The following is a 72,089-nucleotide window of genomic DNA, read 5'->3' on the forward strand; positions in this document are numbered from 1 at the left end:
ACGATGACTTCAGCGAGGTTTCATCATTGGGTCTGTGCTGCTGATGCTGGTTCCTGCTCATGCCGTGGCCTTGATTCTGCGCCTGCTCCGCCGCCCTCTCCAAAGACGTGATGCGGCGGATTTGTGTCTGAGCAATCCTGTAGATCCGGGTGTAGGTGGCGATCATGATCACCACTGGGATGTAGAAGCTGATGAAGGAGGAGGAGATGGCGTAGGTTTTGTTCAAGTTGGCGACGCAGCTCTTGGTAACAACACTGACGTTAATGTTGCTGCTGTTTGTGAAGTTCCTGCTGCTGGTGGCCATCATCTCCGCCATATCCTCTGTCACCTCGCCATCCTCCTCCTCCCCGGCCTGGTGCCAGTTGAGCTGCACGGGGATGAAGGAGATGAGGATGGACAGCGTCCATGCCACCCCGATCATGACAAACGCCACCCGGTGAGTCATCTTACGTTCATACTTGAACGGGCTGGCGATGGCCCAGTAGCGGTCCACACTGATTATGCAGAGGTTCAAGATGGACGCTGTGGAGCACATGATGTCAAAGGCGATCCAGACCTCGCAGAACCGTCCGAACAACCACGTGCCCGTCACCTCGGTGATGGCCTCCCAGGGCATCACCAGCACGGCCACGAACAGGTCGGACACAGCCAGAGAGATGACGAAGAAGTTGGTGACTTTAGAGCGCAGGTGGCGGAACCGGACCACAGCGGCGCAAACCAGTGTGTTCCCGAGCAGCGTGGACACAATGAGCAGGAAGAGGATGCAGCCAACAAGGACTCGCAGTCCACCGCTCCCTCCACCGCTCCCGGCATCTTCGTCCTCCTCATCTGCCTCTTCTTCACCATCCATGCCATCCAACTCTGACAGAACTTGTGTGAAATTACTCCATGCCGTGTAGTTTTCCATTTTTCTTTCAACAGAAAGATTCGAACAGGCGATTAAAGGTCCAGTGTGTCAGATTAAGGCCTATATTTACAAATTAAGTTACGCAAGCTCCCTCTAGTGGTACACTGAGGAATCTCCTAAAATAAAAAGAAAATCAATTTATAACAGGTAATTAAAATATTCAATGTTTTTTTTTACAAAAATCATGTGATTGCAAAAATGTAATTAAAAACAAGTCTTTAATTATGTTTTTTTTTTTTTTTATTGACCTGCTACAATGACTTTAATGCATAAAGCTCATGCATGCATTGTCCATGATTAGTTATGAATTTAACTGTTAAGGCAGTGTGGCTGACAACAGTAAGCAGTAAATATAGCTACAGATGTTGCAGACCACCATGTTGTATTGCCATGTTTCTACAGTAGCCCAGAATGGTCAAACCAACAGTGGCTCTAAATAGTCTTTTGATTTTTGCGTGAGTTTTGCTGCAACTGTAGTTTCTCCTACACACTATAGAGTAGAGAGTAGAAACAAGGTGTTTGCAGTCTGCAAGCTCACCGCTAGAGAGGAATGGGCAAGTTACTGAAATTTAGTAATCAGTTAGTTACTTTTCTGAATTACTGTACTGTTACTAGAGGACTAGAGGACTTTTGTGTTACTTATTACTGCACACAAAGCTTTGTTATACTAGTAACAACTGTCAAATTTTTATTTATCATTGTATCCATAATCACTGACAGGAGTTATAAATACCCCCAACCACCAGAGGGCAGCAACAACTTGAATGTAAAGTATTCTTTTATTGCCTATGGTTTAGACAGTAGGACTTGGTAGAAGAAGGCTCACAGGAAGATGGATATACATGGTGCTGATACAGTCATAAATAAAAATGTATATGATAAACGGTTTATATCACACTATGATGAAAAGCAGCTCACACTGCCTGAACTGTGTCACTACGCCATAAGGTCAGGTGATGCCAGGGCTGTTACAGTATTCTGGCACTGATAACCATAATGTTTTAAAAATGAAATATTGATATTGTGTTAAAAACGCATATGATAGTATCAATTAAATAATCCAGTGCCTCAGAAACAAACAAACAATCTTTATGCTCTTAAATCAGTTGCACTGATGTTTAAAGAATCTCTCTTATTTTTGGCATAATTCATTTGCCAAAAAACAGACAAAATGCACAATAAAAAAAAAAGTTAAAGATGAATTTGATTGATAGTTTTCATGACTTCTTTTGGCCACAAATTTGCAGAGTGAAAATCTGGTATCATGACAGCTGCTGTTGCTGTGCTGCTGTCTACAACTGTCCACTTTTTGCCGGTAAATCAAAAGCATTTAAATTTCAGCTATTGTAACTGTGTTATTAATTTGAGAAAAGTAATTAGTTACATGTCTCATTACACAAACAGTAGTGGAATTACAGTAATGGGTCTCCACACCGCCACCAAATCCTACAGACTGGACCTTTAATCCTACACACTGGTCCTTTACTGGTCTTTTAATCCCACACACTGGTTCTTTAATTCAACACACTTGTATTTAAATCCTGCACACTGGTCCTTTAATCGTAAACACTGAGTCTTTAATGTCCACGCGTAAATCTGCTGCTCTTCTCTCTTCTTTCAGCTCCTGACTCACCAACCATCCTTTGATGTCTCAGAGAAGAACAGAGACATGAAGGAGGCTGACTGTCCCTCCAGTTTGTCTTTTTGAAAAGAGATCCTCACTCCGGACAGCCGAGGCTCAGATTAATACCCAGAAGAAAAAAACAAAGGCGCTGCGCGAGTGTTTCTCCTCAGAAATTAAAGATTAAAAAACAAAACTGCGATCATAAATGAACAGCGGTGATTGTATTAAATCCTGTCCAAGTTCAGAGTGTCCACAGGAGATGGACACAAAGGTCTCTGTCCAGGTATTTTGTCCCAGTGTGACTCATCGTGGACTCGCCTCTGTCAGTGTGACGCGCTCAGCCTCAGTCAGCTGGAAGCCACTGCAGGGCTCGTTACCTCCTCAGCACAGGTAATAGATTACTGTCATCTGACTAACTCAGTGCAAAGCAGTTCAGTTTTGTTTTTTTAAGGAGCGCAAATTAAAAGTTGTTGTCTGAATGATCAGGCTGAGTTCATGTTGAGAGGAGAAAAGGGTTGTATATATTTCCCTTACACAGACTTTATGTACTTCTGTTGTTCATTTGTTCATTTTCTATTATATGTTTCTTATGTTGAATGTCTTTGGTTGTTATCTCATGCTGAAAACCCAAATAAAATAAAATAATACAATCATAAAAAAGAGACATGCGAGTCTACTTCAAACCTTCTTCTGTTTCCATAAATCATGAGTTTTGGTCTTCTTGCGGAGATTAATGATGATTAAATGAATGAAACCCAATAAGAACTGGTGGATTTCATTTTTGAGTGCAGATTGAGCAGTCAGTAACTATGAGTGATGTTTCGTCAAATTTCGTCAGCCTGTTTAACCTCAAAAAATGACTGTTATTAAAAACTGAGATGATGGAGGTGGATTTGGACATTATTGCAATTTATTCTCACAGCAGTCAGTTGGAGTTGTTATAGTATGCAAAGCACAGATGTTTCCACCAGATGGCGCCATCTGTCTGCTATTGTGTCGTGATACTTCAATAAAAAGAGTAAACTGAGTTATTCAGTCATGAATTCATATTTGGGTCTTTCTACGGAAAAGGTGGAATCTGAGTGACACAAATCTGCTGAAATTATATTTTTCTAACATACCTAAAACTTATTTGATAGCAATAACTAATTTTTAAACTTGATGAATCCACAACAAATAGAACTGCATTTTTTGAAACTTATTTTTATACATATAATTAAATAATTCATGTTCTGTTTATTTTGCATTACCTATGATGTGAACAACATTAAATGTTTATAAAAAAAAATATTGTTTTCTTATTACAGCCTGAATATTTAGTTAAAGGCAGAGTCGTGGAATGATAAATCCAAGAAATATATTTGATTTACATTGTTTTATAAAATTGTTCATTTTATCAACATTGTATGAATTTTTGTGATTCACACTCTTGATTTTGTCTGTAACGAAATATTGAAAGAAAGTTTTTAAAAGTTACATTTATAATATCACATGACTGAAAAAAACTTGTAGTAACAGCAGTGAACAAGACTGGTGTGAACATCAAGAGGAGCTTTTTAACCTGTTTGGTTTTGTGCCACATTCGTACTGGAATCTATAGCTGAATTATAAACAGATTTTTTCCTTTGTGCACCTCATATTGTTAATGTTTTTCTCATTATCCTCACTGAGATCACATCTCTGTCCCTCAGGGTAATTTGAGGAAGCAGCAAATCAGCCCCAGATCAATAGTTGTGAAACAGACAGTCTGTGGTCTGTACAGATCAGGCCCCTCGGTTTGGCCTGCATGTGATCCACAGACCAGATGTAACCAACACAGTTTCATCACCGCTGTTTCTTTTAAAGTAATAAAATCTCAATGCAGATTTGTAGTGAAAAGACCAGACAGATGCATTTTTAAACTAACCCTAACTCCATACTGACCCTAACATCAACAGATCCATCACTCAAAAACTCAGTGATAATGGGAATGATAAAAAAAAAATTACAGTTGTCTCTAAAATAATATAACTGTGTGTGTATTAATAAAAGAATTAAAGCAGATATTCGAAAATAAAGCCAAAGTAATGTTCACCCGTAACTAAATACTTGTATATGCAGTAATTTGTATTGTAATTTGTTACTTTTGAGTGAAGAAATTAGTCATAAATAACAATAAGTTACAGAAGACTGACAGCAATCTCAATAAAGGCCTATTTATTTTGAATCTTAAATATGCATAAGGAATACAGATGGAGCCTTTGTTCATACTCTGCATCAGTATTTGTGCATGTTTTCTGAAAGCTTATGGATATGGATGAAACGGAGCAGTACCACTGGTAGTCATGGGGGGGCAGTGTGGCAGTGTAGCCAAAGGTTCAAGTGAGACTTGACCGCAGGACACGACAAAGATGTTTTAAAAATCTTTTAAAAATAAAAGTACTGGACAGTGGTCGTCAATTAGATAGTGAAAAGAATTTTCCGTCCACATGTCGCGCATGCAGAAAGGAGTACAGGAGCGCAAATAGTAGTTGGGGCCATAAACTATATATTAAACAGGTTGAAATCCTGTTTAATACACGATCCATGGGTGTTTTTCCATGCCCTCTCCACCCCAGACTCAGGGAAGCTTTGGCAGGACAAGCAACTCCCAGCTGTGTCCCTTTGCTGTGTGTCATCTCCCCCTTTCCTTGTCTTCACTTCAGCTGTCCTGTCTATTAAAGGTATAAAAACCCCCCCCAGAACTAATAATAATAATAATTTACATGAAATGGGCAAAAATGGACACAAGTAATTCACCTTAACATGTTTCCTTCTCCGGTGGCATTTAGTGGTCATTTTAAGAGTTATTTCAGTAAATATTTCACATATTTCTCCTTTCAGTGTCTGCACAGATCTTCCTCTCTCTTCCTCTTCTTCTTTGAGGTAACTTTTGACCCTGAGAGACGCCCTCTGGTGGATTTTTTGCTCAGCATTCATGCCAACATAAAGGGCACATAGAAGTATGTGGGCAGTGACAGTTACATTGTTTAAAACATAACGTATCAGTTTTTGTAGAGGCATAAACGTGTCTGAATAGTTTGTTTGCATTTTTCAGTGTGTTCAGTGGGTGTGTTTTTGTGGTTCTGTGTGCGTCTGGAAAGTGTGTGTGTGAGACTGCATACCTGCAGGTACCTGACCTTTCTGCTTCTCTTTTTTTAATCATCATTTCTTTGCGGTTGCTACTGTACACTTTGTTTTTACATGTGTTAATTTAATGTGTATCTACATGTGTCTGCGTGTGTGTGTGTTGCCGTGTACTTTGTGGAGAGGTGAAAGCAGAGTCATCTGTGACGCAGACGGCCTGATGACGCTGGAGCGCAGCCCGCCTCCTTCTCACCCGTAGCTACACCCGCTGGCAGGTCTGGTGGCGGCTGATGGTTCGACACCGAGGTGAAGAGTTGAAACTCTAATCACTGTTTTGGTTTGACTGTTGAGGGGCGGCAACGGCCACTTAGTGTACGTGTGGGATGTTTGTGTAAGTGTGTGTGTATACACTTGTCTTTGTGTATATTATTTTGAGTTTGTCTTTGGATAAGTGTAGTTTTTGTCTTTGCATCTTTGCATGTCTTTGTGTGTGTGTATACATTCACTTGTGTGTGTGTTTCTGAGTGTGTGCATACATGCATGTGCAGAGCTATATGACTAAGCAACTAAATAAAGTCTATAGAAACGTTTAAATGCTGCTAAATCCAACACCTGCATGTGTGTTTGTGTGCATGCCTGTGTTATGTGTGTGTTTATGTGGTGAAGTTGAACTTGCATGAACCCGGCAGCAGTGAACTCGACGGTGCGGCTTCATCTGAAGGCGAGCTTCTCTGCCTGTCGGAGGAGTCTCACTAACATAAACAGCATTGCGGCTGGCAGGGCGCGGCTCACCTGTGAGCTCGTCTGGACAATTAAAAAGAAGCAAAAGAGGAACTGGATTAAAAGTGTAATACCTTTAATTTGAAGGCTCACCAGCTACACCAGCACTTTAAATCACTGCTGAATTTCCTTTGAGATTCACTTTCTTCCTTCTAGGCTGCAACTTTTCAGTTCATTTCAGTTCACCGTGAAAAACAACTTGTAGAGACATGAAATGTGTTTGACATTAGGAGGCTAATCCATCACACTGAGGAATTTGTCCCATCTTTGTAAGTTAGATTAAATGTAACTCAGTTTTATTACTAACTTGGGCCTTAGGCTGCATTCATTAATCTCAGATGTCGGAAGTCGGCGCTAGGAATGACATCACACCCGAGTAGACCGCGCTCCAGTGCAACAAGTCGGAAAACTGCCTCTTTTTTATTCATAAGCAGACAATGGCAGACTCAGGCTGTCTGAGGGGCAGGGGCAATAAAAAGGGCAACACCAGTGCGAGGTGGGCCACCAGCATTGTAAAAATCTTAATAAAAAACATCATGTGAACATTAAGGCATCATCTCCATATCTGTTATCCATCCTCAAATGGTTCATCCATTAATAAACCTCCAAATTATTTGTGATGCACAGAATCCTGAACAACCAGGCTGCACCTGCCGCATCCCGGCAGCAAAAACTCGTTTTTTCTTTTGTCCTCCTGTGATGTTATTTCCTTTTTCTTCTTTTCAGAAGTTAAACATCACCTGTCAAATGTCAGTGGCTTGTGCCTTTGTGGTTTGCACACAGCTCTTCAGTCTGCTGCCCTTTACATGGATCTATTGGGGCGTCTCTACATGCTAATTGCAAATTTCCTGGCACAAGCTTCTAATTTAAGATCAAACAGGACTTATCAACATACTCCTTTGGGTAAGATTTGGCTTTGCAGGATTCATGAAACTCTTGCTAAAAGCCAAATCCAACCGAAAGGAGTATGTTGATAAGTCCTGTTTGATCTTAAATTAGAAGCTTGTGCCAGGAAATGAGTTTCATGAATCCTGCATAGGATTTTCATATTTTCCTCCTACTGCTTTGTTTAAGAACAAATATAAGAGAGAAATCAAGGAAAACATTCATGCATGAGCCCCAGTGTGTCTGGAAAACATCAAAGTCAACAAGTTTAATCGTCATGATTGTACTCAGAAACAAATTGAAATGCATGTTTGGTTTTTTATCTCCAGTATAAGTGTGAAAGTTTAGATGATGGAGTGGTTTAAGGGTTTAATGAAGCATCATCACTGAAAATGTGTGAAGTAAAGAGAGAGGGAGAGACAAGTGTGTGGCAAGAAAAGAACCCACTGAACCACTGTTGAACTTTTTGGCAGTAATGACTCTGGAGAACAAGTGTGTGTGTGCGTGTGTGTTATCATGGTGGCCATGCTTGTTTTAGATCTTATCCCAGTTTTCATGGTTCATGTGTTTTGGAGTTAATAGTTTTTATCAGCCTTGTTGGCTCTGAGTTAAAAAAAAAAAAAAAAAAACACTCACTGTAAAGGTATTTTTAGGTTTTGGGGGGATTTTGTGTTTCCCTTCTGACATGAAAAATGAAGCCTGTGAGTTGTTCAGCAGACACAAGTTCTTCTAGATGATGGCAATGACTCACCCAGTCAAGCAAAGACAGTAATTTACATCACACAGTTGTCGTATTAATTATGTAGCCTTGGGATCATAATTAGAAGAATTTCTCTGTATTTGTTGGCAGGATTTTTATTTTGCTGATTCAAAGGTTTTAGAGAATTTACTTTGCCTTTAGAGAAGAAAGCATGAAAATCCCTAAATTGAAGATATAGAAGAAGGCTTTGAACCAGCAGAGTCAATAATGCATCAGTAGAGTTTACAGTAATACAAGAGGAACCATTATTTACAGACTTTACCTTTTGTTAAGAAGTTTGACTTTGAACTTGTATTTGTAATCTTTGGTTTGAAAACTTTTTCCCCTCTGATTCCCACAGAGAGAGACAGAGACAGAGGTCCAGTCATAAATCCTGCTGTTTCACAGCAAACACACAGCAGGGTCACTAAGAAACACACACAAACACACACAGAGGTGGTCTGTAGCCTCTGGCTGCTGAGAGAAGAAGAAGTGTGTGTGTGTAGCTGTACTTGCATGGAGACTTTTGTTCTATTAAGTATCTAAGTTTTTTCATTTCTGCATTAAAACGTCAAAAAACGCAAGACACGTTATATATTTTGTTGAATGTGTATTTACATCGTCACCGGTCAAACCCAGAGGAATCTGTAATTTATTCAAGGTAACAGTGTGTTTCCTTGCTAGCTGCTAGTTGCTATAACTCAGAGGGAAACACAGGGAACATCAGAGAAGGAGAAGGAAAGTCATCAAAGGAGGACCCACAGCCTCGGCCCCTTGCTCTTTACTTTAAGATCATGATGTTCTCTCTGGTGTGATACACCACTATCTCAGTTTTTTTGTTGCAAACACCAACAGATCTTTGGTGTCTTACTGTGACCAGTGGGGACTAACTTACATGGATGCTGTCAAAGTTTGGAGACAGATTCTCCAGAGAAAGGACAGAGTGAGACAGACAGCTGAGACGGAGACCAAATGAAGACAGAAAGTGGGCCGTCTGAGTAAAGTGTCTGAACAGTGAGGAGAGCTTTTAGGTCTGACAGTGACGCTGAGCAACAGGAAGATGATGACACCTCAGTCATAAATATTTACAGTGAGAACAGACAGGAGCCATTTTCAATCTGTGATTGTGTTTTCGTCAGATGGATTATAAAAAGAAAGAGTCGAGGGTCAAAGAAAGTGCAGATGTGTCACTTAGAGCGTGTGCGTGTAATTTGCTTAAAATAACAGCCTGTTCTCAGTCAGTGATTTTGCAGTCAAACTGAGAGAAACAGATGAACTGGAGTCAACTCAGTCAGAATTTGTACCTCACTTCATTCGTGCAAATTGCAAAAGGTACAGAAAGTCTTTGTGCAGTGTTTAATTCATGAATGCGGAGAGGAGAATTCATAAAGCCACATTAAAAGCCATTATATACAGTCATGTCACCGTTTTGTTTAGTTTCCTTAGTTAGTTTTCAGCAGACCTGTGTGTTTCTATTTCAAAGAACAGTAAGGAGATCTTTCAAAGAGAGCGAGAATGTCCAGGATGTCCACAGACACTCCTGCTGCAGTGTTAAACCTGTCCAAATGGGGTTAATCACCCTGCTACAGCCATCATTTTGTGCTTTGAAACATGTTTGTGTGTGATAAAATTACAGCAGAGTGAAAAATGTAATTTCCTCTCAGGATTAATAAAGTATACCTTCTTCCTCTGGTCTGACATAGACAGCAAGAGCTTTCTTCAGACTGGAGGCAAATCAGATTTGTTTCTCAAATCAGATCTTTAAGACAGACTCTCTTTAAGACAATTAGACAATCTTATTTGAAAGTGATCAGATTGCATTTGTGCGCCCACATCATTGACTGTATATAGAAATGGGCAACAACATCAAAGGATGTCAACTACAGCATATAGGGTCACATCTTATAAGCTAGCTAATTTTAGCAAAATGCAATTAAACTAGCTAGCTAATGATTGATGTAGATTAGCTATGCACTCTCTGCATTGCTTCTTGCGCTGTCTGTAGACATCTATTTCATATCAGACTAAACCTTTGCTTTATGGCACTTATTCATGTTGTTCTCTCCTAATTAGATCTTTGCTTGTGTTGCATTTGCTCTGAGATGTGTGTTGCTTTGGATAAAAGCATCTGCTAAATGAGACTGTAAATTGTAGATGAAGTTTAAATTAGCAAGATGTGAATATGTCACTTTTACAGCTCTCCCAGCAACATCTTTTAACCATTGTCAAAACATGTTTTTTTTTCAATATAGACGAGCCTAACACAGCATATCCAAGTACAGGGAGCAGCAAAAGAGAAAGTTGACGAGGTACTGGACTTGCTTAACTGTTTTTGTAAAATAGAGCAAAAAGGGGCAATGGCCTCCAATTGGCTTGCAAGTGATGCAAAAGACACTTTGAAATCCAGTTTTAGCATCCAGTGTCCAGACTGAGGTGCATCAGTAGAAATTTGATTGGCAATTGTAAAAGTTAAACCACCTGTGGTTTGGATCTGACTTGCAAAAACTGTGAACAAAGTCAAAGGGTGTGGATGTGGCACATGCATCATCACTTGTGTGTTGCTTTTAAGTGTCTGCAAACTTTAGCTAAGCTCCGTAAAAATGACAACATGATAACCCACAGCAAAAAACAGCTGAAGCTCTAGTTGATGCCTCTGTTTTAAACCAATTTAGATTAGAAAGACAGAAGCGATGGCTGTAAGGGTTAAACAGACTGAGCTGCTCTCTCTCTCTCGCTCTCTCGCTTGCTCTCTCTCTAAAAGCTTCCAGCAGCTCTGAGAGGATCAGAGCTTTCAGACCACTTGTTGCTAATAGAGGGATATTTACCCTAACGGGAACAGAGAGAGTGTAACCTCAGGTCACTGCACTCAGCAACAACACTGACACAAAGACACACAGACAGTCTGCTCTGCTTTTACAGCAGGGACAGACGGATACACTGTAAAGAGGGTCAGTCTGAGGCGGTCATGTAAGCTGTGTTCAGACGGCCAGCAGGTTCAGAACAGGTCACGTCTTTTCTAACCCGTATCAAGATCTAATTCAACTCCTGCCGCTTGGCAAATTCTCAAACATGCAACCAGTCAGTGATGTCACAGCAGGTGTATCCTATCAGCTGTCAAAGCTAAAGCACCTTCACCTGCTATGACATCACTGATTGGGTCGTGGCCAGAGGATTCAATTGATGAGAACCAACAAGTCAACATTGCAGCCTGGAGAGATCAGTGTTTTTTAAGTCACAAGTCTTTGCACTCAAGTCCCAAGTCAAGACTGACGAGTCCAAAGTCCTAAACTTTGAGTTCTGAATAAGTCACATGTAGCTGTGAGTTTCCACCTTCACTGATTTACAAAATTACTCATCATTTAGCTAACATGAGCTAACTATGTTAATATTAGCCTTGGCTTATCGTTCTTTGTGCAGCTTCAAATGTTGAACAAAGTTGGAAGTCATTTCTGCTGAGTCTGAAATCCTCGACTCTCTCATTTTGCAAACTGCAGCTCAGTTTTTTTTTCATGACCACGACAGCGTTTTTGCACGAAATTATCTTTGGTGTCATCTTTTTTCCAACTAAAGCTTATTACCTCGAGAAAGCACCCTTTTGTTTTCTCGAGAGAACGAGATGACTTGAACCATTATGACTTGTGAAAAGAAGCTGTGTTATCTCGAAATTTAAAAAAAATGTACTGTAATTAGCTTGTGATCTTTAGATAACAGTAATAAAAAAAAATAACTGTGGTCATGGCCGTTCTCGGCTTTCATATAAATAAGCACAGTTGAAAACAAATTTAATTTGGTTGCAGTTTTTTTTTAGAGTTAATTAGCTGTCTAATTATGTTATTTGTTATTAAATGGTTGGCCTGTGCTTTTCTGTCCATGGTAAGCGACTCAAGCTTAACGTTGTAATTTGCACACGTTATCAGAAAAGTCTGCAGAAGGTGGTGTGGTGCCTCAGTTGGTGCAGTGTTCACCCCGTGTGCTCTGCAGCAGCTCCTGTCTGCGGCCCTTTACTGCATCTTCTCTCTCACTCTTTCCTGTCATACTGTCCTACATATTAAAGGCATAAACACCCACCAGGAAATATTTTTAAAAAAGAAAAGTCTGCAGAAAACACATGTGACAAAGCTGACACTGAAATAAAATTTCCATTAAAACCAGGTCACTTTGTCGGTTGGGTGGTTGTTAGTTCATGTCCTTTTTTGTTTTCATGTTGGCTCTCTGTTATCTGAAGAGGCTGCTGAAGTATGACGGCCAACCATAACAATTTAAAGCCGATGAAAGGAAGCTATTAAAACAGGACCGGGGCCTGACCGGGCTCGGCCGGACTGGGTTAAGTTCTGGGTTGGAGGGACAGTGAGGGCAACAACAACACGTTATGTGAAAAATAAAACAGATAAAAAACGGAACACTGATCGAGTTAAACGTCCTGTGTTGTCAGCTAAGCTCCGGCTTTGGGAGAACACAAGCAAATTAGCTGGAACAACACTCCGACTGTGTTTGTTGTCATTCCGGAGCCAGTTATGCCTGGCGCTGCTTCGCTGTAACCCCGCCGCGGTGACACCTATCTCGGGATTAAACAAATACGGCGAGGTCCTGACCCCTCCGTGTTTGGATTCGCAGGCTGGGAGCCCAGACAGCCGCACAGCGCTGCGACGCACGTATCAACACAAACCTCCATACAGGAATGCAGCCGCGGCCCGTTTGACTCGGCCGCGGACCCCACCATGACCCGGTGTGTGTGTGTGTGTGTGTGTGTGTATGTGTTCATTTTCACTCATACATCTCTTGTTTCTGTCTCTCAGATCAGACTGCCTCCAAAACACACTGAAGAGGAAACACTCAGTTAAAGCTCAGTTTGTGGTGATGTTCTTTGTTTGAAGAACTTTTATTCAGAGGTGGAAGTAACTAATTACATGTTCTCTAATTACTGCAATTAAGCACTTTTTTGGGGGTACTTATATTTTTCTGTGTACATTTTTAAGTCTCTACCTTTACCCGTACATAAGTATTCATGACACCAGTGGTCCCTGGGGGCCACAAAGCCACGACGGGGGGCCCTGGATGCAATAAACACGAGCTTGATGATGATATCATGTTAACCACTTTTTTTGCATTCTGAAGGAAGGCGTGCAAGAAAAAGCTTCAGCTTTAGTTTCAGTTTTAAAATCAGACTGATTGCTGAGTAAAGTTTGAATCAATGTCCAGTGAACATCCCAAAATACAAAGCACAGCAGCAGGCACAGGTTTAGCAATACGTCCTCACCCCAACTCACCACAGGTCACCCATTTGTCAACGCCACTCTGCATCCGACACTGAAGCACGAGGTGCCCTTTAGAGACTGTATCTGGTGCAGGCAGAAAGCCTTTTTAAACATGATTAATCAAACAGTTTCAGTTTGGTTATGTTTACGTCTAAAACTGGTTTAGGTTAGGTTTAGCATAAGACCATGTTTGGGGTTACAAAAACTACATTATGTTACAAACATCACATGATGTCACTGAAGTGACACAAAACTAAAGTCATTTGACAAACATCATGTGTGACTGAAGGAATTCACAGCAAAAAGTCACATCATGCATGTGTAGTAACTTCCAACACAAAAGTCACATGACACACACAGCGTTATGTACCTTACAACCTGTAATAAAGTTTGGTGTCACATGGGCAGGCTTGGAGAGTAATGGATTACATGTAATGGGATTAAAAAAATTGGATACAGTTACAGATAAAAAGATATAATCAGATTACAGATACATACAATAAAAATGAGGATTATTAGTAGGATTACAGGTGGAGAAACAGACAATCGACTTATTAATCAACTCCTAAATTAATCTATTTTGGTTATTGATTAATTGTTTTGAGTCATTTTTTTAAATTAAAAGAAGTCAAAATTCTCTGATTTCAGCTTCTTAAATGCGAAGTTTTTTCTTTATTCTTCTCTAAAAGGGAACTGCATATCTTTGAATTGTGACTAAATTTTATGGGTCAAACAACTAATTGATTAATTGAGAAAATAATAATTAGTTCCGGTCCTAACAATACTATATTAGGCTGTACAGTTTCACCATATTTTATACTGAGGTAATCTGAAAGTAACAGAAATCCTTAAAGACTACATTCTCATGAAATGATTTGTCCCAGTTCTCAAGAATAGGCCGCCATGGAGCAGGCTAGTTCAGCATTATCAGTTATCATGGTTACTGAGCAGCCATTCCTATAAACCACAATCGTGGCACAGATCTGTGCCGAAATCAGCCAGGTTTAAAATAAAGAAGGATTTTCCTTTTCCACATTGATGGAATACATCTGGGTCCAAATCAAGAAGAAATCATCAATCAATCAGTTCAACTGAACATTATTTAAATCAATGGATTTCAAATATCAGCTGTCTAAACTATTTGCAAAACTATTCAAACTGTCTACAGACTTAAAAAACAAATCACACCAGTAGTCACGGGGTGTTTCTTCTGTTTGCTGATGTCAATATTTCCAGGGGGTCGTGCTTTGTCCTCCAGTCAGCCGCTGGTTTTCTACCTTCAGCCGCTGGTTTTCTGCTGTCAGCCGAAGGTTTTCTGCCTTCACCTGCAGGTTCTCCTCCTTCACCTGCAGATTTTCCTCCTTCACCTGCAGGTTTTTTGCCTTCACCTGCAGATTTTCCTCCTTCACCTGCAGGTTTTCCTCCTTGACCTGCTGGTTTTCTGCTTTCACTTGCTGGTTTTCTCCTCTCAGGTCTGTGATGTTTCTCTCTAGAACAGAATGAGCTTGTGCCATTTTGTCTCTCTGCATTTGAAGATTGTTGAAGTCCTCCCTCAAGTTAGCATTGGTTAAGGAGCATCGATCATATTCCTCTGAACTGATCATCTGATCGCTCAGCTTGGCAGAAAGGACAGAAGTAACTGGAATGTAAAAAAGAGGAAAAAAATATTTCTCTTGCATTGGGACACAGAACCTGTTGGTCCAACCAAATGTGTTAAAACAACAAAGTCACACTAAAGAATATTGTCAAAGAATAACACACACTAACACACAAACACAAACTCCTCCAACTCCTGTGTCCTGCATGGTAAACAGCAAAATGAGCTGTTTTTGAAGCAGTTTTTCTAATAGATATGAAAGTTTATTTTCACTCAGATCTGTTGATGCTTGATCAGACACTAAACTTTGATATTGCATGTGCATTTTTACTATTTGAGTCAAGTTTCCAGATGCTTTAATGGATGTATTCTCCCTCCATGCTCACTGCATCATAAGTGAGCATGCATTTCATTGGATGCAAATTTACTGGTGTTGAGTTCAGGATATGTCATCAACTGTTCTGAGACTCTGAAATACTACTAATGATACCCAAGAATATCTATACAACAAGTTTTGTTGTCACTTTTAGGCCAGATGACTTTATGGGAACTTAAAAAGACCAGCAACTTCTGTGTTCTGCACAGTAAAATGGCTTCAAAGAGAGCATGGATGGATATAATGGTGTCAGTTCAAAACACCCCCGTCCTGTGTGAGTGAAAGAAAATAAATACAATATGTTGAAAAATGTACTTAAAAAGTTTAACCACAGAGATGAGATTGATATCTATGTTTTCATCTCACTCTCAGAAAGCAAACAAATTAACACATTTCCCCAGAATGCTGAAGTTTCCTTTAAAGCTTTCCTGACAGACTGCATGAAGTGACTGTTGGTTGATACTCACAGTGGATACGGAGAGCCATGATGAGCAACAGTATCCCCCAACATACTGCTACTGGTGAAAAAGACTGAACGATGGAGGGAATCTTCTTATCTGAGAAAAAAAAATAAAAAAATAAAATAACAAACAATCTTTTAGGTAAATATTCCAGTTTTAGTTGTTCAAATTAATTAAAATAAACTTTCAATTTATTTTCAGAACTCTTCACAACACAAGTTCTTCTAACTTGAAATCTGTTGAAATGATGAGTTGAATGAGTTCAATTAAATCATGATCATCAATGATCAGCATACTGGCAGATGTCTGCAGTATGCAATTTTTTAAGTTAGAACTGCCCTGAGACTTCTTTATATATATATATATATATATATATATATATATATATATATATATAAAACTCTAAATTAATTAAATTAAATAACTGAAACGAATATATATATATATATATATATATATATATATATATATATATATATATATATATATATATATATATATATATTCGTTTCAGTTATTTAATTTAATTAATTTAGAGTTTTAGTACAATGAAATAATGCAGCCTTCAAATATATATGATAGACTCCAGTACCACATGTTCAGTCACATGATTGATTGATAAATCTGTGATTAATGGATAAATGCAACCCAAATGGTTTATGTGTGTTAAATCAATTTAAATTAGCACGTGTTCCTAATGTACCTGAAGTGGCAGGCGTTTTGTCCACAGTGCGTATTTCTGCGTTGACATAGATATCATCTTCCTCAAGTTCCTCTGCAACAAATTAAAAAAATGTAAATGTAAGTCTCAAAAGTTTCAAAAACATGTAATGACAAACTTGTGGAATATATCTAGAAGCAAAAGGATGACAGACTAAAGAATAAATAACAACAGCAACAACGATAACAAGAAAAATAATAATAATAATAATAATAATAATAATAATTATAACAATAAAATGTATTTGTATTGCACCTTTCATTCAAGAATTGCAGCCCAAAGTGCTTCACAACAAAGAGATTACATGCATAGAATGAACATAAAAACAGGAATATAATGCCATAATTACTGGAAAAATGAGATTTAAGAGTAGAATAGATAGCAAACATAGAATGCATCTTCACATGGATAAAACCCACCAGACAATACATGTCAAAGTAAAATAAAATAAATAGAAATAGAATGCATAAAAAGCATCACATAAGATGGAAAATAAAACCAACTCAGATAATGATAATAAAATTAAAGTTAAAAATAGTGCAGTATAAACAAGTGGAATCAAATCTTACCTCCAAACTCATAAACACTGGGATTATTAAAAGTAACTGTCGGCCCTTGGGATTCGGTCTTCATCTTGAATCAGTCAGACGGTCCAGCAGCAGTCTGAGGGCCGTAACAAGAGGGCCGATGTTTTGTTCCTCAGATGAGGGGACCGTCGGCTGTGTTTGGATATTAAAATGTACTTCTGCTTTTGAAGTTGTGATGGTGGTGTTAGGTTCTATAAGTAATGCTGTGTAAAAGTCAAGTTCACAGCTTCCTCTGTGTCCAACAGTGGCTCTTATTATGAACAGAACGAGATCGAAACCTCATATATGGTTGGACTGTAATCTGAGTGTGTGCATGTATTTGCTGTTATTTTCTTTTTATTAGGTTTTGTTTTAAAGAACACAGATACAGACATTTTGATGAAAATAAAGTAGAAATTAAGGCTCTAAGCAGCAACGATTGGCCCCTTACATGTCCATGCCAGTCACCAGCCTGTCAGCTGCAGGCATGTTGCCAGATGCTGACCACTCAGCAAGGCTCTGATTTTTCACGTATTTGAGCACCACAGGAAGGAGTTCAATGTCACTTCCTGTCCCCACTAGGTCACATGAGAGAACACACAGTAATTATATGTTATGTTCCAGTATATCAAGGGTAGACCACACATGTAAATCAAAATGATGAATGTCATACGAGATCCAAAATAGCTGACTTCCTGTTGGGTTGAGGGTATGGCTCCAAGAGACTTTTTGTACATTTTGGACAAAATGCTACATGTGATTACATACTGATTACATACTGATTTTCATAAATGCAGGCCAAACACACTGCAGGGGCTTCTTTGTTGAAATTTTGTAGGACAAACTATTGAGTCATTTTACCTGATTGTTTCACTGATTGTTTTTTCTCCTGCAGATGTCTCCAGGCCAGGAGTCTCATCAAACATGTGAAGTTTGGGGCAGGTTGGACCATGTAGCATCAAGTTAGAACAACTTCCTCTGTCATGGATGTTCGCCGTGATGCCATGGCAACGCTGTATGACAGCAGCCTTCACAATACATCATTAGGTCTTAAGACATATCTGACCACATCTGAGTTAGATTTGTTCCACCTGCTACATCATTTCTACAATCTCATTCTATATATATTCCACATTATAAAGATCCAAGCATACATTCTAACACTCACTTATGTCTGTTAAGCATAATTTTGGGGTTGGAGCATATCCCAGCATGCACTGGGTACATACACAATTTACCATTGCTCTATTTTAAAATGTATTTAGTTCTCCTTTGAGAATGACACTTTATTTTTACATTTTGTCATACCAGTAAATGCCGTATTGGTGTGACAGGAAGTCTGTTCAAAGATGTTTAAACTATGATGTGTGACTGCTGCATGAGGCCACATGTCTCATGTTTTGTCTGATGTCTCCAGTCTAGACAGACTAATAAAAACATATATAATTTTTTGTCTGGTTTTTCTAGAAAGACCAATAAAGAGTGATGACACACATGGATAAAGATGACTAAGGTTTTAATCAGAAATACTCAGTAAGTTGTACCTCAGTATGTAGCGTTGACTGTCGGGTGCCATATCAATTCATTTTTATGACAACATTCCCTCTTCTGGTTTCAGTCCTTCCGAGAGATGTTGGAATCTGGCTGCAGGAGTTTTTACTCCAATTCAGCCACATGAACATTAGTGATATTCAAAACTAATGTTGTGTGATCAGGTCTGGCTCACAGGAAAGGTGTTGGATGGAGTTGAGTTCAGGGCTCTCTGCAGACCAGTCAGCCTTTTCCAAACCAAACTGTGGAAAACAAAAAAAAAGTCTTAATGACATGCTAGAACTAAAGTCTGACAAATTCCCCACTGTGAGGGTCATCCCTTCCATGTAAGACACAGAGATTAGCCCAAAAGAAAAGAGTAGTCATACAGTTATTAAAAACAGAAGAGGGAGTAAATCACACGTGTGCAACTCACAAGCAGGTCTCAAGTCTTGACCTTCAAGTCTCAAGCAAGTTTTAAGTTACTGTAGAGAGAATCAAGCAATCAAGTCCCTTGTATAAGTCAAGTCAGGTCATTGCTCAGTTCAAGCAGGTCACAAGTCAAGTTATACATACCTGAGGCCACTGAGGAAACTCCATCACTTGGCTTATGAAGCTCCAAACAAAGTTGTTCTTGCAGAATTTAGCCAGTGCATGTCTAATAAAGACAGACTGCCTGCACAAAGACTGAGGCCATACTAAGTTCCTCTGTAAAACACATGACTTGATACTTTCCTAATAACTGTGGCTTCCTGTCCCCCAGTTGGTGCTGCTACACTCCAAGGCAGACAGGCACAAAGATAAAAAGAAAGATGGACAGCCCTAGGAATGAGATTCACAGTGGACGAGTCCATGGTGCATGATTTACATCCAATGAAAATATTCAGTGTCAGTGCAGAACGTAGCCTGCACCCCCATAAAGGGGAAGAGTTTTTTTCTAAATCTTAACTTAGGTGGGTTTGCAATGTCCTTACAGTCTGCTTGTTGCACACAGAGAGATGCACAGCAGCACATATCAGTCCATTTCCCACCAGGCTGTGACAGACATCTATCAACTCCCATCAGATGATTTGGAGACTCATGTGAGCCGTCCCTGTGCACTCACCACTACTGTCAAAGTTACCGCTGCAATGCATTTCTTTACACATGGGTCATTCCAGCATCCCAAGTTCATGAAAAAGCTAATCAGTTTCCTCAGCAGAGAACCGTTCGCTTCTACAACTTTCAGAATGTGCTGCTTAAACAGCATCGTGTCGGGTTGCAGGTGCAGCTGGCTTTTAAGGGGAATGCCAGACGACAAACTGTTTAATTTATGTTACGTCCAAGACAAACCTATGATTGATTGAGACACTAAACATAACTCCTTTGTGTCTTGTGCCTGACGTAACGGCCAGTATATGCACCATGTAGCATAAGTGGAGTAAGCAAAAAATGTGAAAAAAGACAAAATATTTTTTGTTTTTTAAACATCTGAAATATACAGAATGCTTGCACACTGTCTTCTGCACTTGCAATCAAAGATTTAACATTATCATTGTTATTAAATCTTTCATTGCATTTGCAGAAGACAGTGTGCAAAACTCTTTTTACTTTTCATTGTTGACCCATGGTGTCCTCCTTTGCACCTATCGACCTAGAAGTGTGCATGTTCTTGTTTTATGTCCTTTTACATTGATGACAGTTTTTCATACTATTGCTATAATCTGAAGCATTTTTTCTAAAAATGAAGACAAAACATTGAATGAGAGGTGTCTCCAAGTCAAGTGACCAGTTTATCTCAGGTCTGACATATAGAGTCACCAGTTAACTTAATTAAATTAATTTTAAAAACCTATAACATAAATATGCTGTTTTCTTGTGTGGTGAAATATGCAGGATTCCTAATTACTGGCTGGCAGAGTGACACTTTATGCTGGAAGTTTGTCAATTATGAGAACTTGGCATCCTCATACCATTTTGCATCTTAGCAACACAATACAACAGGTGTTTGCTTTTGGCCCGTGACCCGTCATTAACAGTTTTGATCCTCCCGTGCATCATACCATGCACTGCAGATCATTTAAACAGGGCCTTTTCTGTTGTTGCCTCACCCTGACCTGAGGTTGATATCAAATACATCCTCTGATGCAACTCATATGTCTGAATGTGTTCAAACACCTGCAGTCATCAACAACTGATATGGTATTAATATTTAATGATGAATATAATTCATTAGTGACTTTGCCTGTACAGTTTAGTTTGTTTATGACATGCTTTGATGTCTGTGATAGAGAAGGGATGCTACCATTTTCCTCTTGCTAAAATACACCTTAAAATGCAGTCAGATACAATATAGAGATAAAATGAAAAGAAGAGAAACAGACTGCTTGAAGATGCTCCTCTTCTGAACAGAGCTGTGGTACAACCAGAGCGTCACACAGCTGCAGCCTGTGGACAGTGCTGGTGAGACTACTGCAGGTTTAATCTGTTCCACCCTGACACAAGCAACACAAGCAACACAACAGAAGAGTCACTGAGCCGTCAGTCACAGCATGTCCACGCCCACAGAGGTCCAATCAGGCAGAATAAGTGAAAGCACCTGTGTGGGTGGACTGTGCGTGTATAGAAGCTTAAACTCAAACACTTTCATGCATACTGTAGAGTCACTAATGCATGAGGACACAACAGCAAAAAAAACACACACACACACTCCTACAGAGGGCTTTAATGTGCCGTTGGCTGGGTGTGGTGCCCTGACAGAGTTCATGAATTAACTGAACTCTTGAACTGTACTCTGGTATGTGGCAGACAGTCAGTCAGACAACCAGTCAGTCGAACTGCACAGGAAGAATCTCTGTCTTAACAAGTCTGCTACTGACTCCTAAATTCTTAATTTAAAGGATGAAAATAATGTCAGCAGGAGTCAGCCATGTACAGTATGAAAGTTTGATTTTTTCATGTCAATATAACATGTTTTACATACATACATATTTAAAAAATTGCAGAAAGCAATTATTTTAGAGTTGCTGGCAATGAAAAACATTCTTCTAAAACAAAACCAAGTCACTGACATCAGTCCTTCAGTCAGATGGTTTGCTATGTGTTTCAGAGATGGGAAGTAAATAAGTGAAATTACTGTGCTCATACTTTTAACTCGCTGTTTGTGTCACATGTGAATCCAAAAGTCAAGGTCATCATTGGCAGCTCAGTCTCAGGACACAAGCTGCACCTCTGGGCGGCTGTATAAGGGTCTTGGCATCGTCTTGTGTGTTTGCACGGGCCGATACGTGAGCGCAACTGCAACTGTTTCTGCAGCACGCTTCACCGGATTCCTCTTCTCTACTACAAGCTGGCCTCTCTGCATATCTGCACCTGCATTGTCCCAGCAGACAGACTGATACCAGGCGTTCCAATCTTTGGGCAGTGCCTCCCAACTTTGTGGGGAAATGTTACAGGCTTTCAGGTCTCTCTTGCAGACATTCTTGAATCAGAGGTCAGCTGCCCTTATACGATGTCCTTTGGCAGCCTCCCATTCACCCAGCCATCGACAGCAATGTTGACTCAGCAGGGAGTACCTGTTGGGAATTTTGCCCTATTGCAGGATGTCGTTGTGTGCGATACGCTCCTGCCAGCTAATGTTGAGGCATATGGAAAGCACTGAACCAGCACTGTTGCCTTGTGTAGGTGGTCCATTATTCACTTCCATAGAGTAGGGTGCTGAGATCACAGGCCTGACAGACTCAGATCTTAGTGGATTCTGTCAGCACTTTGTTCTCCCACACCCTTTTAGTCAGTCTAGCTATAATGGTGCTTAAATTCCTGAGCCACCTGTCAAGTTCAACATTAAACGAGAGGTTGATTGGATATACTGGTTTGAACCCAAACTATGATCTTTTCCTAAACCTAACCAAGATAAGGTAAGAAAACTGCAACCATTCCACAACATTAACCATGTGATTATTTTTTACCATGATGGTGAAGGTCACCTGACTATGGAGACTTTGTCATGTGCTCTGCACGCTAATCAAAAGTTTAAAGTTGTGTGTCTGTAGGCAGGTTTAAGAGACAGTTATGTGACTACACCTACACATAAACGCACATATGGGGATAACAGCCAGCACTTGTCTTTTGCTGAATGTGTTCCTGATGCATTCAGTTGTACACATGAAAAATGACAGGAGTTGTGTGAAGACTGCAGAGAAAAACAGCTGGACACCTGGCCAGCTGCTGCATTAAGGTGGCATGACTGTCTGATTTTCTGTCGTAAGAAGCAACAAACTGTAGAACAAAGCCCACCACACAGACACAGATTTTAATTTGTTGGTTTGGTGAGTGTCAGTAAAGTCTGAGCAGCTGCAAAGTCCACGTCTACCTCAGGCCGGCTCTGTTATCTGCAGGCTGAATTCTGAGGACTAAATGACAAAGTAAGGATTCTACAGGTGAGAGTCACATTAACTCCTAAAGAGTACATTTAAATGTTTAGCTGTGAAAGAGGAACAGACCAGGGTAGTTTGTGTTAAACCTGTAGGACACTCCTGAAGGTCAGAGGTCATGGTCAGCCTGAGGGCAGCCCGTCTTGGTCAAGGACACCGCAGCGGGGCAGACAGGGATTTGAACTTCTGACCCTCAGGCTGAAGGTTCAGACTCTCCGCTCACATAAACGTGAAGGTGAACTCCAAAGTGTCCAAAGTGAACGCGGGGTTTTGCCTTCCTGTGTCTGGCCTTGTTTCTGTCTGTCTTTGTGTCTGTCTCTGAACTCTGCAGGCGGTTTTTAGCTCGTCCTCCTCCAGGCTGACGGCTGGAATGCTGACATAACAGATGTTGTCTGACAAAGCCAATAATTATCTGCTGTACGGCTGTATGTCCATACCCGCTCTTCCTCCTCCTCTCCCTCCTCCCTCTCCACATCCTCCTCCACCTCCTCCTCCGACTGCTGCACCATCTATGTTTCCTCCAGCTGGTCTGTGACTCCACTACACCTTCAGACATTCACCCCTGCATGTGAAAATAACATTTCTAACATCTTTAACCTTTAGTTCCAGCTAGAGCTTTTAAAAGCTGAAAATCCTCCAGAAGACCTTACTTTGGCTAAGTTTGCATTTTGTTGAAACAAAGAGATATTTATTGGAGGAACTGTGCATTTCCTTGTTTCTCATGTTAGGGGTGGAGACCCTTTCATATCAACTTTCTGTTGATATGCTGCCCCCTATTTGGTTGAAGTTACCTATGAGAAAAGATTCAAGTTTTTATAAAGAATATTTAGCCAAATTTGATGCACACTAGTCAGCACCCTATTTTCTGCATGTCATTTCTCTTTTTTTTAATCTGTATTCACATTATCTTTATTGTCGCTCTGTAAAAAGATTTTCCTCACACTTGTTCCTAAAACGCTTGTTATAAATAAACCTGACCTGACTTTGTTTGTTGAGGTGGGCAAATTGCCGTAACGCACCGTTGGTCCGAGTCAGCTGGTTAATTTTTCTCTAAACACCACTCTTTTACCTCATTATAATAATTAAGCACTCTCCCAATGACCTGAAACAGGCGTTTAGAGAAATCATTACTGATGTGTATCTTTTGTTCTCAACCAGAACACAAGCGACACGAGTCCAGAGAGGTGAGGAGGTCAGGTACAGAGCGACGTGTCAACCGCTCTATGGAAAACTGCAAAACGCTGCCAATTTATTGCTTGTTTTTTCATTTGTTTGTTTGTTTCTTTGTCTTTTGGAATATTTTAGTCTTTTGTAGTTGAGAGTGAATTGAAAAGAAGAAGAATCCTCTTTCATGAACTGACAAGGATTATTAAATTGTCTCATTTTAGTCCAAAGTAGTTCAGGGGACCTGTAATAATCAAATACATGGCTGCAAGATAAAAATTCTAATTCATTTAGATAAACATTTTAAGTAACAAAGTATTTTGATGAATTGTGTTGATCCAATAATGTTCCTAATTACATAAACATTATGTTCTGCATAATTTAAACTAAAATTTCTGCATTAATTGATTTAAGACTAAATCCAAGTTGTAGTAACTTGATAAAATTGGCCCTTCACTTGATTTTTCTCCATCTTGAGTTCAGGTCTCCTCACTAAACATGCTTCAGACAGTAAAGTCTGTGTTAGAGGACCTGCACAAAATCTGTTTGCAGCAACTTAAAGGGATAGTTCACCCAATAATGAAAATTCAGTCATTATCTACTCACCCTCATGCCGACTGAAGATCAGGCATAAGGGTCAGGTGGAGTTTCACAGGAAAACAGTGTTGCATAATCTCCAAAACTATGGAAGTGAATGGTGACCAGTTTTCAAATGTTAAAAACAACATAATAGAAATATAACATAATAAAATATTAAAAATATGAATAATATTTTTAGTTAACTTGACATGTTGGAGCTTTAGGAGACTTGGATTACAGCAGACGAGCAGTATTGAGGTATTTTGTGCAACCAGTTATTAAGAAAGTGGTAATTAGTTACTTGCTTCATATAGTTACCTTTCAGGTAAAAGACCAAATAGCATGAGAGCACAGGAAATACACAGGAAATACACAGTGAATTTTTAATTTTTCTTTCCAGTAAACTGATTGACCCCACTGCTACAACATAAACAAACATTAAAGGAAAATCCATACAGTTCTAGTTGTTTATAGTTGCTCACCATAAAGAATAAAGCACATTTTGCATTTAATTCATGTGGACGTGACTAATGACTTTTCAACAGAGGGTCTCTTTTCCAATAAAGGAATAACTGTAGTCATTATTTCTGTTGTAGAAGCCTGTATTGATGCCTGACACCTGTGAAACTGATTCATTTTAAAGGGTCATGATCCAAAAAGAAAAAAAAGGAGCCAAAAAGTGTAGCTTGTTTATCACTGTTGTTATTGTTATTATCATATGTAAAAAAAAAAACTGTACATATTGTTTTGTTTTAATTTGTTATATTTGATCTTATTCTATTCTGGTTTTAAGAATCTGTGTATGTTATAAATCTGTGTCGCATGAAGGGATGAAAACTTTGTATGATGGTAATAGATTACTTTGATACCTTGGTACTTAAGGTCCAGTGCTGCCTGTCACTGGTAGGCCTTCTCTCTGACAGTTTTTCGTGTCCCTTCGGGATTGACATTTAATCAACCTCTTCTGTCATTTAGGTATGAGAACATATTGATCATAAGGGAGTAATACTCTTTAAGGGATGGTGTGAGCTATAGTGCACGTACGAAATGGAATGTTTGCACACAACTTGAGATTGTGTAACACTCTCTGGGTTTTGCAAATTGTGGGCAAAAAAGAACATGTATCTTTGGACTAAAACAGACCAAAAAACATATTCAAAAGCAGAGTGACCAGCTAAATATTGGTTACTTTGGATGGATCATTCTAATTTTGCAAGACAACAAAGACAGTGGACATATCGGGCAACGTTTCTCTGCTTGCTCAGGATGGATGAACTGCTGGTGGTATTCCACAGCTGCCAGAATTTAACTTCAGTCCATTTTTATTCCTGAAGTCGCACAATGAAGCCCCAAAGGTCGCTGACACTGACTCAGCACTTAAATGGCAATGTAAACTTTCAATTACAAGCATGAAAAAGAAAAACCACCAAGATTGCAGCGTTGTGGTTTTTCCAGTGACAGCAGCAGCGATGGAAATAAACTTAAAGAAAACACAAGCTGGAGGTAAAATATCTGGACTCACACACACCGGCTGGCTGCCTGGCTGAGGAGCTGATGTAGGCGCTTTATCCAAGTCACCATCTGACCCTGTTTTCTCCCTCATTTTGCAAATCGGTGTCCCTTATCGTGCCCAAGTACTGCCTTTGAACCGGAAAACACACAAATACGAGGAGCAGCAGGGTAAGGAGGGAGGGAGGCCGTGCAGTGGAAGGATTTTTATAGCTCAGAGGGAAAGAAAAAATAGATTTTATGGGACGGATAAAGAGATGTAGCAGTTTTACATCATGTATGGTTTCTTTCCTCATGCATCCATCAGTCATTCAAAAACAACCAAATGAAAGTGACAATTCACAATTAACATTCAAAGAAGACTGCATTGAATGTTCATTTTTCTTATATATAATACATACAGCACTGTGCTAATGAATTTTATTTGGAGTTATGTCATGCAGTGCGCTCTAAATTTGTCATGCAAATACAATCTGCTTTCACAAATTCAGAAATACAGAAGGGAAACCTTTTTGAACAGGAAGACAAAGGAGCACCCTCTGTATGTCCTCATCACTGTAACTTCAGGACCCCTCTCTTTATCGGTGACCTCACGTTGACCACAACATGCCCTCTCTGCAGTCTCTCTTTCTCTGGGCAAAATAAAACCCCAATTAGAAGCTAAGTACAAGATTTGTATCCATATATAGTGATGAAACCACAGCAGAATCTCCTTTCTTCACCACTCAGAGGAAACTACTGATCTATGTGTAGAGAAAAGAGACTTCCAGTTTGTTGCTGAACTTGATGGATAACATAATCAATGACCATGTGCATGAAGACAGATAAGATAGACATCAACATGCCATCAAAGGCAGACCTAAGTTCCTGGAAAGGGGATAAACACATAAAACAACTGTGCTTCCTTATATAAGGACGAAAGCATTCAAAAGCAGAACTTTGCATTGCATTGGTGTAAGGGTTGCAAATTTGGTGCATTTTTCTTAATCGATAGATGAAACGCTATAAATCTTTTCTGCTTTTAAGTGTAAAATGAGCATCTGTTGCATGTTCCATCAGTAAATTCTAAGGCTGTTTTACCCTGGCCTGGTTTGGCTAAGAGCGACACCCCTGCACAGCCACCCAGGTGTCACTTCCAGCTCATCAGCCACCACCCCTCAGTAACTCATACAGATACCTGTTCATGGCAGAAACCAACACACTGGGCTTTTCAGATGTAAATCCATCCACAACTGCATGAGATGACCCATGCTGCAGACTTGTTATAAAGAGGGAGAGTGTCCACATGTGGAGGAGGTGAGGTGGATGGATGGCTCAAACAAACTCAGGACATTTAGTCAGCAGAATGCGGTTTGTGTCCATTTGAAACCAAATCCTTATTCAGTCAGTGACACATGACTTTTGTAGTTATGGTAACCTCAAATATCGTCTTATCCTAAACCTAACCATGTAATTTTTGTGCCTAAAACTAACCAAACTGCAGCCCTTTCACAGCATTGACCACGTGTTACAAAGGGCTTGCTGACCGCATCAGATACAGCAGCCAAACTTAGTATCAGATGGTAACATTTCGTCAGGATGTGACGAATTGAGATGAAAACATGTCGGCACAGCAGGGATTTGCACCAGAGCTGAGTGTTGCAAAACAACACAACATATTTTCTATTATTTCTTCACAAAAAAAGTCTCCTGTTGTTTTGTTATCTAAAAATCAGCAGCAGGAACTTAAGACTCCGACACAGCTGAAAGCGAAGATGAACCAGTGAAATAAAGCAGATGCCTGAAAGTACAAACAGCGTCACTGGAGAGAAACTAAACTTCAAATCACAGAGATTCAGTTAGAAACTACAAAAGTACTGACAGCTAAACACACAGACACTTTTAAATTCTTTTTCTCTCTTGGACAGACATGAACTGAGTCTCGGCTTCCAAGCACACATCACAAAAAAGGAAAACTTGTTTACAAGCAATAGCAAAGGATTAAAATGCCTATTTTTAGTAGATTTACCCACATTATAAAACCTGCATATATGTGATAATTTTTGGGTAGAAACAGTACAAGACAGTATTCTATTTTATTTTCTTTATTGAAGCTTCCCCTTGGGCACATTGTTCACAGACATGGTGTCTCTTTGGATTTATATGGTGATGATATGCAGATGTACCTGCCAGTTAAATCCACAGACCTTGGAAAGCTGAGTTCACTTAATGACTGCCTTTGTGACATCCAAAAATGTGATCCAGCTGAACTCAAATAAAACAGAAATTCTTGTCTTGGTTCCAGCACATGGCAATACAAACTCTCCCTGTCATATCTATGACCTCTATCGTGGGCGCCGGCACGTACTTTGACATCCTTGGGCAGAGGTCTTTTGTTGTTCCAGAGGCCCGGCTGAAAACTAAATGGGACAGAGCGTTTGCAGTCAGGGCCCCTAGACTCTGGAACAATCTGCCTGAGGAAATCAGGTCAGCAGAGTCAGTGATCTCCTTCAAGTTCCTTCTTAAAACATACTTTTATTGGACAGGCTTTCCTGATTTTACTTTCCTTTGAAATGACTTTCCTTAAAATTATTTTTCTTGTTTTTTTTATCTGTTTTCTTAAAACCTGATGCTTTTATTAGTTGGCTGTTTTATTTTGCTGCCTTTGTTAAGCACTTTATAATGTGGATTTAAGTGCTCTATAAAGAAGAAGACAGTTAGAAGATTACTATAATATAGATTAGATTACTATTATATTTCATGACCATCTTCTCACCAGCACTAGAATGCATCAAGTTTTCTGATTTCCACAATTGTATAAATGTACCAGCTGACGTCCATCAAACTGACTCAAGATAATATTTCTGTTTTTTTCTCTGTTGAAGAAGAATGAGGCCATTAATTTAGCAAAAGCTGTCACCTTTGCCTGAGATACAGAAGTGAACCCCAAAGATGGTGATGTGTGGGGTGGGCAACATTGTTTTCCTGCACAAAACCTGTTTCCAGGTGGTCTGCACTGAGGCTGTGAGTTCTCTGTGGTGGCTGTGGGTTCGACTCACACTTGTGGCCCTCTTGCTGCATGTCATCTCCTCACTCTCTCTCCCTGTTTCCTGTCCTCACTTCATCTGTCCTGTCCATTAAAGGTATAAAAGTCCATGTATAAATATAAGCATATTAAAAACATGTGGCCTACAGTAGCTGCGCTATGGTGGCGTCACTGATAGAAAAATTGGTCTCAGTTCAGGTCTGTGCTCAGCTTCCGTCTGTATGTTGAAGCACTTTGGTGTCTTCAGCCAATAGTCAGAGCTGGTGAGTCCAACTTTCTCTCATTGGTGCGTCAGTTGTATAATACACATCCATGACCGTTGTGATGTCTTGTCTTGTCTTGTGTTGTGTTGCGTCCCCTCTTCAGTTCCCATGCACCCTCCCATCAGCTGACCGCTCGTTGACCTGCGCAGCCGGTGGCACTGGAGTGAACTCTGGTTCAAAACGTCGCAGAGTTCACAGTGACTGAGCGTCCATCAGATAACGACCTTGGCAGAGCTACGGGGCCCTGCAGCGGACATAATTAGACCAGGCTGTTTGTGTCCCATTAATTTTCTGCCACATAGCTTCACCCCATTCTCTGCCTGTCAATGAAGGCAGTCAGGTGGAGGCTGGAAATGCTGGGTGACCTAAGCAATGACCTCAGCAGTGGCCTCAGTGGTGACCTCACTGTCAGTTTTGTCCGTAATGAGGTCAAGATATGAAGTTGGATTGTTGCCGGCCGGTTATAAATACCGTCCATACAACCACAGTACTGTTCGCTACATCTCTGATTCACGCTTCTGACTGACTTCTTCTCTATAGTAACTGACGCTGATGCTCATGGGTATTGTAGTATAAAGAGTCAGTTGCCAAAAGAAAATCATTTCTCAGAAACAAAGTTGAAATAATTGAAATTTATGTCACTAAACAACGGGTTCATGGAAAGGATATCAATAAAACCAGAACATTCACAGTAGAGTGTAGATCCCCACCAGGCAACACATGGTGAAGCACCTACTGCAATGCGACCAAAACTGCCAGATGCAACTAGTGAAGATTTGTAGAGTAGTGCCAATATTATTAGATTTTTTTTTGTTTTGTCCACATCTACTTCTACAGTCAGACATTCTGTAATATTTTCTATTGTTGTTGACTTTCTTTCTACTATTTTACACTTCAGTCTGTTAGTCACTAACAGGGCAACACCTCCTCCTTTTTTGTTTCTTCTGTTGATTGTACATAGCTCACAGCCCTCAAGTTTAAAGTTTCTGTTAGAGGCTACGAAAGTACTGAGAGCTGAACATAAAGAGAACAGTTTAAGGATGGATTTAATGTTTTGAGATGTTTAGGTTGAATTCATGTACCGCTGAGGTATACTGTGAGTTGAATTATTATGTTGCATTAGTTATGAGTTAATTAAAAAATAGAAGAGAATGTTGTGGAGGAGGAACTATGTGAAAATAAATCTTAATGTACATTTATCTTGGACTTGTGATGAGTAACACTCTGGTTTCTGCAGAGCTCTTCAGTTGGAACTTCAGTCATCATCCTCATCCACACCTCCATCCTGATCCTGTCTCACCCTCATCCAAGAGATCCATCACCAACATAACAATAATCATGCAGGACGGATGATGATTGTGAAAGAGGGTGGTAGGTCTTTTACATGCACTCATTTTACTTTCCTTCATTTTTTTCTTGTTTTTTTGTGTCTATTTATCTGAACTTTGAGTTCTCTGAGATCTGAGTTTTGTTTTTTGTTTTTTTTGTTTTTTTTGGTGCTCAACTGTCTTTGACCACTCAAGGGTCAACAGCAGTTAAACAAAAGAAATGATTTAATGTGTGGAAAGATTTAGTTTTTGTAAATCAATTTGATGTAATTATAATCAAGACCTTAGCTGGACAACCGTATAACTGTATACTTTATTTTCACAGATTTCATCATTCAGTTGTCGTTTTAGGAATACTTTTTTTTACAGTATACTTAGAACTGTGCCATGGCCACAGCCATGTCTCCAGTAACCTCCCCAGCATTTTCCTCAGTTTCCCTCTCCACCTGTCCCTCCTGTCTGTCTTTGAGTGTATTTGTGTTGTGGGTGTGGTCTTCCCCTCCTGGCTCTTCCTGGCTCTGCTCACACACCTGGCAACAATCTGCTTATCTGCCCTCCCAGTCTGCGCACCTGAAATCCATCCACCAATTAACCCTGCAGTATGAAGTACCTGTGCTTCACTCCAGTCCTCTGCAGATCAGCGTTTCAGCCCAGCAGCACAGTGTGCTTCAGGTCCTTGAATGTCAGATTCTAGTTTACTTTTTGTTTGTGTGTTTCGCCTGGAAATCTAAGCCTGTTCTCCTTGTGTTTCAGGAGCACAGCCCACCAACCAACATGCCTGCCTGCCCACTTCCAAGCCACGTTCTCCCCCCACCCATTACCCCCAGCCTTGCCTCAGTGCCCTGCCACAAATTCCCCTCTGCCTTCTCCTCCAGGATTTCCCCCTTGTCCATCATCATCTAACACAACATCCCAACTCTTTTGGAATTTGGGTTGAATAAAAGTGCTGCACAACCTCATAGGAATGTTATCAGACACGTTAATTTTGGTTAAACATGTTGTCCTCATTGAAACCATGATAGCAAGCAATAGAGAGCAAGATATGACAAATTCAACATTTATCATCTTCTAATTTACTCTTTACATCAACTGTACAGCAGCTACATCTGATACACTCAATGAATGCATAAACAGGACAAATATATACAGACTCCTTAAAGCGGAGAAAGTGCTATCTCCTTCCACAAATCCATCCATATGTAAGATTTCACAGCGCATCTATTAGGCTTCAAGACCAACACAGAAACAGTCCTAAAATTAGACCAATAATAACAATAATAATAATAACGTTACTCTTAATATACGCTGCTCTAAACAATGGAAGATTTCTATGCTCTAGCAGTGGAACAAGGTTTTATGGACAGTCTTTTACATTACAGGTTAGTGTCTCTATCTATTTGTAATTACAGCAAATATTGTTACAGATAGTAAAAGTTATAACAGAAATTGTACATCTGCATTTTAAATACAGCTTATTCATAATGCTACTTCATTTGATATACACATAATAGCACTGATGAGGATATATATTACATTCATATTTAACAGAACAGTCTGAATGTACTGATGTTCGGGTAGTTCCTGGGATTTTTGTGTCAAAAGCAAGTGCAAGTTCCATCAGTGAAGTGTTTTTATGGTGGAGATCCTGTCACTGGATGTATGGCCTTAATCGGGTTCTAATGAGAACTTTTTTCACATTTTTAAGACTGAATGAAGAACTTTTATCTTTCTGTAATATTTCCACAGACTTACTGACATCCAGTGCCTTGCTCAGGCAACAGTTGAGCACAAAATTAAAAATACATATTTTCCTTGTTGGCACTTTGCTTCTGGTGCTCAAAGTGCCAAAAAAAAAAGTTTGAAAAACTCAACAGTAATATCTCCTTCCAGAAATCATGACCCGGTTAGTCAAGATAATCCACAGACCTTGTTGTGAACTGTTCCATGTAGGAAATACAATTGTTCCGACTTGGTACCTGTGTCAAAAAATGGCTCAAATACTGCCAAAAATGTCGCATCAAGTGTCGGTGAGTACACAATAATGCACTGCTCCAATGTCATTTATCAGCCCCGAAATGCTACTTCACACCAAATTTTACATGGTCAGTAACTCACCATCAGGTCACTTTGCAAAGTATTATTGCAGCCAGCTCATGGTAAGCAGGATGTCTCTGGAGTATGAGGACAAATAATCGGTGCGGAACTTTGGCTTTCTTTTGTGATTGTAAACTGGATTGGACTGAACCGTTTGGGGGTTGTGGAGAAAACAAAGCTGAGTCTTTACTAGGTGGATGGAACTCCTTGAATTTAAAAAATAAAATAAAATTGCACCAGTGTTGGATCTGCACTCAGTATCAGAACTGTGAGGGGAAAAATAGTATTGGAACTATTTTCTTTTTACCCAACTACATCTGCAAACCGCATCACTGTGCTAGCTTGTTCAGCAGTGCTAATGTTACACTGTAGCCTAAGAGGACACCATTAATGTCTACATCCCGTGCAGTTATGAGCATGTGCTTCTCATCCATGAGCAGACACACGTCCTTCTGTATGGTGATACTGTTGGTGGATGCAGTTTGCCAGAAAGAAAACTGTTCCTACATGAAACTGCTCTCAGCATGGTCCGTGTATTGGTCATGATTTTTGGGAAGAGACATGGCTGTTGAGTTTTTCTTTGTTTTTGTTTTTTTTAGCACAACAACATGAGTGCCACTCACTTCTATTATATTGGAGACAAGGAAGACAAGTCTACGGCTGGTATCTCTGCAACTCACATTAAAATTATCTAGATGGATAAACAGCACTACAAGTAAGAGGAAAAATATGTATTTTTGATGTTGGGATGAACTGTCCCTTTTTAGAAAGGCAAGCCCTGATAATAAGATGTAAACAGAGACAACTGAAGGGTTTAAAAGAACACAAAGTTGGAGGTGAGGTCCCTGCAATCCTGCTGTCCTTGGAAAGCTGTGTTTGAATCCTAAAAGTTCTGTAAATGTAAGTGAAGTAAAACTTGTTTACTGGACTACGAAGAGGTACAAAAGATAAAAGCACCAAAGCTTGTGTGTATCATGACAACATGGTCCAAACCACTGCAGGCAGTCTTGCATTGCATGTTCGTTCCTGGAGCTACAACTCTCTCTCTCCTGTCGACTGCAGTCTTTGACTCCAGGTTAGCGAAATGAACCTGAAGTATGTTCACTAGGCACTTGCTGTATTGAAATTGGTCACATAGAGATCTCTCCCACTGATGCACATCCTGTCTTGATATTTCAATAAGTAAATATGCATTCATAGATTACTGAGACACAACCACATGTGAAATTACTGAAGATAAGTAGGTGGTTTGAGCCACTCTGAGCAGAAACTTCAGGCACATATTATTTTACAGTACATTAACAAGACATAAGAGGACATACTTTGTATGAAATACTAGAAAACTATAAATATTATGCACTTTAGACTCTAGACATTTGAGGGTAACGTAGGACACATCACAATAGAACTGTACTGTAAACTAAAATGAAATCCCATATTTGCCACTTGTCATTTAAAAACACCATGTGACCCAGATATACTAAGTAAAAAGTCCAAATTATAGAGGTAGAGGACTATTTTTTGCTACATGCGATGGCACAGACTTCTTGTAATATGGTAGGCAGATAATGTGATTTGATCAAAGTAAGCATCAGTCTAGAAGTAGCAGATGTGTGATTTCACTGTAGTTTACAGTAAAGTTCTGTTGTATTGTGTCCCAAATTACCTTCTAATTAGGGCTAAAAAGGAATCTAATAAAGAGCACATTCATTTCTAGTTTTTTTCTAAAAAGATACAAAATATGGCTTGTTATGTCTTATTAGTGTACTGCAAAATAAAGTGTGACAAACTTCTGCTGCAGTCCATTCAGTAGACACTTCTGCAGTGGAAACCTTCTGGGACCTTCTGTTTGGAAATAAGCAAACAAAAAGGCTTCACAGACTTACTTTTGTCACTGATTTGCACGGCACCTCGATACATTAATAACTTAAAAATGCACGTAAGAAATAGTGAAAGCTGAGACATGCTGCAGGTGAGCATGTCAGGTGTTTAAAAATGTACTTGTGCTACAACAGAAAGTGGTTTCTTAGGTTTGGACCAAACCACTGAAGAGATGAAGAAGTGCTCCAGACCAGTAATGTAAACCCCCGTCTTCATGTCTGTGGAGATGAGAGGGGGCCTGAACTGCACCATTGCGCCCAGCGAAGTCTCCTTTCTTGGGCTTAAGAGAGTTTTTCCAGAAGCAGATTAAATGCTAAATTGCTTCTTGAGTGAGTTTTTTTGGAAAGTCTTGTCAGTCTGTATCTAAAGCGGGTAGCTGTACTTGAAATGCACATGCAGCCCGTTCACAGGGTGCACTATGGGCACTGTCTGCATCTTGGGAAAGTTCTCTGTGGCCAGAGTCCATTTACAGGTCCCGATCAGCTCCACAGTCAGAGTCTTTAGGATGATCTGCGCCAGTTCTTTCCCCACACAGCTCCGTATGCCACCGCCGAACGGCACGTAGCTGAACCGAGATGACCGACTCTCCTCCCGCTCTGGGCCGAACCGGTCGGGGTCAAACAGTTCTGGGCTCTGGAAGACCGCCGCTGTCTCATGGGTGTCCCGGATGCTGTACATTACACTCCAGCCTTTGGGGATCTGGTAGCCCTGTGAAATGAGAACAGGAATTGAATAAATAAACATGAGACAACAAATAGTTTGATGCAAAACTGTTCAGGGTCTAAAACTTTTTCCGTCCCATGTACATGAACATGACTTTTCCTTTTTTTTTCTGTGACAGCACAACTTTCACAGTACTGTATTTCCCACCACCATCATTCTCAAACCCTGGTCAAGCTGTTTTTACAGTTTTTACACTGTAAAAATAAAGGCACCATAACTGTGGTTAGGTTTAGGAAACAGTTTGTGATTCGTCCTTATTACTTTGAAAGTTGTGCTGTCACAAAAAACAATGACAACTTGTGTCCATGTACAAGAATCTGTAGAAAGTCATGTTGTTGAACATCGATTTTTTTATTGGTTAAAAAGAAATGAATTTTATTACTATAGCTTTTCTCAACTTTATATATTCATTACTTCATTCTGTTAATCCAGGCTTAACCCATAACCCAAGTCATTTCTGCAGAGTTGGGATTTCCTCATTGAGGCTCTAAGAAAGATGCACTTGAATGAACAGGCATAATTACATCTTAACTATAGCGCCTTATACCCTGAGAAAGAGTTGTATAAATGCCGTTGTGTGCATTACAATATGATTCGGGGAATTCCTCTGCAATCATTTTAAGCCTCAATTGCCTTTTCACAATAAATGCATGAAATTTGGGGCACGCTGAGGGTAGGAAAGGGGTTTTCAAGAATAAAGAATGAGACCATGACAGCTAAGTTTCCCAACAAAGGACACCTGACACTGAAGATGAAAGTTTTTGGCTGTTACAGCTCAGCCATGCATGCTATACAACTATAGCATGATTTAGTTTTTTCCAGCACAAAGAGTTAATTAAAGATCTCACTAACCTGTGACGACTCTTAGCTGGAAATAAACCCTCCTCAAACTCACATGTTGTTTACTGTCAATGTTATACTCCAGGTAAGTAACAGTAGCAGAACCAGATCCCCCATGAACTGACCTGTACTCATTTATAAAATCTACTTATGATATGAAGCAAGACTTGTGCAAAAAAACACATACAAATACTTATTTATAAAACCTTATTTTGACATGGAAATGAACTGATCTCTAAGTAAAGTCTAGACTTGACATAATCAATTTTCCTCCTGGTTATGTTGGAGTTTTGCATATGCTCACAAGCCTGTGGTGAACTTCGCATTAGCTTTATAAACAATGTGATATGAATTTCTGTGTTTGGCTTTGTCGACCCACTATTTAGTCCACTGACTAAAACAATCTTCAGCTTCTACCATCACCATGATCCCGTCTTCCAGAAAGTTTGCTTTTCTCTCTTGGTCCATGGCTTCTCCTGAAGAGATTCCCTAGCCTTTCATCCAGGGGTGGGGCTGTACGTCCTGCGTCACAGGGTGTGTGCCTCATGTGCATTCTCATTGGTTTGTTTTAGGGTCATCTCATCACTTGTTGGAAAAACTAGCAAAAAGCTCAGCTCTAAGAAGTTGTTTATTAACCTAATTTTTGGCTTGAAACAAACAAACAAAGATTAAACCTACAAGATCAGACCTCACACCTGATTTTAAGTTCAAACAGCGATGATTTTCTGAATTTTGACATGTTGCATGGACAGGGTATTTGCAACTGATGTTCATTATGTGATGCAAATTTTTCCGATATACATTCTTTGGAAAGAAAAAAAAAGAAAGTTTTTCTGCACGTCACAAATCCCCTGAAATGACTCTCAAGAAAAAAAAAAAAATTTTCAAAAATCCTTTAAAAATATAGTATGTCCATCAGTCAATGCTGCTCATAGAACAACAATGCCATACTAAAGGAACCTACCACAGTATAAACATCTCATTATCGTCATCCCTATTGAATGACCTACTTACTTTCATGGAAATCAGATCATCTACTGTGGTTCAGTAATCTTCTCAAGCAGCACCATTGTACAGGGACAGTACTACAGGGACATTAGTGGGGACTACTGGTGAGGTAATTGTCTGTTTGAAAGCCTGGCAAGCTTCATCAACCACAGATTGAACATGTCGACTTTGACCAAACATCTTCAAACAAGGGCAGACAGCCATGACACACCAAACATCTGGGTTTGTGTTTGTTGGAGAATGTCTGACTGCACTTGTGCTTAAAACAACAAATGTCTTGCTGCTGCATTGCAATCGGATCCTTTACTTGTTACTGTGACTTCAAAACATGGTATTTGTAGTTCCTGTTCTCCTGTAGATTTGTGCCTGTGTAGTTTTTGGCGCCAAGTGACTCTAGAAAGAAGCTCAGACTTAAATTCCTTTTCAGCTAAAGAACATATCAAAATAAAACCCACCCAAACCAAGGGCCCACATATAAAAGCTATATTCGAGGCACAAACTTGAACTTACGTCTAATTCAAATGTCTGCAAGGCTGTCCGGTAACCTCCAGAGACTGGCGGCAGGAAGCGGAGCACCTCTTTGACCACACAGTCGACGTATTGGAGTTGACTCAGCTTGTCCAGGCTCAGATACGGTACATGAGACTGAGAGTGTGGAAAACCATCTCTGTGATTCTGACAGCCTCCGTTCAGCAGGCAGCTCGTCTCTGTGTCGGCAGCATCCTCCTCTTTCTCCACAGTGACAGCAGGTGGGCTGGAACTGCTGTGGGATTCGAAGCCGAGGCCCTCGGCCTCCAGCTCTGCTCTGGCCCTCTCCACCACCGCTGGGTGACGAAGAAGCTGCAGAACCAGCGATGTGGAGGCGCTGGCTGTGGTGGAGTGTGCAGCAAAGATCAACTCTACTGCTGTTTCCTGCAAGGAGAGATAAATGGAATGATATAATGCCACCTTCATTTAAAGGTTTAAATAAATTACCTTACATTCAGAATTACATGGCTCTTCATCAACTGTGATCAACTAGGCAGTGGTCTGACTGTCACTGCAGGTATAATTGGTCGCTTGTTTCAAGCGTTATCGCAAACAGGAAATTAGCACCTGGGAAGCTAATGGTACGAACGTAACCAAGGTAACAGCTGTTACCTTTTGTTTTGCAGTGATGTAGTCATTTTAATTGCAGCGCTCATAAATATTCCACCAAAGCAAGCTCCACCTTGACACTATTTTGCACCAACACCATCGCTGCATCCTGGGCTTAACTCCATCCAAGACATTTGTGATTGATTTAAAGAAGTGCAAACAAGGCAGGGCCTTTTTTCCCCCGATTAGCAGAATATCAATGTATAGAACCAGACTTCTGTCCAGCATTTAGCACTGTGTAGAGAAGTCTGGCTAAGTGAGACTAACTAGGCAGAAGAATATCACTGCAAAAAATACAGGAAAACTCTGCTTGTGCTGTTGCAAAACCATTCTGAGTTTTAAAGAACAATTTAAAGTTACAGTAAGGAATGCCAAAGAAAGACAGTTGATTGTTAAGTCTCTATCCCAGGTCATTAGACTTATGCTTTTGTTTAGAAGCCAAAAACCCAAAGCACTGGTATTTGACAAAATAAAGGCTGCTATGGAACTTTTGTCCAATGCCACCAAAAAGAAACTGCCTACCTGAGTTTTAATGATGCAAGAATTTCTGTCTTCTTGCAAAGTGATGATAATTTTATGGCATATTTGGTGGGCATCCTTTCATGTTTACATGGGACCAGGCTACACAATAGACCTAACACCCGTATGTGCCAGTGTGTGGCTATAACAGCATTCAAATTAATTTGGGCCTTTGGTTCAATAAAGTGACATGTTTGGTTGACTTGTGAGCAGCTGAAAAGCAACACACTTGTGTCTGTTTCTATTGATGATGCGTGTGCTGTGATGTCAACTACCACAACTTGTACCTCTTTAATAAAACAAGCAAAAATGGCTCCTACAAATAGAGTTTTAGTTTTTTAATACCTTGAGCTCCTGGACACTGAGCTCATGACCGTGCTCCTTGGAGCTGGACAGCATGTAATCAAAGGCATCGTGGTATTCTCCCTCCGCCTGCTGTCGCTCCATCTTTTCCTCAATGATTTTCTCCATGTTGGCGTGCAGGATTTCTCTGGCTTTGATCCCCTGGACAGAGAACCAAAATGGCATTATTTAGCAGTAATCATTTGTTTGATATATAAAGTAATAGACTTATATCACTTTGACTCCACTGCATGCTAAATTTAGAGCAACAGTATATTAGCAACTATATTGGGACATGTTATCCAGATAAGGAAAAAATGCATGTTACTGCAAGGTGGAAATGGGTCTTGGTCGAAATGAAATCAGATCTGGAGTTAGTTTGGCTCACATTGTGTCTCAAGAATGCCTTGAGGGAATTTCTTCAAACTTGACACAAACATTCACTCGGACTCGAGGATGAACTTTTTATTGAGATCATTGTGACTTTTGACCATCAGAATCTCTTTTCTTTTTCCATAACTCAAGATTTTATACGGTGATTATAACACAATCACACACAAATATCTAATCAGATAAAATGATGAGGTGTTGACGTTTTATATCCATCTCTCTCTATCAGTCCTCTGTCCTCTGTAAAAATAGTCTCTAAGTGAAGACAGCATGTTTCTCACTGGAATCACACATGTATAGGGAAACTTCTATTTTGCCATAAAAATACACTTAACACCTTTTATTAAATTCTGTCAAAGTCTTCACTACAAACATTACAGTATGTGAGTCTGGACAGATATGGATATAAACTTTAACGTCACTTGTTGATGGACCAAAATTTGAGAGTAACAAACCTGCTGTGTATGCAGAAGAAGTATTAGATCTTCAACTTCAACTTGAAACTTGTGAGCAAAGTTGCATTTATATTTTTGTTCAGATTACATCACTTCTCCAGATCACTCAAAAGCTGAAACTAACTTCTAACACATTCAGTCAGTTCCTTCAGAGCAGTATAGACCATGACATTGGAAGAGCATGTAGTTTGAGATGTCTGTGGAATTGACTCTCACATGTAGAAATTGACCTTGTAATGCTGGACAGGACCAACCCCTCCAGGCACCAGTCACCAGATAAAAACTGATCTAAACCTGAATAAACTGAGCAGGTTTCTTCATCTTTTCTCACCTTGCGTAGCCCACTGAGCGGAGCATCTATAGGCAGCGAGAACAGGTTGTTCATCAGCTGCTCAAAGATTTGGGCCAGGTAAACGATCCGCTCCTCCTCCAGCTGCAGACCCAGCAGGACCTGGACGGCGATACGGAATGTCAGAGACCTGGCGGCGCTGTAAACGTCAATGGCGCCCGGCTCTGAGCACCACTTGGCGATTTCAGACTTGACCACGTCCTGCAGCCGGGGCAGGTAGGACTCCAGAGCCCCCCGGCTAAACACTTTAGCCAGAATCTTGAAAGGGTGAAGGAAACAAAGAGAGAGGAGTCATAAAAAGTTATAACCTTGTACACGACTGTCAACACCTTTCAGTAAATAGTCACTAAAGAGGAGGACAGGGTGGGGTAGAGGTAAAGATGAAGGAGATAAGACATGACAGGGTGTAGAGGATATGATAGGATATTAGAGGACAGAATGTAAACACTGGAGAGGCTTGGTTATAACATTTAATAGAACCTCACTCCTATCTGTAAAGATATTTATAATAGCATTTCTTCAGGTCAAAATTGGATTCTCACTATCCAGGATGGTAACTAAAGATATCCATAATTATGTATGTATTTTAAGAGATCTACAACTTCGACTGGACTACTGAATTTAAAGAGAAACTTTGGTGTTTTTTCGACCTGAAGCCTATTGTCCCATATTTTTGTGTGGAAGCTACAATGGAATCCTTAGGGGCAACTGCGCATCACCAAAATATGTCCGCTAAAAGTGCCTTTTTTTGCCACTGACAGTGTCAGATTGTCAACAAAGTGTCTGACAACATTATGGAAATCATCCCTACTGAGATTTTGATAAAGCATTGATATCCTTGTCATTTAACCACAAACAAATTTATACAGATTTTTTGCTCTCAACAAACTCACCAGATTCCCTTTGCAGAAACTGTAATTTTCTCATCGTCATCTTCATTAAGTTTCAATAGAAACAAAATAAAGCTCACCAAAACTGTCTCACCAAGAAGAGTAATTGAAAATCTGGGTGTGACATTAGACAAAATCACTGAATGTAATGTAACTGTTAACCCTGTTTCTGGTTGAACAAAAAGAATCTTACTCTTTAACAAAAGGTCAGTCTCTGTGGGGATCCTTTCGTTAATGTTGTCACACAAAGTGGTGTGCACTTTGATGGTTTGCAGTTTCCATTAAGATTATAGCTTAGAAATGTTTCTGCCAGTTTTAGTGCAGTCCAAGAGGTCTAAGTTTGTGTGTCAGATTTGCTTCATGTCACAGTACCCATCAGCTTTAATTGCTGTTGCTATGGCGAAGAAGCCAGATGCACAGATGTCATGATTTTGGAAAAAGCACCACGCTTGTTGAATTTATCAAAAAGTATATAAATTCAGTTTGCTGAGTGCACAACAGAATTTTAAAGGGTGTGACTGGATCTGTGATTGCTGAAAAGCCTGGAAACTCATTTCTGGCAGTGTGATGAAAAAAATATGCTGTATGTCTTTATGAGGACAAATTTTCTCAAAATAATGACTAAGTACTTTGTAGCTCAAAATAATGAGAAGCTTTGACTTAGACAAAGTCTTTATTTTGAGAAACTGTGCCATTATAATTATTTAGAGGATCTTTTTCCCCACCACTTTAGCGGAAATGATGTTCTCTAGCAAAGTGGGTCATAATTAACTTGGTCTGTCATTAAAATAAATAAAGGTTAAGAAATGAAATAATGGCTCCCTGTTTCAAGAGCAGAAAGAGCCGAAAAGAAGCACTTGCAGAAACAGCAGCATCCATCAGTGGAGGTGTCTTGCTTTGGCTGATCATCTCTTACCTTCCTCTTCCTCTTGTGCAGGTCTCCAATGGAGTTGACCAGGGTGTTGGGTCCTAGGATGATGCGGGTGCTCTGGGGCCACTGGGTGCACACCAGGCTGTGCTCGCCAAGCAGGATCTTGCGGATATTTTCTGCACCCGTCACCCGGATGACGGGCTTCCCGAGCAGGTGGGTCTTAAACACGTTGCCGTGACGCTCTCTGCGCGAGATGTGGAAGTTGGAACCCTGAAGTGTGAAGGAGAAATTTGGATTTGGTTTGTTACATTTTAGGCAACAACTCAAGCTACAGTAATTCATACTTTGGATAACTGGATATTTATCCGTTAGGCTCAACATTTTAAAATGCATTGCCTGATATACGACTTCAGCTGCTCAACAGTCCGGGGTCTCTGTTGCCGTATTTTGTACTTCATAATGCACCACACATTTTCAATGGGAGACAGGTCTGGACTGCAGACAGGTCAGTCTAGTACCTGAACTCTTTTACCACGAAGACACGCTGTTGGAACACGTCCACAATGTGTCTTGACTTTGTCCCGGTGAAATAAGCAGGGACGTCTCTGAAAAGACATTGTCTGGATGTCAGCATATGTCGCTCCAAAACCTCTATGTACCTGTCAGCATTCATGGGGCCTTCACAGATGTGACAGTTACCCATGATGCCATGGGCACTAACACATTGAAGTCAGCGCTGGTAACAATCTGTATGGTCCTTTTCCTCTTGAGCCTGGAGGACACGATGTCCATGATTTGTGAAAACAATCTGAAATGTGGACTTGTCACACCACAGCACACTTTTCCACTTTGCGTCAGTCCATCTCAGATGAGCTCGGGTCCAGAGAAGTCTGCAGTGTTTCTGGATGTTGTTGATATGTCTTTGTCTTTGCATGGTAGAGTCTTAACCTGCATTTGTAGATGCAGAGACAAACTATGTTTACTGACAAGTTTTCCAAAGTGTTCCTGAGCCCATGTAGTATCCTTTATACAATGATGTGGGTTTTTAATGCAGTTTTTAATGCAGTGGTGCTTCAGGGGTCAAAGGTCACAGACATTCAGTGTTGGTTTTCACCCTTGCTCCTTACGTGCAGAGATTTCTCTGGATTCTCTGAATCTTTTAATGATAGTCTGGACTGTAGATGCCAGTTTTGTGTTGAGAAATGTTGTTCTTAAACTGTTGGACTATTTGTCCACACAATTTTGCACAAAGTGGTGAACCTCACCCCATCCATGCTTGTGATTCATTGAGCCTTTCCAGGATGCCCCTTTAATACCCAATCATGATACTGTCACCGGTTACCAACGCACCTGTTTCCCTGTGGAATTTTTTAAACTATTGTGTGTTTTTTGAGGATTCCACAACTTTTGCAGTGTTTTCTGCTCCTGTCACAGCTTTTTTAAAATGTGCTGCAGGCATGAAATTCAGAATGAGTGAATATTTACAAAAACAATGAGGTTTATCAGTTTGAACATGAAATATCTTGTCTTTGTGCTGTATTCAATTGAATACAAGTCAAAAAATATTTGCAAATCAAACTCATTCTGTATGCATAGTATCCCAACTTTTGGGGAATTGAGGTTGTACTTATTATTCCACTGTATTTATTTAACAAGTTACTTTGCCACTTCATTTATTAATACAAAATATGTGATGACAAATAATTAGAGACAAAGATTTAAAAAAAAACCTTGATTGATTCTCACTCAGGGAAAAAGCCACAAGATACCCTGCAGTATTCACAGTAATTAAAATAAGCTGTACCTCTACTAGCTGCAACGTTAATGTGACAAACACATTAATGCAACAATAATTATATTCAAGGAATATATTAAATATTATTCTGAAATGGGCTGTGCTGCATGATGAGAACTTTTACTTTTGATACTTAAAGTATATTTTGATTCAGGCTCAACAGATACTGGATTTTTGAGGCTGATGCCAAAATCAATATTAGGGAGTAAAAGAAATCTGATATCGATACACTGACTGTTATTCTTTAAGTGCATATTTTTTGCAGTGTATAATAATCGACCAATTAATCACCTGTGAAAATAATTGTTAATTGCAGTGCTTTTCTTGCACCGCTAATAATGGACGCAGGATATTTTGCAGTTTAACAATAAATTTGTCCAAAATGATATCAGGGTGCTGACTCTGTAAACTTTCACTGTTACCTTTAATAAAGTTAACCTTTCAGTAAAATGTTGAATGCAGGAGTATTTGTACACTGTGGGTTCAGTACCTCCTTCACGTGTGCTGTAACGAGGCGAAGTGAGTGCGCAGCAGATGGATGAATGGATGGTTGGAGGGACGTAGAGATGAGTGGATGAGAGAGTGCATTCCTCTCTGCTGAAGAGACAGGCAGACGGAGCGGGAGGGAGAGACAGAGGTGGAAGAATCGAACAGAAAACGTCTGTTTTTGCTCCGCAGAAGGAATTACGCACCGAGCATCAAGTCCGCACATGTCGCATTAACAGCGGAACTCTGAGCAGCCTGCACAAGAAAGAATCTGCGCCCTTCAAAGCTCCCCGCGCGTCCAGATACATCATCAATAACCTGGTTATTAACGCATCCTGCAGCCACCTCGTTTACCCGAAAAAACTGTAGCAGCGTTTGATACAAATCCAAAGGTGATGATGAGCATGAAAAGAGGTACACACGCCTGACCTATATTTGGGAACGCTTGTAAAAAATCAAAAACTACAGCAGCCCAGACCAAGAAAACTACATTTTTTAGTGTCCTTGGCCAAACGTGTCAAAGATTCTCACCTGGAAGAGCCAGTGGAAAGTCTCCCCGACCAGCGGCCAGCCCATGGAGCCGTTGGGCAGCGGCAGGCTGCTGTCTTTGTCCCGGGTCAGACTCCAGCGGAGGCTCCACAGCTGCCGGGTCAGCGCCAGCAGCAGGACCGCGGACAGGACCGAGGTGAGCGCGGTGGCCAGGGCCGACAGCACCCCGAACTGTGCCAGGGGTAACATCTCCTCCGAGCCGGTCCGCTTCCCAGCATCCACCTGTGTGTCTGTGCGTAAAGGCGCGCGTGTTCCCGTTCAAAACTCTGCGCGTCCAGTTTCTCCTCCTCCTCCTCCTCCTTCTTTGTCTCCTTCTTCTCCTTCGTGAACTCTCTCTCTCAGATAAAGATGAAGGTGTGTGACCTCAGACTGAGAGACTTTACACTCAGCTGCAACAGAAAAACAAGAAAATAGTGACTCTAAACTTGTGCTGAACTCAAATCTGGGGGCAGCCAAGACTGAGAGCCGTTATAAGCTGTTATTAGAGGATAATAATAACACTACACTGTTAAAAAAAAAAAAAAAAAAAAAAAAAGTAGCGCCTGCACTGCCTTAATTTTTATTTGATTTTGATTAAGGCTGATTTTGAAAAGACAAGTTGAGGTAATTTTATAATAATTCAAGACAAATAAACTTGTTATTAATTCAGTTATACTTGAGAAAACATGTTCACTAAGCTCTGGATGTGAAGTTGGACCAAGAACTCTTCAAAGACACCGACAAACAATACAAACAAATTTGATTTTCACTTTACATTCCTGCAGTTTTTTAATTTTTGTGAAAACAAGCATCCATGACTTATCTTAAAGTGCATTAGAGAAACACAGAAAGTTTTCATCATGTTGTCATCAAACTATAAAACAAGAGTTTTAACTTTCACACAATGCATGCTGGGAAGTCAGCTAATATGGTGATCAACCCATTCTTTAGAAACTTTGATGAAATGAGTTGATTGAACTCAGTGCAGCTCATTCATCTAACTCATCATTTCAAATTAAAAGACTTTAACTTAGAAGATCTTGTTCTGAAAATACATATATTTAGAGTTTAGGTTTAATTAATTTGGTCAAATAATGCCCATAAATGTAAGTTATTGAGAAAAGATTAGTTGATTCCTTGAAATTCTTGTATATTGTTTTTATAGTGTAATCATACACCCAGCCTCCTCATTCATTCACAAATATCCAGCAGTGATGCACTGGGTTAATGTGTGGTCCAGAGTTGCAAGGATTAACTGATTATGAAATTAATCACCAACTATTTTTGATAATTGATTAATTGGTTTGATTTTTTTTTTTTTTTTTATGTTAAAATTCTCTGATTCCAGCCTCTATAATGTGAATATTTTCTGGTTTCTCTACTCCTGTATTACAGTAACAATAACATACAACATAACTGACAGATTTAGGGCTGCATTATTTTTTATTGTCAATTAAGTAATCTGTTAATCCATTAGATTTTTGGTCATTAAAATGTAAAAATAAAATGGGGAAAATGTTGATCAGTGTTTCCCAAACTCCAAGATGCTGTGGTTTTGAGTAAAGAAACCAGAAGATATTCACATTTAAGAAGCTGAAATCAGAATTTTGACTTTTTTCTTTTAAAAAAAATTACTCGAACCGATCGATCAATTATCAAGATAGTTGGCGATTAATTCAATAATTGATTTATAATGGATTAATCCTTGCAGCTCTAGACAGATGATTGGAGAGGGAGAATAATATTTGCAGCCTTTGTGTGCACTGTTTTAAAATCACTTGTCTCGTTAGTCTCTTCAATGTTTTAATGATAACAAACAGAAGAGTTTCTCTTTAATGGTTTAAAGGTTTGTGTAAAGGGGTTTTGGCAGACAGACGCGCCTCCAGAGGAGATAAATCAGTGATCAGAGCGGATGGATGCGCCTGCACACACTCATATCTGCCTGTGGATGAAGTGGAGTGCAGGAAACATGCTCCTCTCCTCTCCTGTGAGGAAACTCCCCTTCATTCCGCTGCTCCTTCAACATGAGGAGTAGCTGTCAACTATTCCAAATAGTTTTACAGGTTTACATGCGCCGGCTTGTCTATTAGGTTGTGCGCCTTTATAGGTACAGTTCAGGGGGCTCCGCGGCAGCAGCCACCCCCCCGGGCTGCCCGAGCTTTATAGAGCAATGGTAATAAATCAGAGTTTAAAAAAGCAGAAGAAGAAAGAGATTTGAATACAGAGCGGATTAACACGTCTGCTGGTAGTAAACCACAGGTGAGATGAGAGGAAACCACCTAAAAGTTTATCAGCTCACTCATTTCTCTCACCAAGACATAAAAAGAGGAGCTTGTGTCCATAACGAGCGGACTCACCTCCAAGCAGCTCCCCGTCAGCGGTGAGAAAAATCCAGCAAAGTTCCTCTCTCGTCTCCTTCTCCTCCTCCTCCTCCGCCTCTTCCAAACCGGTGCCTATTCCTCCCGCACAGCGAGCGTGCTGCGGGGGGTTTTATAGAAGAGGCTGCTCGGCGTGATCCACCTTCAGAGGGTGACGTTGGTCTGAATATGTTAAAGAGGCTCGTTCATTCAGCGCCGAGCGGCGAGAGGAGGCAGGAAAAAAAGGAAAAAAAAAGTTTGGAGAGCAGAGCGGAGACGCAGCGCAGAGAGAGAGACTGAGCGTGTGTGTGTGTGTGTGTGTGTGTGTAGCAGGTAGCCAATCAGCTGTGAGTCGTTCAGATCAGTTTTGGCGCAGAGTTTCAGACAGAGTTCAGTGTTTCAGGTCGGAGCTTCAGTTCACCGCATTCAGACTGTCTGCAGCAGCCTGTTCAGGACTTGACGCGTAAAAGAAGAAATTACGCAGGGACATAAAAAAAAAAACACCGTAAAAATGACGCAAATTAGCAACTTTTTTATATCTTGCACGGAATCAAATTCTACACAGACAGCACTGACTCAGCAGGAGGTGGAGACCGAGCTGCACTTTTAACCGCCTGGCATCAGAGACTAATTCTGATCGCAGCCAAAAAGACTCTGAAAACACGGCATGACAAGAAACATATCTGCAGGGTGAAAAACAACCATGTGCAAACACAGCAGCGAGATCTGTGACCGGAGGAGAACCTTCACTGGAACACAACCACCATGAAACAAAAGATTACACAGTATTTGTATATTTTCAACTGGAAATTTACATTTGTTTTGTTTTTTTATTTTACATTTACCTGTACAATGTACAGTTTTTTGCTGTTTTTTTTTCTCCACTTGCTGTGGCAATGTATCCCATGCCAATAAAGTTCTTTTAATTTGACTTATTGAGATAGATAGATAGATAGATAGATAGATAGATAGATAGATAGATAGATAGATAGATAGATAGATAGATAGTATTTTCTTCTTCTTTTATTGTATTTTCTTAATTCAGATTTAAGGTATATTTTTGCTCTATTTTTGTATTTTTATTTATAGTTATTTATTATGTATTATATTAATATTATGTATTATTTATATCTTTCTTTATTCCTCTGTAACAATAAACTGAATATCTTGTGGACAGAACAGGACATTTGAGGACGTCATCTTAGGCTTTGGAAAACACTGGTTTATATTTTTCACTATTTTCTGACATTTTATGGACCAAACAACTAATCGATTAATCTAGAAAATAATCAACAATGAAAATAATCCTTAGTTGTAAGCCCTGCAGATAAATGTAGGCGATGTTTTTACTAAATTAGTCAAATAGATTAGGACAGAGGGGGCTGCAGACTTTTTCATGTCAAGGACTCTACAGTTGATGCACATTAGACCACAAGCTGCCATTTAGAGGATAGACAAGATTTCTTCAGGCAAAATCCTCCCAAACGGCCAACACTATTTCTTTTCTTGTTCCTGCTTCCAAAAAAATTTGATGAAATGTATCCTCCCTTTGCTGCGGCCCCTGCAACCTACTTAAGGACCCCTGTTCGTCCCTGGACCCCAGAAGAAGAAGAAGAAGAAGGCCTAAACCACATGACATGGATATACAAGATACAAGAGATTTATTTAACAGCAGAGTACCGCGAGATTTTCAAGTAGTTCCCTCTTTGCTTACTCTTAAAAAACAAACAAAAAAAACATTTATATACAGTAGATTGCTTGAAAAAAATAAAAATTATATATATATATATACATATTATTTTCACACTTGTAGAGGCTTTGAGGTGCTGTAACAGCCTGTATGGAATTATTATTATTATTATTATTAACGTTTTTTCATATTAAATAATTCTGTGGAGTTTTTGTTTGTTTGTCTTCTGTCACCTGACACAGCTGGCTCCGTCTGTAATACAACCAACTTCTACGAAAAATTAGAATTTTTATATAATATGACCCAAAAAAAATAAATGAATAAAATAATAATTCCATCCAGGTGCATTTCTGTCTAAAAGTCAGATTTTACTGGGGCCATATAGTCCAAAATCACAAATCATAATTTGCATCAGGGGGCTTTTCGGCCCTCTGTATTTTATATAATCAATTTAAGGAAAAACACTTTTAACTAGGAACAATAGAAGAACCCTCTTCAGCAGATCCCTCTTCCACATCGTGCACAGAACAGATCAACAACATCTAATCAATTAAAAGTTTTGATGATGAAATTTGATGTGAATGATAAAATGAATGTAAAGAAAGTGGATGTGGATCTGAGTGATGGAGACAAACTGATGCGTAATTCGGTGACTGTTTAACTCTGTTGTTGTATTTGGCTGTTTGTCCGAGTCAGCAGTTCACAAACAAAAGCGTCATTAACATACTTTGGCTTTGACACGTTCAATTTGTTGTGTGATTTATTTTCGGGTTAATTAAAGCTGGGATGTGGCCATCAGAGCTGCATTTGTTAAAAAAAAAAAAAAAAAAAAGGACCAATCAGCGCTGTGTGCGCGCACACCTCCAGCTGTTGTCGGTGTGTTTTCTCACTGAGGGTTGTTTACATTTGATCGGTGTTGATAGAAGAGTTTGTTGGGTGATTTTCTGGCTGCGGGAGGTTTCTCTTCACTAAAGCACAGAGGTGAACGAGCCCCGACCGAGCACACTGATGGAGACACGTCACACTGCTGGTTTTCACACCTTCCCTCAAAACACACCGATCCTGGGGTTTCTCCAAAACTTTTAGAGGTCTGTTCAGTTCTGTCACTCATAGATTTTATATCGGTTATTTAAAAGTAACACAGCTGGAAACACTGCAGATGTGATGAAGGTCCAACATCAACTCACTGCGTGTCAGAAAATTCATTTAAAAAATATTTTTAGATATGAAAAAAAAGACCACAAGTAATTTCTCCTCTGAAAGCAGCTCAGGTTAAACACTGACTTTCAAAATATATATTTAATAAACTGTGAAAAAAATAACAGGAATTATGTGGAATCAAATAATATTTTTCATTAACTTAACACAAATATACAAGGTTTATTTACTGAAGTTAATTAAACTGAAGATTTCTCATATTTATTTTGAGAAACACTTCAGAACCGCAGAAATGTTAGATTTTAATAGCAATATCAGTATAGATATCATGGTTCTCCAAGTATAAACAACACCAGATCCACTGGGATGGCAGCTTTCTTTTTTTTTCTTTTTTTTTTTCATTCTCCTCTTTAATATCTTGCCAGAATGTCTGCAGTACTGGACAGTTCCCCGAAAATATGAGAGTGATCCTCAGTCATCACAGTTCCTAATATCAAGTTTATTTGACTGCAGAGCTTTTGTTTTGAATCATTAAAAATTACCTCAACTTGTCTTTCCAAATTCAGTCAGCTTCAAATTTTAAGGCAGCCATATTTGCAGGAAGTTTCAGATACTTTGTTTCCCGCATTCTGGTGACTACAACAGCATTTTTATGGTGAATCATTTTAATTTTACTTTTAATTCTCAGGAAAGAATTTTGAATAAGTCATCCCTCTGGTGTGAACTGGCATAAACTAATATTCATCAGTTTCTTTCATATATTTATTATTATTATTATTATTATTATTATTATTATTATTATTATTATTATTATGCAGCAGCAGATTTTATAAAAATGTTTGCACTTTTCCTTTAAAACCTTCCTTAAGAAATGAGAATTCTTCTTTCCAGGTAGTCTGGTTTGGTGTAGCTGCATTGTTGTCTGGTTAACAGCAGACTTTTACAGTTGTTTAGGGCCTGTACGCACTGCACAGTGTCAGTTAGTAACAAGTTTTGATAATGAAAAAGGGAAAATGGTGTAAAAATTGTACAGAAATTAAAAAACTGGTCTCCTGGGAAAATTGTGAGGGTTTTCAAGCAAATAATGTATTTTTCTAGTGTAATTCAGAATAATTATAAACACAGTGAAACATAAAGTTGTATAATAACATGAATATATTTAGTTGCATTTGTTCAAAACACCAGATATTGTGCATTTTTTCTTTAACGAGACTTTATCCGATCTTTTCAGGTAGACCCATCACACAATGATTTTGTTTTATTTTTTCCCCCTTGGAAATTTTAAAACACTGTTGCTGAGATAAGAGAAAATGACTGTATACAGTCAGCTTGAAGCTGTGTAGGGGAGACTGGGGACGGTTGCAACACTTTTTGCATTTCTCTGCAGTTTCTTAAAGACTATTTGAACTAAATCAAATCTTTATATATTAAACATACATACAGCTGTCTGTGAATTATCATTTAAAGATGATTACATATGACAACATGGAAACCATTAACCTTTTAAATGAACTGGCAAAACACAGAAAGTAAAACAGAGGGGAATATACAGATGTTACAGTAATTACAATGTACAAAAATAAATATTATAATCTTATTTCAGTTGTACTGCCTCTACCCCAGTCTTTGTCTTTATTGACCACTATCTACCCCAGATATTTCCCAGCATTCCATAAGAAATGTTACAGTAACACATGTTGACACATTCTTTTATTGATTCATACTTGGTTTGTTCCCATTTTTCATCCTGTAGCTGTTACCGTCTAAACTTGTAAGAGACACAAGTCTCTTAGTGCAGGTCATTCTTCTTCTATAAGAAGAGAAATCCCTTGGATAAATACCCAGGATGCATGTGTGTGAGCGTGATAATTAAAAAGTTCCATATTATTTTCACAGAGCTGTAAATCTCAGCTGACAGTCAGTAGCTATGAGGTCTGGGGATTCCCCCAAATACACAAATCACACATCAGAATGAATTATCTTTCATATCAGCTGTCACACGTTTGAAGACAGCAGCAGATTTAATTCACTCAGATGAAGATGGAGGGAAATTATGTCTGAAACAAAATCTCTCAGAAGATGCAAACGGCGTTAATGTAACTATATCATTATTGTAATTATTAGAATTATAATTCTTTATTTTTTGACCTGGTTGACACAGTGTGACATGAACTTTTCTCTTTAAAGCTGTGACATTTATGATCAGTTATGTAACCGTATTCTATGTCATTGATTATTTGTAAAAAGAAGTATGATGCTAATTGGCGGCCGAGGCGTGATACGTTCCCTCTGCTCTCCAGGAGGACTCCATGTGACGTATGCTGTCACGTCATACCAAGAGCTGAGGCGAACTAATGTGTGTAAAAATATATGGAAGCCACTGTTTGCATTTTTAAAAGTATGATGAAATGAATGAGTGATGGAAACAAAATACTAAACTTTTAGAGATAGTGCATTTTTTTTGGAGTACAAAATGTTGAAGTGGCCCCTTTGTGAGATGACACTACCAATATACAGTAATAGTAAAGCACAAAAGAAAGAACTTTGAAAAGTTTAAAAATGTCTCTTTCCAAAAACTATGACCCACTTACTCAAGATAATTAACAGACCTTGTTCTGGACAGTTTCATGTAAGAACTACTTTCTCTCTGCAGTGGAATGTGCAGGAACTACTTTAAGATCTAATAGAACTACTTTCTCTCTTCTAGAAAGACCTACTTTCTGTTTTTAACACCACAAGTGCCATTTAGTCCCATTATATTGGAGAGAGGGCAGACATCTCCACAGCTGATACCTCCAAAACTCGTGCTACCAGAGGAAAATATGTACTTTTCAATTTTGGAGTGTACTGTCCCTTTAAGTATTTCTCACACCTCTGCAAATGACAGGTGCACCGAGCCTTATCTGAACATTATCTATCTGATCATCTCCTGTTCATAAAAGTAAAAAATGACACAGTCATGTCCTCACTCAGGAAATGGGAGTGTCCGAGGAGCACATGAATGCAGCATAAAGCCACTGTCACTGTGGCTGCTGATGTGACTTTTCCCAGTAAAACCAGCAGCTCAACTTTTGTTTACCCTCCACTGCCTCTCCAACACCTCACATTTCTTCTTCTCTCTCTTAATTGTTCAGCTTTTCTTTCTCCCCTCCTCGTCCTCCTCACTCCTCCGCCCTCCCTTCTTCTCCTTCCCTTTGTGGTGAAATTCAGTTCATACTTGTGTCAGAGCGTTCCTGCCTGTCAGCTCCCATCACAGACCGTCTGATCATGAACAACAGCAGCGGGGAGGTTTTCAGACATCGGCGCTCTCCTGCAGATCAGGTCAAGTCCCAGAGAGGATCATTCAAAATGAATCTGAAGGAAATTAATGGTTTATCACAACTTTTATTTATAAAGTTTTCCATCATTTGTAAGAGTTATAATAATATTGTATAGATCAAATAGCTGAGATATAAGAAGTCTGATCAGTTCTGGCTTACAATTTTGTTCAAGGGAGAAAACACTGGTACACTGGTACTCCTGCTGCTTCTCCAAACTGGGGCGTGTTGATTGCCATGTACTGCAGGTAATACACTGACTATGGATAAATACCTCAAACAACTTCACTTCAAATAATCAAAACTATCCCTTTAAAGCTTAGACATTTCAATAGCATGTGAGTTTAGCTTTTCCATCACAAGTTCTCAAATTAATTTTGAGACTAAGCTAAAAAAAAAAAAATGATTTGAAGTGCTCACTAATAGTAATTTATGTGTTAAAATATGAAAAAAAACTTTCAAAACATTGAAAGGTGTGAAAATGTAGTAATCCTTCTACAGTTAAAGGAACTGTTTGAAATGTAGAACCTGTGCTGTAAGGAAAACACACTCTGGACACACACATTTGCATTTCCTGTCCTGTTGTCCCATTACACCATGCAGCTCTGCTCCGAACACTTAAAGGGCCATTCCACTAATCCTAATCCTGAGCTTTTAAAAGCTTCTGTAATGGAGATCTTCCTCCTGCGGCGCCCCGGGCCGCCGTGCTCACAACGGTTTATTCTGCTGATCACATCTCTGGTTCCCACCTCAGACGGTATGGAGACGACAGCGACCCAAAATAAATCACATCTGATTTGTTTTACTTAAACACACAAACATTAGAGAACAGAAACAACGTTAAATTTTACATTATTGCGAGTTAATCATGATACAATAACAAGCAGAGGTGTGTCTGAATGATTTAAATTAATACGTTTGTCCATATTTGATGTGTGTGTGTGTGTGTGTGTGTGTGTGTGTGTGTGTGTGTGTGTGTGTGTGTGTGTGTGTGTGTGCAGGCCTGAGGGCTGATGACTTGATAAGTTAATCCCGAGTTTAAAACAGAGCCCTCACTGATCCTCCATCTTGGCTCAGATGTTCACTTTACTGTTTTCATCACATCTGAAGCTTTTAAACATCAAACCTCTGAACTGAAACTTTGAAGGGTCATAAACTGGAAGAATCAGAAGAAGAAGGGGTGTGACGATTCACTCATGCAGACTTCAGACAGGGGAAAAAAATCAATGCAGCACTAGCGTATCGATGCATCTCATGGACGCTCATATATTTAATTTTTGGCATCAAGTAAGTCCCGCTATACACATGAGATTCCTAATAAGATGTTAACACCACTGTCATGTCCCCTTCTCTCTGTCTCTGTGACTCGATTTATTAAAACTATCAGGATTTCCTCTTGCAAACATTAATATCCTAAGCATAGAGTATTAATAGAATTTTAAAAAAGATTCACACATTACATCATATTGACTTCATTTCTATAATATGTGTGGTAAAGACTTCTTGAGTTCTTTGTCATGGTGACCTTTGACCCCAAAATCTAAGCGGATGTAATGAATTTCCCTCCAGGCTGGGATGTCACAAATTTTGAAATACTGATAAACATCAATAATGAATATCTGAAATTCTTTCATTACTCATTTTTCAACGTTTCAAAACTCTGCTACCAACTCTCTCTTCTCTGCGACTGCGAGTTGATACGCTGCTGTGCCCACATAGCCCCGCCCCCTCTCACTTACTCACAGTGTTGTCTTCCTCTCGTCACTTGCCTTGTTATGTTTATATTTTAATAAAAAACTAAAATTTAGTGCCATTAATGTGAGTCAACCTTTCCCCGTGGTATCACAAATTTTTCAAGATATTGCATCACAACTAGAAATTCCAGTATAATGCAACACTACTCCAGGCCTTCCTGAGATATAGCATTCAGAAGAATGGGATGCACGTGAGGTCACAGTGACCTTTAACCTTTGACCACCAAAATCTATTCAGTTCAACACTGAGTCCGAGTGAACACGTGTACCAAGTTTCCGTAAAAGCAAAGATATCGAGATCACAAGAATGGAGAGATGTCTTTTATACGCTGTCCAACATCTCAATGCAGAACTTTGACCAGGACCCTCTGGTAGCCCTGTTTGGCACTAGTGATGGAGATGATCCTGCACGGTTGCCAACTTCTAAAAAGAGATTAGCGACTTATTCTGCAAACAGCGTAGGGGTCTCTCTCTTCCTCTCCCTCCCCTGCACCATGCTTGCGGGCAGGAGGGGACGGTCATGTCTAGAAGACAGATTGGTTGGTTTGGAGAGAGCAATATTTGACTTGTAGAACGGGGGCTTCCCATTAGAAAATGCTGTCTGACAGCAAGATAAAGCTGTGAAAATATTCTTAATATAGTGTACACTTAAACTGATTTTGTATGTTTTGCTGTTGACCCTGTCCACAGCAGCACACTGCTTAGCCTCCCACTGCTTCTCTGAACATCTACTGTAGGTAACACACTAACTATGGATAAGTTCCTCATTCAAACACACTTCAGAAAATTTCCTTTCTAGTGGATGTAGAGTGGTATGTCCTCTAATAAAATGTTTGTTTGTTCTTGGTGAAACTTTCTCTCGTCTTATTATTATTATTTCACCAGGGAGGGAGACAGACAGAGAGAGACCGCAGCAGAGACTGAGGGAGACAAGTAGGAGCACGCTGAACACGCACACACGTGCACATTTACACACACACAGAGCTAATTTGCAAACATTGCATTTTTTGTTGCATTTGGTTTTCAATCACATGCCTCATCTTTGCCTCTTTAACTGTTAAAGGCCGCTTCATATTTGGCCTGTGAGTCAGAACTGAGGGATTAATCATCAAAGACACAAAGATTAGAGATGAAACACTTCATTAAAGGATCAACCCACTCAAAATAACTTCCTAAAACACACAGCACTGTCTGAATCAAAGAAATCTAAATGTCATTTTTCTGTTTATCCTTCTTTATCTGTTGTCTCGTGACCTTTGACCTACCAGCTCCTGGCTGCTGATTGGCTGCTGGTCATGATCCAGTTTATTGTGTCATGAAAAATCCCCTTTTTCTTCCTCAAACATCTCTGACTCCCCTAGATGAGACGAGCTCTCCTCACTGCAGGATCATTCAGGTGTGTGAAGACGTCGGCCATCTTATCAGGCTGCAGATCAGCTGGTGAAGTGTGTGTGTGTGTGTGTGTGTGTGTGTGTGTGTGTGTGTGTGTGTGTGTGTGTGTGTGTGTGTGTGTGTGTGTGCTGAGAGTAGAAAGTGCTGTAATGTAAACACTGGATGAACTGTGGCTGCTGTCAGCCTGAGGCAGCGCTACACTGACAGTCTGAAGGCTTCACTTTGATCTGAGTCCTGCTAAATACAACTGTGTGTGTGTGTGTGTGTGTGTGTGTGTGTGCGCGCGTGTGCGAGAGTGAAGAGAAATGGACTGATATATTTTGTTGTGTGCGTTCAAATGAAGTTTCTTAATGTGCTCCTGTGTGTATTTGTGGCTGCACAGTGTGAATGTTACTTGTGTGTGTGCGTGTTTGTGTGTGTGTTAATTTGTGTAATTAGCATAGCTGCATGCCTCTCTGGGTCAGGGGTGTCTCCTCAGGTTTGATGCAGACAGAGTCTGACAGGTGCTAAAATCTGCTTCAGCTTCACCTCTTGCTACCCGAGGCTCACACACACACACACACACACACACACACCACAACCCACAACCTCATCTGTCGATGAGCAGCGGCTCTCACTCACATTATCAAAAGTACGAATACATTATCAAAATAAAAAATCTGCAGAAAAACATTTATATCTACAGAGAGCACGGATCATCTTCAACAGGGTCGGCCATTTTGCACCGCTGTGTTTCAGCCCAGAAAAGATGAACCAAATAGCGGCTCCTACACACTTGGAAGAAGAGGGTGTGACTGAGGCACACTGCAAGATCATCACTAGGTCCCTACACACTTAACCTTTAAAAGGTTATTTTCATGCTCATGCTACTTTGCAGAGTTTTGTTTAACCTGTTCATTTGTTGCATGATTTTTTTTTCAGATATTTAACAGTGTGTAAAATCCATTAAGACACTTTAGTTCATGCATTTTCCCTAGATTTATTTACATGCATACCAAAGAAACATCTTGTAATTCATTTTGATCTATTAAGAATCAATTTTAGTTTTTTTGCCCCTGAAACCTAATTATTTCTGCACATTTGACCTTACTCCTTGGCGAATGTAACCCAAACCTGGGTTAAACTCCATTACTAACATACAGACCTCAAACTGTGCAATGTTATATTAGTAACTGCTGAGTAATTGTGTCCCTGCACAGATAATTCTGTTGCTTTATTTCATTAGAAACATACAGTAGATCATCTGTAGTGTTGAGTTTGTTTGAATTATAATTAAGATTGAAAGCTGAAACCGATGAGTTCATTCAGTTTTTTTTTTTTTTTTTTTTTTTTTTTTGTCTCATTTTCTTCACATCTCCTTCAGATCATCACACTGAAGGAAAATTACTGTAATATTTAGTACTTATTATTACACTCATTACCTCACATCTCTTTGATCTATAATTACACCACACATGCTGTAAAGGGACACAGAGCAACTTAATTAAAACCCTGTACAGTCATCTGTCATCTTTCACTGTTTCACTGAAGGCAGCGCTCATCAGATTTTCTGCAAAAATAGGAGGTGAAATTATTAAAGTAGTATTTTAATTAAACACTGATGAATGGACTCAAACATGCAGCAACTTCAAATCTAACTTCAACAAACTAATTCACACTTAAAATCTACTTTTTCACATGTTTGTGTCTCTGGCTACTGTTTAGTTAAGTTGTGTTCCTCATGTAAAATGTATCTCACATTATCTTTCCACACTGATCAATAATGACGATGATGTGAGTGTGATTAGTAATGATTAACAGTGAGGTGTCAGGCACACGCTGCGTGCTCCAGCTTCGTCAGTAGCTTACGCAAATGGACATTGATGAGCTGTTACTGCTGTACATTGTGCAGAAAACAAAAAGAAAAACAGAATGTTAAGGTTCAAGAACTTCTCTACAGACGAGACGAGTTAGGAGAACTGTTACATCATGTTTTTTGATTCATATTTTTGTGGCATCCTGGCAATCGTCGAAGAGGACAGTTCAGACCAAATGAACGTCAAAGTCCCCATCAGGGTTGAAGACAGTTCAGCAGCACATCTCAGGTCAAATGATATTTTCTTTATGGGTTACACGTTACATATGGTTCATCCAATCCCCTGCCAAGTGCTTTTTTTTGAAAGTTCCCACACTTTTCCAAATAGTTTTTATGGATGACTTCCCAGATGGTTCTGTGTACCAAACCATCTGGCATGTCAGGTTATAATTTAACTTAACTTAGCAAGTTCCATTAGGCAATAAAAAATGTTCAGTCAGCTCCCCAAATACAAATAAAGGTCTTTTCGTATATTAAACTACATCAGAGCAATACCTTAACATATAACCTCCCAGGAGAAACATTCGCCATCTGCAGCTGGGGTGTTGCTTTGAATTTAGTCATATTTTTATCTAACTATGAGCATCTGGAACACACCGAGTATGAGGATGGATAACAGAGACACGTTTTATGCTACAGAAGTGATTTGAAAAGTATTTGTTTAGTTTTGAAAGTTTGTTTTACCATGAGCATCAATCAGTTGAAATTAAGAATCTTTCAGCGCGAATTGAAAGAGCTCCACATTTCAAAGCCTTTTGGTCCATGACCCGCGCCGGCCGACAGACTTCCTGTCCTGTTAAGGAGCTGCCAGTCAGGGGAGCGGCTGTCAATTTACAACGGAAGCTGCGGTCGGATATTTTACACCGTCCTTCCTGGAAACCCAACACTCCAACGAGCAGCCGAGCAGCAGGAGGGAGCAGAGAGAAAGTTTTCACTCGTTCCCTCGAGACGAGAGAAGATGAATGAGGGAGAGAAAAAATAAGTGCACGACAGGGGTGATAACGAGGTAATGTGGGTCATCAGATAGTTTTTATCCATCTGTCATCACATAGATTTACTTCTTTACTGTTGGACTGTGGTCATCATTTCAGAAAAGAAATGGTTTATTATTTTATGTGATAAAGCAAATATAAAGACAACCAGGTCCTGTCATCAAACATGTCCGGAGACCCAAAAACCAACTTTAAGTTTGAAATAGGTTTAACTGTCTGATTTGAAGAGTAACTTTATATAAAGATGATTAAAAGTTGACCTAAAGCTGTGAAAGACCATTTCCAATCTTATTAAGTCATTATAAGGACAAACTTTGTCAAAATAATGACAACATTTCTCAAAATAATGACTTGTTATCTCAGAATAATGAGAAACTTTCTCTAAACAATGTCAGATTTTCTTAAAATAAAGAGAATTTCTTAAAATAATGGGAAACTTCCTTGAAATAATTTGAAATTTTCTTAAAATGACAATTTTTCTCATTATTACTTAGTAAATAACTTTATCAAAAATAATGACTTAGAGTCTCAAATTGACAAGAAACTTTCTTGAAATAATGAAAAAGCTAGTTTCACATTGTTTTGAGAAAGTTCTTAATTATCTTTTGATATTGTCTTAAAATAATAAGAAACTTTCTCAGAATAATGCAAAACTTTCTCAAAATACTAAGAAACTATCTAAGTCATTATTATTTTTATATTTGTTTCATTATTTTAGATACTAAGTCATTATTTTAATGGCAATTGGCATCCATATAAAGTTATGCAAAGCTTCCAAAACCTGAAGATGTATTAGTTTCCTAGTTTTCAGTGCACACTTCAGAAAGTGTCTTTCACTAATTTGAACAATCCAGACAGTCAGCTGGTAGAGTCGTATAATCACTAAAATCTGTCACTGACGGTGGACACCAGGACACGAGACACACCATGAGATGTTGGAGAGAAAAGTCAACTAAACATCCAAATAATACTCATTGCTTTAAATTTAATATTTAAAATCTGTAACTATGAAACCTGTTAAGAGGAATATCTCTGGTTATGATTGTTTTTAGAAAAGTTTTTGACTCCACACTCACCTCACACACACCCACTGAGACACCCACAGAGTGGTCCATCCCCCCCAAGACCCACTTCACCTCCCCTCCTCCACCTTTTCCCTCCTCCTCCTCCTCGTCTCTTTGATTCTCTCCTCCTTTCTCCTTGTCTGAGTCGCTACCTGTCATCGGCAGCTCCCTCCGGGGAGGGTCTGTGTGTGTGTGTGTGTGTGTGTGTGTGTGTGTGTGTGTGTGTGTGTGTGTGTGTGTGTGTAGGTGTGTGTGTGTGTGTGTGTGTGTGTTCTAGAACTGATGGAGAGTGAGTGTGTTGACCTTTCTGAGGACATTTTTTTTTTTTTTTTTCATTTTGCCTCTGCTCATTTCAGTGTGAGGACTTTGACTTTTGGCTTTGAGTTTTCTGACGTTACATTTTCACCCGTCGTCAGTAGTGAAAGAAATACTTCAATACTACGTTTGAGAAAAAGTACCAGTACATACAGACATCATAAGGACATAAACATAAGAAACAATACTATATTATTGCCTATAATCATTTAGTAAATGTCAAGCCTGATTACGCCATAACCAGCAAACACCCCTTGCCACAATTGTGATTATTTGGTTTCAAGAAACATTTAAGTTTCACAAAGACTTTGCTATTACCTCAGACGTAAAGTGGTGTGTTTGCACATTTGGGCAGTTTGATGAAGATTAGATCAGCTGTAGATGTTAATAAACTGGGCACTAAATCTGTTTTTGGAGGACGATTACTTCAGGACACACAGGTATTGTAGCGTATCGCAACGTTAGCTTTTGGAGAGAGAAACTCATTATGTCACTTATGCAACTTGCAGTTGTGTAGTTTTTCTAATTAGGTCTCTTCACAGTCGGATACTTAAACAGTTTTATGACAAACAACGACTTTTTTGACTTATAAAATCATATTTTAAATTGACAAACATCATATGTGTAATTCATGCCACAATTCAATTGGAATCAAAAAATAATTTGTCTCTTCAACTCAACTTCAGTTCATATTTTTCATACTTAGCATACTATAAATACTTGATGTTACCTCAAGCTCTCTTTGCACAAGTGGCGTCCTGCCACTTGGGTGTTTTTTCCCTCACCATGTCAGGGTCCACATTCTCCTCCTCTGAGTTTATCGAAACAACATGCAAATAAAGTTACATTTTGTTTCTTTGTTGCTATTCTCTCCGTGTGCACTCATTTTTGGAAAAAGCAAGAAGTTGGCTGGATGACATTTTAAACACACCTTCATCTTCATCAGTGTTGAATCCCAGAGAAGGACTGAAACATAGGTGCAGTTTCTCATAATGTTGATCAAAATGATGCAACACTAACAAATAAACATCAGACAATTGAATAAATGTAAAAGAGAAATGTAGAAACAGATTTTTCGACAGAAGGTGAGTAAGGTGAGGAGCGCTGGGTTTGACCCCCAGGCAAGCCCTGGGGTGAGGGGGTAACACCAGGACTACCGGTGGTCCACTTCCTTATCTTTCAGGCGGAGCGCCCCGCCGAGCCAGCAGGCCAGGTATCGGGTTCGGGCCGGGGCGAGGGGTCGCGACCCCAGCCGGGAACAAGGGCTACTGTTCTGCTCCACTCGAGCTTTTAAAAGAGACGCCTGTTTTTTAAAGGAGGAGGAAGAGAGGAGGCAGCAGGGGGAATGTATCATATAGTCTTGGGACAGTGGACATCCTGAAAAGACTCCTGATCATCACCTAAATCATCCACCAGCTTTTAGATCATTTAACTATGATGGAAGCACAGAAAGATGCAGAGATCTTCTGCAGTCTGTATGCCCAGTAGGAAAAACATTTTGTGGTGCACTGAGATTTGCAGGATTTTCACATAGCAGATGATGAAGAAAGGCATTAAAACGTCAGCTAAAAAAATATTAGACTCAGCCAGACAGATTGGCAGATACTGGGGGCAGCACTGTGGCGCAGCACTTTCACCTCACAGCAAGATAGCTGTGAGTTTGAATCTCAGTTGAATGTCACAATAAAGTTGGCTTTGACTTTAGATCTCGATGAAAGCAAAACAGCCAGTGAAAGAGCGGAAAGTAATATGAAGGCAAGCAGATAAGAGACAAAGCACCTGCTTACTCCTGACACTGAGCTGCTCTGATCACACCTGTGCCTCACCTGGAAACTGGACTAAGAAGCCAGGAGAGTTAAGTCAAGGCCAACTACTGTGAACAATTGTTCACACATGCAGTTTTCAAATGTAAAAAACAACATAAAATGCCTCCATACTGCTCATCTGGTGTAATCCAAGCCTCCTAAAGCCCCGACATGCCAAGCTGACTTGAAAGACATCATTTACACCGTGTTTTTAGTCTGAATCTTCATTGTAGATCGTTAACTTGCAGCCACATTCATGTGTGTGCACAGGAGTCTGAACTGAGTGTGTGTGAAGCTTTAGGAGCAGTATGGAGACTCTGCAGCGCTGTTTTCCTGTAAAACTTCAGCAGTGTTTTGTGAACTAAGGAACTAAATCTAGAACTAAATCCTACTAACCCCAGCCTTGTTGTTATAATATTACCACTGTGTGCGTGGGAATATATATGTGGGTGTCTCTGTTTGTAAGTGCATGTACTTTTACTCTGTATGTGTGTACTCTATTTTTTTCCGACTCCTCAGGTGATGCACTCTTTAAATGAACTAAACTTGAATTGATAAGGGAATAACTCCTCTTTCCTGAGGTACGAGAAACTTCTGAAGGTTACAGTTCATGCATAGTTGTGGTTCCTTTGTGTTGTGACGACGTCTGATGGCAGACTGGACACCTCCACCACCAACACACTTGTAGTGTCACTGAACCTTTTTTGTGGCCTCAGGGCTCACATACCTGATGGAGGGAAATGACCACTCCACTTCCTACATGTGTGTGTGTGTGGGTGTATTCTTTGTTTACTCTGATGAGGGAGTAAACAAAGGAGAGAGGAAGTGTCCTTTATGTCAAGGAAGAGTGTCCATCCAGCCCTGCAGTAACACAGCAACACCACCTGTTACACAAACACACTCACACATGGCATTGGTTGCAGAGAAGCGTCCTCAGGCTATGATTACAGATCACACACACACACACACACACACACACACACACACACACACTGTGGTTGTTGCAATGACTCTAATCAGCAGTGAGTTGGATCAGCTAAGGTGTGTGTGTAAAGTTTACGAGACAAGATGACGTTAACAGTGAACCACAAGGTAAGTATTTTCCCCTGCGGTTTGAATCTGGGTGGGAATATGATTGAAGTGTGTGTGTGTGTGTGTGTGTGTGTGTGTGTGTGTGTGTGTGTGTGTGTGTGTGTGTGTGTGTGTGTGTGTGTGTGTGTGTGTTTACCAAGAAAGAAGCACAGTTGTGTTAAAAGTGACACGTCCTTTTTTTAAGAGGACAAACTTTATAAATAGTTGTCTGAGCCCAGAGTTCAGACAGAAAACAATCTTTCTGCTGCAAAAGTTATGGTTGTAGGTTTGGTAGTAAAATTATTCTATCAACTTTCATTTTTGCAAAGATAGATGTTTGTTTTGGTGCCATTATTTGGTCAAAAATCATAAGTGATGTGGGTTTAAAGCAGCAGGAGTTACTGTTTTGAGGTTGTACAAAGGAATAATTTGGATTATTTGATGTGGAGTTGCATGAGGGACCTACAGTCAGTCAACAGGCCCCAGTAAGAAGAGGCAGCAGGAGTGACCTGCCAAAATATGCAAAATATTGTTCTTTTCAAACCAACCAAACTCCATGGGAAAAATCTGTAATTATCTCCCTGTCCCAGCAGTGCATTGCTTGGCTTCCTCCAACTCCTGCTGCTCGACCGCCATCTACTGTAGGTAATACACTGACCTCATACAACCTCACTTCAAAAAATCTAAAACTACCCCTTTAAGTTAGACAGCATACCTTAGTTAAGTTACATACATTAAAGCTGTGGTAAGCATCATTTTTTTGCATCAATGAGCAATAATTCCATGATAGCTTTTCAGAAAAATTGTAAATCAAGTGTTCTGAGAGAGAACTAGACTTCTGCACCTCCTCTTGACTCTGTTTGAAAGCTTTAGGAAATCTGGTCTGTGACGATAGATTGAAACCAATCACAGATCATCTCAGATGCAGCTGTGTGTGCACATTCCTTCAATGAAACCGTGAATTAATAGCGGAAAGTCCTGCAGGAAAAGTTGCTATTAAATATAATTATCAAAAAAGAGCAACATGCTCAGCCCAGGAGTTTGTCAGCTCACCCAGTTACTTTTGACTTCACCTTCTGCTACATTCATTCACGTCTATCGCAGGGCTTTTGCTGAGGGCCAAGAGGACCAGATGGAGCTGAGACACAGGGCTGACAGACAGCCACTCAGGGCTGAGAAGTTCTGGAAGAAAGGGTCGGTGGCAGACTGGACCTTGTGGAGGAAGAACCACCGGAGTCGCTCTGATCTCTGATGCCGATTCCTTTATTGACAGGAGAGGAGCTCAGAGTGTATGTTTCAAACTTTTGGGATTAAAAAGTGAATTTATTTTCTCTCCTGCTTTCAACCCCTCCACAGAGAAATCGTGGACCCACAGACCAGTCAGATTGGTGCTCAGTGGGGTTATTTTTAACTTTTGTGACTAAAACGTCAATTTACCTTCACGTTTGCTTGTAAACCTGTGTGCAGCAGCAACCACAGAGGAGCCGACTTCACTACTTGCGGTCAGATAATAAGTCTGTCTGTGCATGTTGACTGTTGACCAGAGGAGAAATGCATTTGAAAGTCACTTCATGAGAGTAAAGAGAGGAGGGGTGCAAAAGAAAGAATCAACTTCTCTGGTGAGTACTGTTAGTACTGACACACAAGAGACAGAGTGTGACACTGTTGTCCAAAGATGTGTGGAGCTGTTTGCAGTCAGATCTCAAATCTGAGATGATAAACACCTTGCAACTTTATTGATATACCAAAACAAACAGTATTTTCAGTTACATTAGAGTACTCTATGCAGCCTTTACTTTAACCAACCCACCCCACCCCACACCACCCCAACCATGACTGGACAGGTTTATCTGAAGTCTCTGGAGGTTGTAGACTGTGGAGGTTGTCTCACCCTCTCTGTCTCTCTCAGCAGTGTGTCCTCCCCCCTCTCCTCCCTAATCCATTTATCATTTACAGTAGGAAGCAACCTGCCAGCAGTGAGTTATCTGTGCTCCTCCCCCAACCAGCACACATGCACACACACACACACACACACACACACACACACACACACACACACACACACACACACACACAATTCACACACCCAAGTGGTGGAAGGTAACCAAGGTACATTTATTCAAGTATTTAAGTACAGTTTTGAGCTATGTGTACTTCCATTTTATACTACTTTATATTTCTGCTACACGACATTCGGGTGCCTTCCTTTGGAGGTTTTCTGGGCACGTCTAACTGGGAGGAGACCATGAGGTAGACCCAGAACTTGCTGGAGGGATTATATATCTCATCTGGCCTGGGAACGCCTCAGGATGTCCCAGGAGGAGCTGGAAAATGTTGCTGTGGAGAGGGATGTCTGAAATACCCTGCTTAACCCGCTGCCACCATGACCCCACTCTGAATGGATGGATGGATGGATGGATGGATGGATGGATGGATGGATGGATGGATGGATGGATGGATGGATGGATGGACAGATTGAAGGGCTGATTAAACACATGACAAACTTTTAAAACACAAAGCACTAATAAAGTTTACTGTGTCCAACTTTTTTTGGCCCATTCAAGCTACCTGTCATCTGTCTATGAGTACTTCCACCAAGGTTGCATCTCTAAAATCCTCATACAGTTTGATTTAAACATCTAGCCAAAGAGGTGAGAAATATATCAGTATTTTACAAAACGGTTATGATTTCAGAAAAGTAAAAAAAGACTGAATACAAATTTGTGCAGCAGAGTCTTTTATCACTTTAAGAGAGTTTGGGCCTGAAGCGTGGAATTCAACAAGTTCATACTTTACGGTGGGATTAATGCTGACTGTTGCACAACGTGATGCGTGAATCAGAGGGAATTCAAAGAGAACTGCAGTCATTCAGTCACGCTGCAGAGGCTAAGTTTCTAGTTTCATCTTGTCTCGCTGGTCTGTTATAATTGCAATAAATTAATGAATTGTGTCTCTAAACCATAGAGAGGGAAGTTATATCACCTTTTTTTTTGCTAGTAACTTGCATTGATCAGCCTGAGTGTGTTCAGGTGTGTGTGTGTGTGTGGAATGTGTCTGTCATGTCAGATGGAGTTTGTGAATGAACACCTGAACTCCGCCCACACACACACATACCTGGACTATAACACATGCCCACCACCAAGACCTGACCCCCCCCCCCCCACACACACACACACACACACACACACACACGCACACACCTCCTCATTCCTGGCTGCTCTTCAATTCCTGCCCCAGTGACCTCTGACCTCTATCCATCAGCAGAGGTGCTACCTGCCCTGTGGCTCTCTGTGTGTGTGTGTGTGTGTGTGTGTGTGTGTGTGTGTGTGTGTGTGTGTGTGTGTGTGTGTGTGTGTGTGTGTGTGTGTGTTTATTTCCTGTGTTATAAAATGGGTTTAAAAATAATGCAACATTGGTCAGCTCAGATTATCTTTTAATCGCTGATCAAGCAAATTTATCATGTGAGTGTGCACTTTTATTTTGAAGCAACTGCACATTTCAATTCTACAGTTAGTCAGTTGAAAAAAAATTGTTGATGGGAACATGGGAAATCATGATTTATGTTCATACAGCAATACTAATGGATTAATTGAAAAAGTAAACTACAGATTAATCAATAGTGAATAATTGTAACTTTGTCCTTAGAGAGAGAAGAAAAAGCAAACATGTTACAGATGTAATCAGATATATCCAAACTGGTGTGGACATTTTGTCTGTCTGTTTACCTGTATCTTTCACAATACACCCCCAATTCTGAAAGAAGTAAAGAAAAACAGAATGCAATGATTTGCAAAAACTTTTCGACCTGTATTAAAAACTGAAATATTTCCAAACTGATAAACTTTATTGTGTTTTGCAAATATACACTCATTCTGAATTTGTGGCTGCAAAATGTTTCAAGGAAAAGTGAAATTCTTTCTCATTCTTACTTGATACACGACTTCAGGTGCTCAACAGTCGTCCTATTTTGTGCTTCATGATGCACCACACATTTTCAATGGGGGACAGGTCTGGACTGCAGGCAGGTCAGTCTAGTACCTGAACATGCACAATGTGTCTTTGCATCATCTTGCTGAAATGAATGAGGACATCCTATGGACATCTCTGAATTAGACTTTTCCTCTTTGCGTCAGTCCATCGCAGATGAGCTCGGGTCCAGAGAAGTCTGCAGTGTTTCTGGATGTTGTTGATATATGTCTTTGTCTTTGCATGGTAGAGTCTTAACCTGCATTTGTAGATGCAGAGACAAACTGTGTTTACTGACAATAGTTTTCCAAAGTGTTCCTGAGCCCATGTAGTATCCTTTATACAATGATGTGGGTTTTTAATGCAGTTTTTAATACAGTTTACCTGAGGGGTCAAAGGTCACAGACATTCAGTGTTGGTTTTCAGTCTTGCTCCTTACGTGCAGAGATTTCTCTGGATTCTTGGAATTCTTTAATGATATTATGGATTATAGATGGTGAAATCTATTTGCATGTATTGGACTATTTGCAGTTTTTGACAAAGTGGTGAACTTCACCCCATCCATGCTTGTGAATGACTGAGCCTTTAGAGGACGCCCCTATAGTACCCAATCATGATACATCACCTGTTGCCAGTGAACCTGTTTACCGGTCGAATGTTCCAAACAGACAGTCTTTTGTTGCTCCTGACCCAATCTTTTTAGAGTGTGTTGCATTCTGTTTTTATTTACATGTTACACAATGTCCCAACTGTTTTAAAAATTGGGGTTGTATTTGTACTTCATCACTTTCGAACTCGGCTGCTTGTTGTATCTCTTTTTATCTGTGTGGTTATCTGTTTACCTGTCCGTCTGTCCGCTGTCACCTCTCTGCTTCACTCTCTCACACTGATGTTCTTATGTCAGCAGTACATCAGCACCACCACCTCCACTCCCTCTGTTCAATCCACACCCACTGCGACCTCTGCTTCGCCCTCGCTGACCTCAGAGTCGGCAGCGCTCCACCATGTGGACTGATCCGTCTGTAGAAACAGACGCTGATTCATGACACGATGTCTTTTACTCAAACTGGACGTCCTGGATCAGATTTCATCATCTCAATTGTACCTGTAACAACATGCTCACACCGACCCTGTGTGTTTGCATCACAGTGTTTGGTCTGAGCACAGTCTTACTCCTGCATGTTTAGTGTGTGTGTGTGTGTGTGTGTGTGTGTGTTCAGGTAACCACTCTATCCCATCCTGTCCCTCTGCTTTGGAAGCTGTAATTATACTGTCTGGCCCAGAACCACCTGTCCTGTGTGTGTGTGTGTGTGTGTGTGTGTGTGTGTGTGTGTGTGTGTGTGTGTGTGTGTGTGTGTAACACTATCCTGCTGCATAGTGACACATTAGTCAGCTCCTGTCTTCTGGTTAAACACACTGTTGAGATCACACACACATACATACAAACACAGGTAGTCAGACCCCTCTGCAGTGGTCGACACGTCATCCTGCATGCTTTCAACATATTTTAGAGACACATCATCCACACAGCAGGAATGCTCAGCCGCTCTATGAGCCTCTAACATATTTACAGTCTCACAGCTGGCACGCGAGCAGCCCTGTCACAGCCCCCTGAGGCCGAGGATGCTCATTACAATTCATTTTGACATGTTAGAAACACGAGGGGCTGCCTATCACACAGAGCTGAAAACAGCCAAATGTCTTACAAAATTACAATAAAAAAACATTTCAATTCTTAAATTCTTTGTTCTGTATATAGATTTTTTTTCATACTTAACACAATTTAAAAAGCAGTTTCTATGCATTTTTATATACATTACTTGGCTCCGTATTGGACACTTGTCACGTTGAATTGGTCATTAACTCCCCTGATGAAAATGTTCATCTGAGCATTAACAGTTTCACCTGTGCTTTCATCAAACTTCCTGCAGTGAAACTGTGAGCTCTGTCATGTACTGATCATAAATGTCACTTGATCATTTGTTAATCTGCTCTGCCACTGTGTTTATTGATAGAAAAATATTGTTGAACAAGCTATTCTTTTCTGAACTGCAACATGCATTCCTTCAGTAATACGTATATACAATACATTTTTAACAGAATTATTGTGTTTTTATTTCAGTTGTGTTCAATTGAGGGGTAGTTTAAGTTGGTATGAAACTAGAAAAAAACAATTACATGGCCCTTTGTCCAACAGTTTGAGATCCCTAGTGCACAGCATATTATACTATATTAATATTTTTAACCCTTTACCTACCTGTGGCACTGAAGCCGTGTCCATCTATGTTTTCTCCAAAGCAACCAGACACTGACAGAATGAGTCATTTTAACTCACAGAACACAGGAGCTCCTGGTCTACCACTTCCTGGATCTGATAGTTGCATAGTGTTATTGTGTGACTTTGGTGAATCCAAATTAAGTCTCTAAAACACAGACGTCACACAATAACACAAACTAACTAACTGATCAAAGGAGCTGTAGACCAGCAGTTACTGTTTTCTGTTAGGTTAAATTACTGATTTTGCTAATGGAGTTTGGTTGGTTTGGAGAGAGTGATATTTGGCTCATACAACTGTGGTTTCCCATCAGAAAGATGTGTCTGATTGCAAGGTAAAATGGTGAAAACTGACATTAATTTTTTTAAGTGGCTTAAATATGCAGTGTATTGCTTTGTGCCCATGCTGGTAGTCCTCTCTGTCTCCACACTAACTATGGATAAGTAGCTCAAACAACTCCACCTCAACTATAACCAACACCAGCTGATGGCTGCAGGGCCTTACACGCACACACCAGCTCTGTGTCATAGATTGTGCCTTTTAAAGGAGATTTAATTGTCCAGCAGCCTCCATCAGGAGCAGACTGATGCGTTATCAATACATGAATTGGATAGTTAGATTAACTGTATGAGGTGGTGTCAGGTAGGACAGAGCACCGGCTCGGCTCAGACTGACACAAACAGATGAGTCGAGCTGCAGGGAGATGGAGAGAACAATGAGAGAGCAAAACACACGGGGAGCTGCTCCGCCTAATGCCCTCCATGCTAATTCTATTGGAGAGGGAAGCGCTCTGTGTGTGTGTGTGTGTGTGGGTGGGTGGGTGGGTGGGTGTGTGTGTGTGTGTGTGTGTGTGTGTGTGTGTGTGTGTGTGTGTGTGCTCTCCCCTGCTAGGTGAGGGAGGGTCAGCATCACTATGAAAAGAGAGGAGGAAGGAAGTTTGGCCAGCAGAATAAAAGCTGATTTAATGAGAAAGTAAAAACCTTCAGAGACTCTTAATTAACTGGAACACTTGTCCTGAGTGACGGGCAGCAGAGGAGTGTGTGTGTGTGTGTGTGTGTGTGTGTGTCCAAGAGTGTGTGTGTGCATGTGTGTTTTGCTTTAAAGTGTATTTCTAGTAAATATACTCAAATCTGAAAAGAGACAAAAACACATGCTGTTAAAAATCTTTTGATAAAACCATCATGATCCTGGAGGATGCTGTGATCAGCTGTCATGTTTCTCTGCTTCATCATTACAATCTGCCTCATGTTTACACCGACATACACATCCACAGTGCAGGTGGATTTTCGTGTTTTCTGGTGTGTGAATGTGGATGGAGACGGTGCTAAAATGTTCATCTGGACCGAGATCATTTTTAAAAATACCCTGTATGTGTGGTTTAGGCCTAAATTTAAATGAGTGTTGTTCTCTTCTCACCTGCAGGTGCAGCTCTTCCTGCACTGATGACAGGCTGAGCTGGTGCAGAAAATGGACGAATGTGTTTTCTGTGATGTTCCCACCTGTGGACTCCAGCTCTCACCGGCTGTTAAAGATAAATCCATCACATGCTGCCAACTCTGCCAGTATTTCTCCCAGAAGCACACTTTGGGATTTCCCTTGGAATTTTGTCTGAGATTTCAAACATTACTTAACTTTATTTTTGCGGTCCTTTAGAAATGCCAATGAAATCTCTATGTCAACTTTACAACTGCATTTTTTCCACCTTTGCCAACATATCAGTGAGCCCATGCAGTGAAGGGTGTTATGGGTAACCTAGGCTGCAGAAACTGCACAATGTGTCACGCAGACCTGAGCATCAAGCCAGCTGTTTGTTTGGTCAAACTTCATGCTGGCAGGCAGGTTCAACATGCAAGTTGTACATTATACAATACATGAACGTGCTATGTGAGCTACAGTCAAGACGTACAGAAGACTAAGATCAGGATTAGGGGGTTGAAGTCCCA

The 72,089-nt window shown here is 39.9% G+C and overlaps 2 protein-coding genes and 2 long non-coding RNA genes across 4 annotated transcripts in view; all 4 read right to left on the reverse strand.

The window, feature by feature from the left end:
• The window catches only part of LOC146315029 (D(1)-like dopamine receptor), a 1,497-nt gene extending 590 nt beyond the window's left edge, over positions 1 to 907 (reverse strand). The window contains exon 1 of the mRNA XM_084735684.1: positions 1 to 907. This exon is cut by the window's left edge and continues 590 nt beyond it. Coding sequence (XP_084591810.1) covers positions 1 to 907 — 907 coding nt within the window.
• A 14,861-nt stretch (positions 908 to 15,768) lies between these two features.
• On the reverse strand, positions 15,769 to 17,120 carry LOC146315030 (uncharacterized). The gene is made up of 3 exons (XR_014771869.1): positions 17,020 to 17,120; positions 16,433 to 16,504; positions 15,769 to 15,825 (listed from the first exon to the last, which is right to left on the reverse strand). It is a non-coding gene; the product is annotated as an uncharacterized LOC146315030 (long non-coding RNA).
• A 14,763-nt stretch (positions 17,121 to 31,883) lies between these two features.
• LOC146315031 (uncharacterized) lies at positions 31,884 to 33,507 on the reverse strand. The gene is made up of 2 exons (XR_014771841.1): positions 33,214 to 33,507; positions 31,884 to 33,104 (listed from the first exon to the last, which is right to left on the reverse strand). It is a non-coding gene; the product is annotated as an uncharacterized LOC146315031 (long non-coding RNA).
• Positions 33,508 to 34,887: 1,380 nt separating this feature from the next.
• On the reverse strand, positions 34,888 to 47,675 carry cyp26c1 (cytochrome P450, family 26, subfamily C, polypeptide 1). The gene is made up of 7 exons (XM_084735580.1): positions 47,492 to 47,675; positions 45,138 to 45,544; positions 42,371 to 42,595; positions 40,547 to 40,822; positions 39,374 to 39,532; positions 37,883 to 38,284; positions 34,888 to 35,509 (listed from the first exon to the last, which is right to left on the reverse strand). The coding sequence occupies exons 2-7, from the start codon at positions 45,342 to 45,344 to the stop codon at positions 35,165 to 35,167; spliced, it is 1,614 nt and encodes a 537-aa protein (XP_084591706.1). The 5' UTR covers positions 45,345 to 45,544; positions 47,492 to 47,675; the 3' UTR covers positions 34,888 to 35,164.
• Positions 47,676 to 72,089: the final 24,414 nt, after the last annotated feature.

The sequence above is a fragment of the Lutjanus erythropterus genome, chromosome 14 (assembly GCF_056507025.1).
Source record: "Lutjanus erythropterus isolate fLutEry1 chromosome 14, fLutEry1.hap2, whole genome shotgun sequence".
Classification (NCBI taxonomy): Eukaryota; Metazoa; Chordata; class Actinopteri; order Lutjaniformes; family Lutjanidae; genus Lutjanus; species Lutjanus erythropterus.

Bases quoted from the DNA above. Each gene is read 5' to 3' on its own strand.
- cyp26c1 (XM_084735580.1), bottom strand. From the start codon at position 45,344: ATGTTACCCCTGGCACAGTTCGGGGTGCTGTCGGCCCTGGCCACCGCG. The intron at 40,823-42,370 runs GTAAGAGATGAT...CACCCTTTCAAG, and splicing joins TGCACAAGAGGAAGAGGAAG to ATTCTGGCTAAAGTGTTTAG. The intron at 39,533-40,546 runs GTGAGAAAAGAT...TTCTCTGTCCAG, and splicing joins CGCTCAGTGGGCTACGCAAG to GGGATCAAAGCCAGAGAAAT.